The sequence below is a fragment of the Helianthus annuus genome, chromosome 9, assembly GCF_002127325.2.
Source record: "Helianthus annuus cultivar XRQ/B chromosome 9, HanXRQr2.0-SUNRISE, whole genome shotgun sequence".
Classification (NCBI taxonomy): domain Eukaryota; kingdom Viridiplantae; phylum Streptophyta; class Magnoliopsida; order Asterales; family Asteraceae; genus Helianthus; species Helianthus annuus.
This window is the reverse complement of record NC_035441.2, coordinates 147,147,037-147,219,125: the sequence shown is the minus strand read 5'-3', so window position 1 is coordinate 147,219,125 and position 72,089 is coordinate 147,147,037. Positions and strand designations below refer to the sequence as shown.

The following is a 72,089-nucleotide window of genomic DNA, read 5'->3' as shown; positions in this document are numbered from 1 at the left end:
ATATATATATATAAAGCGGTTCATTCCCCACCCCCTAAGTCCATCCCCTTTAAACCTCTCCTACGTGGCGGTGACGTGACAACCCATCCCCTTGGGGATGAAGCTCTCCATACCCTCCAGTCTTATAAAACCTTATAGATACGGGCACGTGTATGGTGTTAAATAATATGTTCCCGAGCACCCTATCAAAATTGAATAAACTAATATACTACATTCAATATTAAAAAATACATTAAGGTGAGTTTGAGATCGAATTTCATGTTACACGATCTTAACTGTTAATTTTGGTTCACCTCAGATCACAAACGGGAATCCCCACTACAGGCGCAAAAATTGGTGTACCCATTAGTAATTCGGTTCGGATGGGACTAGAAGTGTGTATGAGAACGAGTTTAGAAATCAAGTAGACAAGTATGTGAGCAGAAAAAATATTAAACGTTTAAATATATGTTCAAAGTTTTTTTCACATAGGATTGGTTCAAACAAAAAAAACCCTCTCCAAAAACCCGAAGTCTTCAAGAGTGTTTCCTGTAAAAATCAACGTCTGAAACAAAACTAAAAATATTATAAGGTTTTTTCTAGTAGGATTTTCTTTTTCTGTTTTATGTTTGATAACAACTTTACATATGATGAAATTAATTTGAAGCGTAAAGTTTCATTTTGACTTTTGAGTGGATCATATATTATTAATTTTTAAAAGTGGGTACTTTACACTCCATGGTCAAGTTATTCTACAAAGGCTTCTAATTGTAAAAAGTGTAAGAAGGATTTATAGAGTGACAAATGTCCAATAACCTAAAACTAAACCCACTACATCACCACCAAAAACCTAAACACCCACCCCCACCCCACCCCACCACCACCCAAAAACCTAAACCCCCCCCCCCCCCCCCGGCAAAAAAAACAAAAAAAAACTATACCTCACCAAAAAACCCCCAAAAAACCTAAACCCCCCACCCCCTAAAAACCTAAAAAAACCTAACCCCCCCCACCCCCTCCCCCCCCCCCCCCCCCAAAAACCTAAAAAAAAACCTAAAAAAAACTAAACACCCACCCCCACCCCCTCGGCAAAATTTTTTTTTTTTATTTTTTTAGGGTGGGTGATGGGGGGTGGGGGTGGGGGGTTTAGGTTTTTGGCGGTGGTGGATGTTTAAGGGTTTTTTTTTTTTTTTTTTTTTTTTTTTTTGTAGTGGGGTTTTTTTGTGTAGTGGGTTTTTTGTGTAGTGGGTTTTTTTAGGTTATTGGACACTTGTCACTCTATAAATCCTTCTTACACTTCTTACAATTAAGATCCTTTTTATTTGATCCTAATCCTTACACTCTAAACCCTTAAGAAAATGATAAATAACATTTCGTTGAGCATGCAAACGCTCTTTTTAGTTTGGAAAAAGTATGCCGATGGATGATGGATCTTTATAGATAAAAGAAATATGGTCAACACTCGATGATTTTCAACTTTAATTAAGTTTCGATATTATACTGTCATCTTGTCTTGTGCCCCGATGTCCCATGCTTAAACAGAAATCTGTAGGTTCTCTTGAAGATCCATCAGAAATCTCGGATGGATCAACGATGATCATTAAAAAGAATTCGTTTTTGTTTTTGTTTTTTGGCGTTTTACCTACTTGGCGGTGATCACCGCGGATGGTTTTATCGATGAAAGATTTCTTTTTCTAGTAATGGTTAACATAAAATGAAAGGTATTGGAAGTGATAATGGGATGGGCGCAATTTGACATTTTTACCAGCTAACATAAGCACCCACTAATCCTATATCGCCCAAGATCACAGTTATGAACACAATTGAGCTAAGCTGAACCAGGCTGGGCTCGAGCTCAAACTTAAACGAGCTAGCTCGGTTCGGCTCATTTATTTTTTCGAGCTGAAAAGTTGAGCTTAAGCTCGGCTCGTAAAAACTTCGAGCTGGCTTGTTAATCTTTTTTAAATATTTTTTTTTACAAATATTGATAAAATAAAAAAATTAATACACATTTCTAAATATACACATACATACGAGTAGGGGTGTTCACGGTTCGGTTTAAAAATCTTAAAGCCGTCCAAACCGGTCATTGGTTTGGTTTTGGTATTGGTTCTCTTTCTTAACTTTCGATCGGTCGGTTTAGATTCATGATATTAACTTTTTTGGTATTTCATATATACATGTTATTACTTATATTTATATTTGGCTTAATTAATTATTTATATATCATATGATTAAGTATTTATATTAATTCTTTATTTGGGCTCGATACCAATATATTATGTGATTTGCTTATTTATATATATATGTATTTGCCGTTCATGTTTTTGTTTTATATATGCATATTTGCAGTTGATGATTTTGTCATGTATTTGTTGCTCCTGTTTTTTATATATTTCCTTCACATGTTTTTATATACTGTCAAATTTAACAAGCATCAATCATAACACACTCTTATTATCAATAACGAAATAAAAAAACGATTCTAGTCAAACAAACAACTCTCAACTCAGCAACAGATCTGTTATCACTCTCAACAAATCTACACGAGAATAACCAGATCTTTGACACAAGATCAAACTCTAATTCTGAACAAGAACAAACCCTGAGAAAACTGTCAAAAAATATCTAGAATGAACTCCTCAGTTATGATGAGTTAATATTTATACCAGGGTCATACCTGGAATATCCGGAACAAACCCAAACCCGGAATCTTGGAATCTTCAGTCTTTTAAACACAAGCCCAAGTCTTCAAGCCTTCAGCCTTCACAAGCCCATTTCTTCAAGTCCATCTCTTCAAGCCTTCAGTCTTCACAAGCCCATTTCTTCAAGTCCATGTCTTAAAGCCTATGAGTCCTCACAAGCCGAGCCGAGTCCAAGCCTGTTTAACATATTAAAAAACTTTATAAGCAACAATTAATAAAACGTATAATATGCAAATGCAACATTATAAAAGTGATATTATATATGATATCATATAAATTTTTAAGTTACATCTTCCATTGATTTTAAAACAGTTTAAAAGTAAAAAAGTTAAAGTTTTGAAAGCTTTTCCAGGAAGTTTGGACTAGGGGTGTTCAGAATTCGTTTCGAATTCGAAATTCGATTATCAGGAATTCGTTTCGATTATAAGAATTCGAATTCGAGTAAGATCTACTCATAGTTGTTGCGTTTGCGATTCCTTGTAAAATAACGCACGAGTAAATATTGAGAAACCGAACAGAACGGTTATCCTAGATATTCAAATACCACGTACGATTTAGTTAATACTTATAGGTTAAATAAAATTCCTAATATTTAATGTGTACAAATTGATTACTTATATATTATAATTTAACCCATAATAATCCTTTAATATTATAAAAGAATTACAATAAATTTTTAATTATTTAAATTAGTATTGAATGTAATGATTTTATTAAAAAAAACGAATTAGAAATAAAACAAAAGGTGTTAACTATTTAGGTTATTATTAAATTTAAAGGTTTAAGGATAAATGAATTAAAAATAAAAACCTATAATCATTCTTATTTTTTTTTTATTACAAAAGAAGATGGTTAAAAATAATAACATGCTCAAAACCGGCCCTAACCGGATTCAAACTCGTGACCTCATGTTTACGTGCATGAAGCCCTTTAACTGGATTCATAAACTGCCTTTGTTAAACTTAACAACAAAATAACATTCTTCGCTCATTGGATTTTTTTAAAAAAAAAAAAAAGATAATAACAATAGTAATACAGTGAAAGTGACTTCTCATACTTTCAATCAAAATCACAACTCATTTAAGCACTTCACTGTGTTTAAATTTGAAAGATGGCAAATTTCATAACGACTTCGAATACATACGCACGACGACGACTAATATTGAATTTCGAAACAATTCTATTAGTGAATTGATTCAACAGTTAATTGTAAGTTTTAGTTTTAGCTTTAATTTGTTCCGAATTCATGTTGATTGATCTAGATGTAATGTGACTTACTGTTTTCAGGCTAGTGATGCGTAGGAAATCTTGGTTTTAAAAGGAAACTCAGAAATGGAATGATATGTCGTGAGAAAAAAAGAAGAAGTATAAACTACTAAATTAGGTTCAACAAATTATGTAAATGAAAGTTGTCATGCACAATTACAGTTGGCTGCATTTGCATTGGTTTCAAAGGGATTTTAAAGTGAAACATTATATATATTTTATGAGTGTAAGACTTGCACCAAAACTGTAATTTGGTTACTAACCAGGTTGATTTAAACTAACTTTAATAGTTAACGTGACTAACTAGATTATTTTTTTTACAAAAATAAAAAAAATTTGAAAAATTTATTTAATTTAATTAACTAAACAATAAATAAATAACCATTATAACGAATTAGATTAGGATAAAAAAAAATCTTTCGACGATTATACATTTCGCGAAAATTCTGAGGTTTCAAAAGTTAGGATTCGGATGTTCAAAAACGGGTCGGATTTTGGAAGCCCATTTTGTCGGATGTTACATCTGATTTGCTTTGTCTCAATCAGTTTTTTATATATATTCCATGTCTTATTTTGGACAATTTGTTTTAAGGCCTGATGATCCTAAACCGTAAAACCAAGCCGGAACTAAAACCGTAGTAACGGTTTTGTTTGGTTTGGTTTGGTTTTAACTTTTAACGTTTCGGTTTTACATAATCGAAAACCATTCCATTACTGATGGTTTGACCTAAAAACCGTTAAATTCGGACCGTGAACACCCCTACATACAAGCCATTGAGTCAAGCGACATAGCCGAGCCATCGAGCCGAGAACTCCCGGCTCGATTACAAAACGAGCCGGGTCGGCTCGAAAACAAACGGGTTTTTTCCAAGCGAGCTTTTTTCGAGTTTAGAGCAAGTCTTGAGTCACGAGCTTTCTGAACACCCCTAACTATATATACATGTTGGAACGATGGGATTGAGTGACACATCTAATCCTGAATGTCGCCTCTAATACTTACGGTTACAAGGTTTACATACTTATTGTAGTAATTGCGGTTACATACTAATACATAAACCATACTAGTGAATAGTTACATAATAAACGCACTAACTTTTAATCAAACTTGGTTAACAACTATGAGGCTAACATGCTACTCTTAAATCTACACCATTGTCCACAATGAGATTGGGTTCATGTCAGATAACTAATTCTATTGTTTTAAGACTTGTATAAATTATGTCTTATAAGTTTAGAATGTTGGAAATTTTGTATAGGAAAATGATTTTTTCCTATTTTGGACTAGAAATAAATATAATAAAATGAGAGGGTTTTAAGTATTTCTTTGTGGGTTTGTGTTCTACGTTGGAAGGGTTTCGCAACGAACTAAACTACGTCCAAAACGGAGCTAAGATAAATGAGATATCGATACTTAAAGTTTGGTGTTTGAAGCTTGAATGCTGAAAATGTGGGAAAGTGGCACCTTGTCCCACATCGGATGAAATGAAACTTAAAGGGGTATTTAAGTGGGAACTCTTCATCCTTATTGTTTCATGGAAGCACTCACTAGTGTACTCGCGAAGGGTGCGGAGCACCCTAACTCGCACTCGCACACGCGCGCGCGCGTGGCGTGGGCGATGAGGCGCAATGTGGCGCTTTGATGGCGCACTTTGCACTTCGCATCGCCGCTTGAGAGGCGCCTTTGTATTTCTGACCGCGTGCGCGTGTTGGAGCAAGGGCTGCAAGGACCAGATGGTTGGTAACGTGGGATGCATGGGCATGACCCTGGTGGGTCCGCACGCAATGGCGCATGACGTGGCAGTCATGCGCATACGCGCGCGAGCGAGTACACATGAGCGCGCGGTTGCGCGCGTGGTGCATGGGTCTGATGTGACGTGCGCGGTGCACCATAGTGAGCCAAAACGGCGCGACTGTGTGACGTGCTCGTAGAGGCTCACAGGTGACGTGGCACACGCGCGCAGGCGCGCATGGACTTGAGTGAGTATGGCGCACGCGCGCATGGCAGTGAACCAAGTGGACGCACCGCGCATGCAGGTGCAAACCTGCGCGCGCACCAGTGTGTCTTGCGCGCGTGCGCGCGGAAGCTTTCTGCTGCAGTTAATGCCAGTGCAGTTACATTCAGCATTTGAAATTGACGAAGTTAATGCGTTTGACTGAGAATTAAGTGACGAATTAAAGTGCATTAAAGAAGTTTAATGAAGTTTAATTCACCCATTTAATTCATTTTTCAGTTTCTTCAAGACTTGCAACTATAAATAGGAGTATCCTATTGAAAACTAGACACACCGAAACACAACTTACAATCTTCTCTGTTTTTGTCTTCTTCTCTCAAGCAATCAAGGTACACCTTCGGGTTGGAGTCAAGACCGGCAGTGCAACTGCTTGCGGTTGTTGTATCCTGGAAACAAACGTGTTCTCCTAGGAGACACGAAATTTGTTTTAAGGGACCCGTGTCTAACACGATCCTCAGCCAAAGAACAGTTTTTCTGTTCGGATTTCTGTTCTTGTTTGTCTATTCTTTTCAGTTGTAATTGTATTTTTATTTGTTTTATTCTATAATTGTTTCAGTTAGTCAAGTTAATAAAGTTTTATTTAATTTTGCACGAACGGATTCCTACATAGAAAACAATATTTTTGATATAAGATGCATAGACACAAAAAGAAAAGACTTTTGATATGTTTCAAAATTCAAGACGTGTGACTCTAAATAAGTTTATTCGAAGAAAATAGCAAATCTCTTGTGAAAATCGAAATGTTATAAGTGGGTGGTGATGACAATATTTATGGTAGTGTTGATGATGATGAATACGAAGTGAGAGTTGATTAATATTATGCTATGGGTATTAATGGTGATGTTGATTATGTTATTGAGGCTAATGATGATGATGATCATGTTGATATGTTTGATTAAATAACGAGATGGTATGTTATATGACTTGATAATTAAAGGTTTTGGCAGTGGAAGGTAATAATAATAAAATTATAAGAGAGATAAATAAAAAAGGCTTGTGGAAAGTTAGTTACCTAATATAGGGTTTTGTATATGGATAACATCTTAGCACTATCTTAGAAGATATAAAGTTAGCCTAGAAAATTTTAGACGTACGATAGCCATAGTATTTGATTATACCTCTCACACGAGTTATCAAGAATAGACGTACGATAGCCATAATATTTGATTATACCTCTCACACGAGTTATCAAGAATAAATGTCTTTAATATAATACAAAAGTCCCCTACTATGTATTATGAAATTTGACGAAAATGTCATAATGAAAGTAACAAATCTTTTCTCAAAATCAAAATGTCTTTGATAAAGGGTTGAAAATCGTTTCTAATGATACCATCAACCATAAAATTTTGATGTTACACTATAAGAAAATCGATCATATACTAGTAGTTAAGATGACGTCAACATATATCTCTAAGACAATAATATGACGAAAGTGTCAACATATATCTCTGAGAAAATTACGATGAAAGTGTCGTGATATGTACTTTTAGAGTGTCAATATTGACTCATTTAACTTACAAAGAGTGTTAAGTTTGATACCCAGCACGTCAAATGAGTAAAACATAACAGTTTTAACAAAAAAAACATGTCAAATGAGTTGAAGATACAAAAAGAATATTCAGATTCTTAAAAGTATTCTATATCTCTTGTTTTATTATTAAATAGGTACATGGTTTTAATGATATATAAAATATGGAACGGGTCAGATGGATATAAGTTTGTTTCCAACTATTATCCAACTAGACGATTAAAGTGGTATAAGAACGCCCAATATGAAGCCCGTAAAGACAGAAGGGATGATCAATTTTTTTTTTCAGAAATGTAATAGGAAGCATTTAACTTTTCAGTCGGTGCCCCAAGCCAAATCTTAAAAACAAGACTTGTTGTAAGTTTTAGACTATTATCCGGTGTAGTACATTAACAATTTAAAAAATATAAATAATTATATTAATATATAAATTATTTATCCATTACATTCGTAGTTAATACAAGTTCAATAAATTATGAAAGCAAAAAAAGTAAAGATATTTGAAGAAGTTTTAAAAATACACATCTATTAAAATATTGCATGTGCTATGAATGCACCATAATGTGGTGACTCTCTACATATGTAATCATCATCTCTTCATGTCCTTTGTATTAATGTAAGAACACTATATATAGAGTTCTTTGTATTGTGTGTTGATATCTCAATGAAAAAGAATTCCTATTCACTTATTCTCTATAGTCTTGTTCTCTGATGTTTAGTATAGTTGTACATGAATTGCTAATAGACCATTGTTTTACAACACGTTATCAGCCCGAATTGCTACAAGATCTTCATATCCATGATTTGGTTTTTCTTTCATCCATTCAGGTAACAATACACAAAGCTCATATTTCTACTTAGTAATTGTTTTATTATTTTAGACATCTTGAATAATGTTGTCGTATCCATGAAAAGTGAAATTAAGAGTAGAAACAATTGACCTGCAGCCTTTCACCTTGGACTTCATGGCTCCATGTTTTGTCCTCATTTTATTGTTTTTGTATATAATCATAACTAGAAAATTTGGATTTAGTTTTGTGAATATTTTGATGGCATGAAAATAACTGGGGAGAAAATGACTGAAAAATAAATTATATTTGATTTGTTTTCAAAAAAAAAAAATAAAAAAAAAATAACAACAGTTACAGCCTTTGAAGATTATTTTTTTTTTCATGCAATTGCTTACGTTCTTCATTAGCATTAAATCAAAAATGTGTGACTTCTACTTTATAAAATCGGACTCTTTCATGCTATTTACTACATTTTAGATTTGTAGTATTTCAGATTCCCCCAATATCATCATTGGTCATCATGACTCGTGACCTCATTATTTTCTTATGTATATTTTTTCTTTTGGTTGTTCTTATATGGGCTCGATGAAAATCTTGCCTAGGTTAACTAGTCATAATCTATTATTCATCCATTATAAATGTATGAAAGTTTAAATGTTATATATAGAATTTACATTTGCTAGTAACGGGTCAATATGATCATCAACATGCACATAAATTATTTATTTGTACTAAGAATTATTTTGACATTTTGATTTCAAATAAGAAATTGTATTTAAGATGATGAGCCTAATAAACTTTGTTTTGAAAACAAGTTAACTTGCATATATCTAGTTAATATTTGCCGAAGAAACCTGATTTTCTATGTATTTAATCGGCCATATACTTCACCGGTTGAAATCTAGTTGGAATTGATAATTTGATATACATGATCTAGAATTATGCTTTTGTGTTTGGCCGATTGCTTTCTAAAACCACCAAAGAAATTGAAGGGGGGGGGGGGGGGTTAAGAAGAAACGGGATGGTAACTAATTACTATAATTCAATCATTTAAGTTAGCCATAAAGAGCTATAAACAAATCATTTAAAGTGGCAGTTAACATTCCCTATTAGTTTATATGATTAATAAAAAGTTTGTTAGCAATTTAGATAAGTTTTTGCCACTTCATTATATTCTTTCAACACTTTTATGTAGTATTTTCATTTACGTTTTTCAGCATAGCACATGTTTTAAAGGTAAAATAACTCTTGCATGTATGATTAGTTACATTAAGCATCAATCATCTTTATTATTATGATTATTCATTCTGATATTCAAAAAGTAAAATTGTGACACTTTGTTGCCTTTCTAGTTCATAAAGTAATAGCCTATAATAATATTAAATTTCTACATATAGTGACAAACTCTTGAGTAGAGTTATTTATGTCACTTGTTTAATTTTCTATTAATATAATAAACTTTTCATGTGGTGTATTGATGTCTTTTATGACAATTGATTAGAGATTTTATGACAAAATTAAGTACTTTTCATGAGGTGTATTGATGTCTTTTATGACAATTGATTAGAGATTTTATGACAAAATTAAGTACTTTTCATGAGGTGTATTGATGTATTTTATGACAATTAATTAGAGATTTTATGGCAAAATTAAGTAGTTTTCATGAGGTGTATTGATGTCTTTTATGACAATTGATTAGAGATTTTATGGCAAAATTAAGTACTTTTCATGTGGTGTATGTGGTGTATTGATATCTTTTATGACAATTGATTAGAGATTTTATGGCAAAATTAAGTCTCTAATTATGTTAGATTTTTCACCACCCATGACTCTTGCATACTTAGTAGGCTATGTGCCTCTTTTGATGGGGCTAGTTGAGGTTATGTGATGAAAAGATTATTTATATTGGTTATATAAAACAATTTCCATTTATCAAACCTCAAATTCTCTTATAAAGTAGTAATATATATTGAAAGGTTTGAAACAGCCAGAATGAAGGTTGTATGGCTCTAAGCCATTCCTTAAGATAAGTGCAATGATAGATTATTGAAAGGTCGAGATCATGTACATAACAAAAGCAATTATAATGATAGCACTATGAAAGTTGTGTGCTTATAATTCATTCCCTAAAAGTGAACGTGATGATATAATGATCGTTATAAAGGTCATGATCATGGTAAATGATGAGGGAAATCTTTTTCTTATGTTTGTTCTCTTGTTCATAAGTAAACTACTCTGATGTTAGTTATTTAAATTGATAGATAATAATTCATTTGAGTTAGTGTTGATGCTCATTTATACTGAATTTCACATGAATCCTAAATCAATGTTGAGAACCCGAAGTTCTCCCAAATGTATATAAAGTCTTGTTTGTTTTAATAATGATTTTTCAAGTTCAACTCAAACTTTAGTTCATCGCACTTGGCGTTTTTGGCTAACATATAGCCTAGTGATGGAAAACCTTATGAATAGTACATGTTTTCCCTCTAAACAAAGGCTAAACCTATAACATTTCACGTGGTAGAGACGCTATTAATACTATTTCACGTGTTAATAGCATATTAAATGCTCCAGAAGAGCATCGATAGTTTACCCGCTGATATCAAATTTTGTAATTCATAATGCATCATATTCTAATTCTAATGTATACCAAAGAAATTTATTAAGTTTTCACTATGTTTGAATGAAAAGTCATCACCATGGAATGGTGTAAAAGAAAATGTACTAAATATCTAAAATATATCATATAGTAAATATGGCCAAGAAGACTATATTAGAAGTTACTAGAAATGATACTAATTTTTCACAATATTACATTAAATCAAATATGGTGAGTAAACAGAAGTTACTATGAAGTGAATTACTTATCAAATATATGTTAAAATGTTAGGACAATTACCCAATTTGTAACCTATTTCCATACTTATCAAATATAGGTTAAAATTTTAGGACAATTACCCAATTTGTAACCTATTTCCTTAATTAAATTATTGTTAATACATTTTTTAATCAGTAATGAAAAACTTTCAATGTTTATTACTTTTTTTTGAACGGGTAAACTCTCATCACACCTGTCTCTTGCAAGATTTGAACCCACAACCATTTGGTTAGGGAATACACCTCTTTACCACTAAGTTATCCCCTTAGAGACTCTAAGGGTCCATTTGGTTCGCATAATTTTTTACAGGAGTTGGAATTTATAAACGTAATTAGAATGAATTCCAACAGAATTTTGTATTGTGTTTGGTTCATAAATTAGTAAATGGAATTGTAATGGTTAAAAACAAATTTGCCCTTATCTCTTTTATCTGAAGTTGTTAAGAATGAAAATATAACGATATTTTGGTAAATGAAAAACATTCCAATGTATGGATTGATATAATTGAAGTTGAACATATTTCGTTAGGTGTTAGGTGATGATTGTTTTTTCAACTGGTCTAAAACGAATTCGAGGTTATTGGTTACGAAACTCTAGCAAGTAGAAGTGTTAGAGTAATAGAGTTTCAATTTATATTTCAAACCAGAAAAACATATTTCTTACATTTACTTTTAAATTCCCTTTTGTTACATTTATAGTACGATTCTTTGTTTTGTTTTAATCTTTAAATTCAGATTGCCATAATAAGTTCATGCATACAGTTCGTTTACGATAAGTAACATAAAACTTTTTGACCAAAAGTACAAACATATCATTTTTTAACCCCGCGAAATTCGCGGGTATTAGCACTAGTATTCCATTAAATCAAATATGGTGAGTAAACAGAAGTTACTAGAATATTTATACGTTCACCACATGATGGCATGACCAAATAGGTCATCAAGATAGCATCATGATATGCTAAACAATCAAATATATGTCTAGTTATTATTTTTTTTTTTTGTGACAAAATGCCTTATCATATGTCTAGTTAGTTTTTTTTTGTGGCAAATATTTTTTTATGCCCTTTCAAACAATAAACTCCTACAAACAATCCCTCTTATATGGGACCATTGAAATGTACAGTTGTGTGGATTGTGGCATTCATACATGGTTACATGTGAGTTTTTAGCTACCCGTATGTAGCATATGCCCAACACTATGGAACATTGTTTTTTTACATGGTTTAACACGGTTCTTTGACAACCCAATTGTAGAGACCATTGTAGGCACAATGTGAAATATAGTGAGAGGCATACGTAGTCGAGACGAAATTCGTCGATTGATTATATCAATTCAAAACCAACTGCTTATCACAAATGCTCCCCATTACAACTGGTCTCCTGAAGAGAACCAAGTTTCCATCATTTTATATATATTTTGTTGTGCAGCCTATATACCAATAGCACCACCATAACATATAAAATGGGATATGTACATCGTATTCCCAGTCTTAGGGGGAGACAAGAAAATGAAAGACTGGCAACATAAAAAAAATGCATCATATTATATATCGACCCCTGAAGTGGTCAATGCAAATCTGAAGTCCAAAAGAAAGAGCGTGTATTTGCAAATAATAACAAATGAAATACAAGATGCATTCACTAACACAAATAAGGTGACAAAGTCACATATACCAGCTTAAACTTATCTGCTCGAATGGAAGTACTCACAAAATGATTATCATATTAATAAATTGTGAAAGATAAATCGGTTCCAAAAGGATAAAACCCACAAAACACAAAAAGAGCAGAGTAACGCAGTTGGTGTAACCCCAAAAGAGGTGGCACATAAAACACCATAAGTGGTTACATACAAAACCCTAAAAGTGGTTGCATACTAAACCTTAAAGAAGGTTGTTGTCAAAACCCCAAAAGAGGCTAATGGAGTTCTAAAAGAAACTCTAGTACCAACCAAATATGAGATCGCGATGAATTATGTACAAAATAAGTACAATATGGAACCGTAATGAAACACGTGTAAAATGATATATTTGATTATGCTATAGCAATAGATGTAATCGATGAAAAAAAAAGATTACATATATAGAAAGTGTGCAAGAGTGTACGCACACAAATAGCCAAAATGGCTACATGACTTAAGGTTGAACTAAATTTGCTCGACAAACTAAACGTTTTCGAACCAGCAGTTCGAACACCCATAGACGTCAAACCAGTAGGTTATAAATGGGTGTCTTTAAATAAAAGGAAACGTAAATAATAAGTTTTTGCGATGTAAGGTACGCATTTTAACATAAAGAATTTTCCCAAATCCCAGCAGTTGATTACGAGGAAACGTATACCCCTGTAGTGGATGCGATAATCTTTAAATGTTTAAGCGGCCTCGCAATCTCAGATGACTTCAGATAAAACAACTTATGGATGTCATCACCATATACATGTACGAGAAAATTACAAATGACATCTGTATGAAAACCCCCTAAAGGATTAAAAATGCTCAAAGCATTATGAAACAATAACCCTATTGGTGTTATATATATGAATCTTAAAGGAAACTACTCGTATGTGGTACAGTCGACTATACTCTGAAAAGAGAGGTATAATTTTGATAAAATGAGCTACATCTATTTAACAAGATTTCACTCATACAGTGATAATGTAAACATCATAAAGAGGGAACTCTCAAACTAAAGAGGAAAATTTTGAATGACCTTTACAAAGTGTAGTTATTCTCGACCTGTAGTTCGAGTATATATGTACTAATTTTGCTCATCAATCTGAATACATCTAGAAGATGTTACATAGAAAAAGCTCATTCGTTGAGCACATGAACGATTGTCTGATCGCTTGACATAGAAAAAATATTCTTATCAACCCCAAGAAAGGGATGTTGAACTACTTAGTCAAGAAGTACCATACTTAATTCCGATCAGAGCATTGACGTATCTTGCAAACAAGACGACATCTGATATTACGTTCTTGCTAGATGTATTGGTAAGATTACAGTTCTAATCTCAAATGTTGCACTCTTTTTCCTTTCACTAAGTTTTTTTCCATTGGGTTTTCTTGGTAAGGTTTTTAACGAGACAACATAACTGATCCAGTAGTATCAGTTTATCTTATAGGTCCTGAAGTACTAATTTAACATCATCATAAATCATGTTGTTAATTATGTATAATGCGTAGTGCACTATTTTTCCCTTGACTAAGTTTTTCCCATTGGGTTTTCTTAGTAAGGCTTTTTTTAATGGGGCAACATATCTAATCCAAAAGTATCAGGGGGAGAAAATACGCGTTGCACTCTTTTTTCCTTAGCTATGGTTTTATCCAACTGGGTTTTCCTAGCAAAGTTTTTAACGAGACAACATCACCTAGCGTATTAAAAGAATAGTAGACTATTATATTTCATCATGTGGATAGTCAAGGGGGAGTGTTATGAATGCACCATAATGTGGTGACTCTCCACATATGTAACCACCATCTCTTCATGTCCTTTGTATTAATGTAAGAACACTATATATAGACTTCTTTGTATTATATGTTGATATCTCAATGAAAAAGAATTCCTATTCACTTATTCTCTATAGTCTTGTCCTCTAACGTTTAGTATAGTTGTATATGGATTGCTAATAGACCATTGTTTTACAACAGTATGCATGAATTTCTAAAACTCACCCGTGTTTGCACATGGGTATCACTACTAGTACATATAATAAAAGAAACTCATTGAGGGACATATGGCATTAAACGAGATCATTTATATCTAACGGGTTAAATGAGCTACCAACTTTTTTCTTTTTTGCTAAATATGAAAAATGACAAATGGATAGAACTTGTAGACTAATGTGTTCTTTCAAAAAGATTGGATTAACAGTTCATATATAATTATTTTTTTCACTTATATATAATACAGTTATCATGCAACGTGTTGTAAGCATTTGAAATCGACTTGTTTGACCAGTTCTATTTTTAGTCATCTTTAAAGTTTTAACCCAATACGATTGTGAGAATATAAATTAACTAGCATCAACCCTTTGGTAAACAATTCCCAATTTTAATTGCCAAATACGAGCACGATGGATTCACGGTGTTTTAAATGACATCAATAGTAGAAGTTTATACTTTCTTTGTAATAAATTTCTCACATTATCAATCTGTGTCTTATAAATTTCTTATGTAGGAAATGAAATCTGGGCATCATGGAATCATGGATTAACTGGGTTCTAAATGATACCAACATTAGAAGTTTGTACTTTATTGGTGATTAATTTCTCCTTCATATTTTTTTTGTAAACGGGTATTTATATTTTTCATGTAATCAATTTTCTTAGGTTGCTGTTTCTTTTATTTATCTTCATGAGATGTTTGGTATCACTTTCGTTATGAACATGGGTTTTAATCAATATGGGTGTAAGATCTTTTTAGTGCTAAACCAAGAGAAATTCTTTAGTGTTTACCATGTACATATATATTTATAGTTATGTGTATGTATGTATGTATCAAAGTAAGCTCATATCTTACATTTTTTTTCAGTTAGACACTATAAATCGAAGAGGAGAAATGATTTCCAACTGGTGGAATACAGTTTTTTTTTTTGTTTCTAAGTGTTATACTTGTGCTATGGTTATGGCTACTATGAATCTGAGGATGTGCCAGAGCAGGTGTGTACTCTTACTATATAATCTTAATAAAAATGCTTGGAGAGAGTATTGACTCACTTTTAGCATTTATAACTTTCTGCCTTGTTCTTAAAATTTCCAGCAAGTTAGACAATGTTTTGAGAGTTTAGATGTGTCTGAAAAGTAAAAAAGAGGGTTAGGAAGCTTGTTTATATAGTGGGTGAGTTAGGTTTAGTGTTAAATGAGGTTTAAAGGTGATAGGGTGAGAAAAGTGGTTGAAAAATTCTCCAACCCGTGACCAGGAAACGAGCTGGTTGCAGATTAGTGTCCTTCGCGACATGCGGAGAGTGGGGGGGGGGGGGGGGGGCTGTTGTGTGCCGCGGCGCCTCTTGCCCGGGAAACTTTGTGATTTTTACGCTTTGAGTCCCTGAAGTTTGATATGTTCATGGTTTTAAGCTATAACTTGCATGCTTTGGGATTTTATTAGGTAATAAGCATGTATGAAGCATAAATTGAGTATCGTGAATGTACGTTTAAGTATTTGCATGTATAAATAGTATCAAAGCACGTATTTACAACTGATTGCATGAAAAACAAGTACGAGTTTACGTGAGAGACGAATGTGTAACAATCATGTATATAAGATAAATGTAAAACAAGTATGTATAATCGTTGTATAATTTATGTAAAATGATCAAGTTTTATTACGATCAAAGCCTCGGATTACAATGATTGGAAATGAAATACGATTACAAGAGAATACAGTTTCCATACATAGAAATACAACCAAACTTTCTAAATAAGGAAAGTTACAAAAAGCGAGGCATTACATTATTAAATGCTCCACTATCAGTGTGGCGCTCCTCGCCAACAAGGCAACAAACAAGCAAGCTTACTCTTTCAGGACTACCTAAATAGGTTAATCCATTTGTTCATAAACATAACATTTTCTTATTCCTCTCTTTAGTTGCGAGTTTATAACAAGGTGCTTTAAACAAGTAACGTTTTAAATTCAATATTATAATTTTATGAAGAGTTCTTCCAGCCACATGAACGAGGAGGGGCACCGCTCTTTTTGTGCACCACTATTTCAACCTACTTAATAGATATCATTAGATAACCCAAAAGGAGACCGCTAGACCAGTAAGGAGAACGGTGCAATGTCCGGTTCGGTTCTGAAACATTACACATACGAATTCTACAGCCAACTTATACATGTCCTAATTGGAAGGGCCCTGACCGGTCATCCTACCATTTGAACTTCAGGATTCCTAGTCTTGCTCATCATGGGCTTAGTGTTTTGAAAGTAAGTGTTTAACTTACCTTTTATGGCCTGCATACAAAACATATATACATTAGATGTACTTTATGAACTAATTAAAGATTAAAGATTATTAAAAGTTTGGTGTATCTTACTCATCATTCAACTTGTGTCTATTGATGTAGATAACTTTGTCAAAATCTTCAGATATCATGTTACGCAAAGTATCCAGGTTCGTTGCAAAGATGTATTCTGCCATGAGGGTTTTAACTTTTATGTAGTTGTTGCCACCACCATACAGTATATAATACATAGGTACAAATACAACCGATTCTGTTTTTTTTCCCAGGTGCGATTTTGGGTAGGTACCCTTTTTTGTGCACCAGTATTTCAACCTACTTAACAAATATCATCAGATAACTCAAACCTGATTCAACCTACTTCTTGTTCCGGGTGTGAACCAAAAAAATCCAAGTGTTCTTATTTCCTTCGTCCTTGTTCTGCTCTCTAAGATTTTATTTCTTCAAACGTGTATTCAACTTCAACCCCTGGACAAAAAGCCCAACATCTCCAACCAACTTATCCATGTATCAATGAAAGGGTGCTATCCAACGCAGGCTACCACTTGAATTTTAGGATTTCCTCTGTTGCTCATCAAAGACCTTTTTTTAATTAAGTGTTTATCATACATTTTATGGCCTCTCATACAAAAAAGATGTAAATTATGAACTAATTGATAACATCAACTTGGTTGATGAATCATTATATAGAAAAACAACTTTGAAGAAAAAAAGAGATATTCAATTGAGGAAACCAATAATCAGATGTTAGGTTGATAAAAAGATTTTTTTTTGGGTGGGGGGGGGATTTGTGTGGAAGTTGATAAAATATATTGGGTGGCTTGGGATAAAGTAGCGCGTCTGAAGAGGGATGGTGGTTTAGGTCTTACTATTTTAGAGTTGTGTAAAAATGCTTTGATTCTTAAGTGGTTGTGGAGATATCGAAATGAGAGTGAGGCGCTATGGAGAAGAACGATCGATGCTATTCATGGCTCGAGAAGAAGATGGTATTCCTTTCCATGCAACAATTGTATAACAATTGTATCTCTGGCACTTGGAGTAAAATTGTTACATTTGGGCACAAATTAAAGATTGAAGGTGTCGACTTTAACGTATGTTGAGGGGATATGTGGGTAACGGGTCAAAAACTCGGTTCTGGAGTGATGCTTGGGTATCCTCGGTTCCCCTCAAAATTCTTTTCCCTTCGTTATTTCGTATAGAAAAGAATAAATGGTGTGTGGTGGCCTACAGACTTAACGTTTATGGACCGGTCAGTTGGGAGTGGTCTAATTACCCGGAATCGGAGGAGGATAAGAGAGTTGTGGTGGATTGCCATCAGTTATTGACATGTGTTCGTCTTTTGTTAGCGGATGATAGGTGAGAATGGCAGGATGGGATGTCAAATGTGTTCATTGTGGGTGCGGCCAAGAAATGGCTCTCAAGTGGTAGCATATGTGATGTTGGCCCGATCATTAATTGGTGTATTTGGCTTCCCATTAAATGCAACATTTTTATGTGGAGAGATCTTTTGGATAGGATCCTGACAAAAGTGGCGCTTCATAGGAGGAACATTAATGTGGAAAATAATGTGTGCAATTTTTGTGATGAAGGTCAAGAGACTACAGACCATGTTTTTTCGGCGTGTGCCCTTTCAGTTGGTGTGTGGCAAGGGATTGCTTCTTGGTGTGGTCTACCTCCTATCTTTACTTTTTTCGATTAAGGATGTTGCTGAGCTTCATTCGCATATGGCCAGGTCTCGGACCAAGAAGCAAATCCGCATATGCAGCTGAGATTGTTTGAGATGTTAAGGCATTGGGCTTTCTTTGGTATAGGAATAGGTTCAAGTCGAGTTCTCAAGATTGGCAAGGTTGGTGTAACTTTGACGTGATATAATCTTGGTTGGTTTTGGGGGTCCTATTTCCGCCTTGAAGATAGGTCGCCTTGTTTTTATGAAGTTTGCCTTTCAAAAAAAAAGATGTTAGGTTAAAACCAATGAAATAGAGATATTCCTTCAACATTAAATGTTAAGATGTTAATCTCTCTTGGTGATTTCAAATGAACGATAATGTTATGTGAGCATTCTCATTCTTATAACACTACAAAAATTCATGTAAAACATTGAAAATATAATGAAACATGAAGATCAAAATAACAAAACTACTTAATTACCTTAAATTTCATTTGTTGGGGAACAAGTTCAACAATTAACTTGTATCTTCTGATGATGAACATGTACGATTCGTTAAATTGAAAAAAAAATCGAAAAACAACGTGTCAATTGAAGCTCGAGAAATAGGATATTAAGAAGAAAAAAAGCCAAGTTTCCATTGCACATGACAAAACCGATAATTAGATGTTAGGTTTTGTGAATCAAATGTAAGTACCGAAATATGCTAAATCAATTCTAGCATACATACTTCAGCTTAAATCAAACAATAAAACATGGAGGTTTACTCACCTTAAATGGAGTTGAGAAGAATGGTACCCACTTTAGTACCACTTTTTTTGAACAAACTTGGGAACTGATTACCGTACCGATATAGGTACAGTACCCGCTTTAATACCACTTTTTTCGATCTCTTTATTGATATGCCTATGGGTTCCAAATAGGCTAAATCAATATGAGTACCGATAAGGTACAGGCACCAAATAAGCTTTTTCAGTATGTGTACCGGTATTCAGAAAACAATAATACTACAATACAAAAATAAAGCATAATATCATATGTAGTACCAATACCATTTTTTTTACCGAAAATGTACCCGTATCGATATCGAAAGTACCAATTACCAAAATGCTTAAAACTTGATACAGATACATGTATCGAATAGGTAAAAGAGGTGCGACTACAATACAAGTATGAGTATGGTTATTTGATGATCTTAAAATCGATAGTGATATGTAAACAACTAAAGATGGTTAAACGTGAGACTAAACAACAACAGTTTAATTAATTCCTCTTTAAAAAAGTACTATGAGATATACTCTACTTTTTTTGAACGACCAAAAAAACGACATTTCATTAGCAAGCTGTTAAAGCAAACAAACATACAACACCAAGACAAAATTACACTATGGACAAAATACCCCAACATCATAAGAGAAACAAGCTAAGGACAAAAAAAACCTTTAAAACTCCTCCAAATCAAGTCTTCCATTAGTAGATATACTCTACTAATACATATAATATTTTAACAATAATTAAGAAAAAAAAATAATACACGTGGGATCGTTTGGGGGATCACGAATTAATTAGACAATGTAGTATGAGTTGTGTGAACATTCTATGTCGTAACTTGTATTATTTTTACCTTCCTAGTAATCCGCTGAAGTTTATCTTACTCACATTTCTTCATTCCTCTTTTTCTATTTAATCACGTCAAAACTGGTTTGAATTATTAACATCGGATTCAAGGTACCCATGTTTTAATTACTACTAGATGTAAAACCCGTGTGCAAACACGGGTGGTTTTTAGAAAATTCACATACCAAACGCTGTTACAATAATGTAGTTTAGATGGACAAGAGAGCAATATAACAAAGAGAACCAATGTTTTTAAAACCGGACCGGTAATCGAACTGGTAGCTCTACCGGTTCACTGGTCAGACTGGTTCGATCGGTCGAACCGTTTTAAGAACCGGGTTTATCCATATAATTTTTATTATATTAATAAATACAAAAGGTATAAAATTGTAAATATAGTTATAATTCATTTATGAAAAATAAGTTAAACATACATTGATGTTTATTGAACTATATAATATTAAATAATATACTAATTATGAAAGATAGAAATAAGCAAACAAAGATATTTAATAAAGAAATTTGCATCGAGCGCCCAAAAACAAAGTGCCTGCAATGAAACCTTACAACCCATTAAATAAAAACTACTTTTACTGAGGCTACACATCTACCCAAACAACATAGGGTCTTAAACATTAAGTCAAATAAATAATTCTGAAACAACAATGAAGGTTGTTGTTCTTTGAAAGCCATGGTTGTGGTGATAAGTTGCTTCTGTTCAAAATACTTTAGCTACAGTCATCAAAACGGAGAATGGTCGTTGTGTATACTGTCGAAAGCCCGAACAAACATCGCTATTCCTCTCAGATCAGACCATCTGCCGCTCTTGTTCGTTAATAGACCGGTCTGACTGGTTGCCTAACTCCGACAGAACCACGGGTCACCGGACGAACCTCTGGTCTAATGCAGAAACGACCCGAAGTAGTGAACCGGTCCGGTCCGGTCCAGGTCTAAAACATTGAAGAGAACTATCAATAGATCATGGACCCTCTCCAAATTGTTAATACGATATTTTTTGTCTAAGTGTAATTTCATGATGTCATGTTATGTTCCATTTTTTACCACACATAGTAGAACACCCATGATTTTCATGCGTCTACCATTATAATCCCGTGTGCACTTGCGATTATATTGGTCGTCGCATGACCCGCATAGTTTGTACTAGTTGTGTATGCGTCAGGGTATACAGTAACTTTGAAAATAGGAATGTATAAGAACGTAGTATGTAGGCATGTTTATGTTCAAGTATGTATGAGACCAACGTAAGTGAACCCATCGGGTTACGCTCATGTATAGGTACGAATGTATGAATACGAGTATGAATATAAGTATGCGTATGAGCATAAGTATGAGTATGCATATAAGTAGTACAAACATAAATGATAGCGTTTGCGTGGATAGTATAAGTCAAAACACAATGAATGTAAGAGTATAAAATGATCAAGAAGTTTTGAGTATGTAAAAACGAATGATATGTGTGAAATTATCATGAAACATTGACTAAAACGTGTACGATGATATGCATGTATGGTTGTTTGAGCAAAATGTTGCGTTTATCGAATCAAAAATAGATTGAGTTTGACTTGAAATGTAGAATCAAGTTTGTGAATGTTAAATGGATATAAAGGTTCATTAGACCGATTAAGTTGATAGGTACCATTTCATAAAGTTTTGAAAATCGGGTAATAAAACGTTTAAGGTACGGTTAAGAATTTCGTGTATGTGTCTTATGTGAAATAGATTGTAGGATAAGAAATACGTTTGATAAGATAATGAATTTTGAAATTTGCATAAGTAGAGATTTTGACAAATGATAAACGATGCAGGTATACAACTTGATCGTGTGGTTTGCATAATAAGGTCTCTTTAAAAGAAAGTTTGGTAACGATCACCGAGGTAAGGGAATCACCGCTAACCCGTTGGTGGGGTCGTTTTTGAGAAGGGAAGGAGTGGAGCTAATCGTCAAGGTAAGGAAATCACTCCTATCTTGATGATATGTCCCCATTTTGAGATTACGAGAAATGTAAATCTAGTTGCGTTTTTGAAATCATGTATTTGAATAACGTATAGGTGTATGAAAAGATTTAGTATGATGTGTGTGTAAAAATCTTGAAAATAATTTGAATTTTGAAAAGAAGAGGTTGTATTGTGTTAAGCATAAGATTGATAATAGTAAAATGGAAGTTTGATTAAAAGTTGGATTGTTCCAAAACGAAACTTTTGACTAACCGAAGTGGTCGAAAGTTCTTTTGAGTTTGGGAAGCACACTTTGGCCTAGTAGGTGGAATACTCTCGCTGAAACTTCGGTTAACAGTATTCACCCTTCCGGTTACTACATGATCCAAATCAATCGAAAAATCGAGACTTGGCGGGATTTTGAAAATCAAGGAGTGAGACTAGTTGACAAGATGCGGGTTTCACCCCTAACTTGATAACTTCGTGCCCTAAGTGTGGTTAGTACTCGTCGGGTCAAGAAAGTTAATTCCGACACGTTGACAAGGGTCCACTAGATTTGAAATGGAAATTCTCCATCAAGGTGAGGATTTTAATCCTAACTTGATGGCGAATTTTGTGTAAAAAGAATAAGTGGATTGAGAGTCATTCACCAAACTGTGGGTTTCACGCCTATTTTGGTGAAGTCGTCTCGTTTGCACAATATGAGTGTTTCGAGTTTAGCATAATCGAGTAAAATAGCGTTAGGAAAGGCGTATGTTATGGAATAGTAAAACAAGTATGAGCACATAAAAGGCATTTCAAGAATTTAGCACATAAATATGTTACAAGAAATTAGCATATGAATCAAGTATGGTCAGTTATGGTGCTTAACTATAGACTAGGTCAAAAGCATAACAATTTTCCTAATTCCCTATAGTTATGGCTCTGATACTAATCTGTCACACCCCAACCGATGGCGAAAACATTGGGGTGAGACGCAAACGAGATTGTTCATTACTCATAACACTAAATTGCGACAAGTATTTAAATAATGAATTTCATTTCATTGCATTGCTAAAAGAATCAATTACATTGTTTGAAATCAAATACAACAACTTGAAACAAAAGAATTACATTACAACAAGTATATAAAGTCTAAAATATGTTTCTAGGCATCCTACTAAGTTCCATGCATCATCAACATCGTCATAAACCTGCAACATTTTTAAAAGCATAGTTCAATACAAACATATTGGCGAGTACACAAGTTTTAGATACATAGCATAAGTATAAAAGAATTTCTCAAATCCAACATGGCAATTTGGTATATGATATGTTTATAATTACACATATTTTTCGTATCGAATTCCTTACATTTTGGTGATTTTGGATGTGGTTTTCTCGCGATTTGGATACTTAATTGTTTGAATTATGGATTTGCAGGAATTGGTGATAAACCTGCTAGTTTCGCGGTGAAAACGGAAGAAAAATGGTGCAGCGGAAGTAACACGGAAAGACGTGTCGGAAATGCAAGGAAAAAGACAAAAAATGGTTGTACAGGACCCTTTACGGACCGTAAGACCTGGTCTTTACGGTCCGCAAAGGGGAGGCGCGCACCAGGATTTACCCTAGCTCCTTACGGACCGCAAAGCTTGACCCATACGGTCCGTAAGGCAATCGTATTTCGCAAAAAAAAATTATAAAACCCTATCAGCCGATTAGGGTTGATACCATTCGACATACAGGCGACTTTGGAGCACTCTTGGACGATTTTGAGACATCTTTAGGTTGTGCAAAGGTCAAGGAAGCTTTCGGTTCGAGTTTGGAGCGTATCGGTTTGTTAAACATTGATTTTTTCGGTTTCTTTTCGCATAGAACTATGATTTCAGTTGTTTTCAGACCTTGTCTTGTTGAATTGATGAATATTATGAGTAGCTAAACGTTGTAACTACCTAGGTTTTGATGAATTAGTTGATTGTGATGCGTGTGTGACTTGATTTCGGTTAATTGGTGTGATTTACATGATTTAACTTTGATTTTGATCTTGGTATTGCATGTTGGTGTTTGTTAATTGATTTTTGGTTGATGAATTCAGCGGTTTAGGCACGAAGAAATTCCCCCTAGACTTAGAGTTTAATTTGAATCGTTAATCTTAGGGTTTTCGGTTTGGGTATTGTGTTGAGAAATTGACCAATTCAACTAATAATTAAAATTGATTTACTAAAACTTGCATCCTCATCTTTTGACTCGAAAGACGATAGAGGTGAGCTAGGTTATTAGCTAATCGTTGTTGGGTAGATTGGGTGACCGATAGCTCGGGCTCGTTTATTTCATCGCGTTTAGGGTTTCCTAGGATTTCAATAATCTAAGTTAGGTCTGCTTTGCGATTTTGGAACCCTCTCTCAACATCACTGTTTCCGAGGTCAAAGGGTTCTAATTTCGTAGGATTTGGTTTCGATAGCTCGAGCCGGTCCGTTCTAGCACTTCACACTTAGTCTTGCTTTCTCACTTGGGACATCTCTAGCGGGGGGTCAATTGAGGGAAATAGATATTTAACCGTTGTCACGTTCACACTAGCATTGCATGATTCTAGGGATTCTTGCCTAGGTAGCCTTTATCTCATATATATTTGATCACCATTCGCTTGCGTGCTTGTTTTGTCTGACTGTTTCGTGTCTTGTGTTTGCTTTTAGTATTAATTAATTAATAAAAACCATCTCAACATCGAACTTAAAATGGACTATCTATTCGACAGAGGTTTATTATCTAGGGTTTGCATATAGTGTCCACGGATTGATATCCGGTCTTGCCATCTACACTACACTGCGACCGGTGCACTTGCCGATTGTGTGTGGTTTAGGTTGTGATTCCTTTTTTAAAACTTGTTTGAATTTAATATACACATTTTCACACATCAAGTTTTTGGCGCCGTTGCCGGGGACACTGGCACTTTAGAGAACGACCCGAGTCGTCTATTTAGTTGTTTATTTGCTTTCATAGATTTTCATTGCCTTTAGGTGCCTTTTGCTTTCAATTTGTGCCTTTAGGGTTAGATTTGCTTTAGTACTTAGTTTAGATTTCTTCTCATTGTATGCGCCACACTCGTTCACAGGGGGCACCTTCGCTTGCTGTTTCGTCTGAGCCCGAGCGAGATTTCCACGAGCGCCTTCGCACTTCCCGAGCTAGTCAGGTACACACTTCATCTTCTACTTTCACTATGGGTGATGCCGATCCCCCTCCTAGGAGAGTCGTCGCTGACTACGCCAGGCCGAACGCGGCCAATGCTCGATCCAGCATCACCCGCCCTGCTATTGCCGTTAATAGCTGGCGGATTCCACCCCAGATCATCTCGATGGTTACGAACACCGTCCAGTTCCATGGGTTACCATCCGAGGACCCAAATGTCCACATCTCTCGTTTTTCAGCTATCTGTGACACGTTTCAGGAGCAAGGCGTTAGCGAGGACGCCTGCAAGTTACGTCTTTTCCCATTCTCACTCACTGATCGAGCTCATGCTTGGTTAGAGTCTCTTCCTGCGGGATCCATTACCACCTGGGCTGGGATGCGAGAGAAATTCCTAGGCAAATATTTCCCTCCTTCTAAAACCGCTCGTCTGAGGAGCATGATTCAGGAGTTTCGCCAGAAGGAAGGGGAGTCATTTTACGAGACATGGGAGCGCTTGATGTGTGTAAAATGCAACATATAAAACACATCAATTAAGGCATAAAACTAACCCTTTTTAAGTACTAATGTTGGAAAAAGAGTGTTTTTGTCTTCCTTTTGTATTTTCAGGATGAAATGAGCTCAAAATCACAAAAGAAGCAAAAAGACCACTAATTCTACCATAAATACAAGAAAAGGGACAAAAGTGGACTGCCCGGACCCTCAACGGCACCTCCCAAGACAAAGAGAAGAGAACAGAGTCTGAACACGCCCCGTGTCCAGCGAACACGGGGGCGTGCCCAGGAAGCAGCAGAAAAGACAAACCAGTAGAAGCTTCCATTGCTGGGCACGGGGCCGTGCCCAGCGGGCACGGGGGCGTGTTGAAAGTACAGCAGGCGCATTAATTGTAATTCGCAATTACAATTAATGAAGAGAGAGAGTGTCAGACGGGCACGGGGCCGTGTCCAGCGTTCTGTCCAGCCTATAAATAGAGGAGCTTGGTTTCATTCTCTCTCATCCCTTGGCACACCACCTCTCTCACACTTCATCCACCACCCACCACCACCATAACACCATCATCCACCACCATCATCCATTGTCCATCATAGAGTGTGTGAGTCGTCTCGGGATCCAAGATTGATCGTAAGAGTTCTTGACAATCAAGGCCATGATTGCCTAAGTCTCTTACATCACTTGGTGAAGACAAGTGTTTAGTATAATACTTTTTATTTTTAATCTTTTGCACTTTTTATTTGGTTTTGTATTAATGACTTTAATAACTAGTTACTTATGTTGAAGGTGATCTTTCCTTATCGTTTGTCCGTGGTGTCTTGGCATTATTTTACTGTCTATATAAAATAAAAGATTTTCACCATTCATATCTCCACGGTCTATATGGAGGTATGTTGGCTACCTGGTCGGGGGTTAAGGGAACGGTTTGGTAAGGGTCTTGCCCTTGTTCAGCGTTTAGAGGTCCTGCTTGGGACCTGGGTCAAATTTAGTAGGATCTCCTTCAATGCCCATAGGTATTGGATGGCGGGGATCCAAACTCTTTGACCCCCTCATAAGCTAACTACTATTAATACTATAACCCGGCTATTTAGGACTGTATCCCTGCTGACTCAGACTACTTAGCCGAGGGTAACGTCACCGCCAGAAGCGGGGCCTACCACAATTTGCACTAATAACTTAATTCATTATCTTTCAATAATCCGACCCTTTAGGATTGTATCCTTGCTGACTCAAACTACTGGGTTGAGGGTAACGTCGCCTTCAAAAGAGGGGCCTACTACAATAACTAAGATAATCTCTTAAACAAGTGCAAAAGTGCGAAAATAATCAAAGGTTATACTAATACACGTGTCGGATCCAAGTGATTCATCTTGTCTATCTGTTTTTATTTTATTTTATTTTTCAGCATTTAGTTAGTTTTTATTTTTCTTAGTTTAAAACATTTTTCTAACTTTTTGATTTGATTAGACGTTGAGGATAAACCGGTATTAAAAGCTCTTGTGTCCTTGGACGACCTCGGTATCTTACCAACACTATACTACGTCCACGATGGGTGCACTTGCCCATATGTGTGTTTAGTGTTAGTGAATATCGTGTTTTATAAATTTAAAACTTGGCTAAAAGTGTAAAAAGGGCTTAATTATACAACTAAAATAATATCACACTTCACGCACATCAAGTTTTTGGCGCCGCTGCCGGGGACACAAGGATTTTAAGAAAGTTAGGAATCAACGGCCTAATCATCTTTTTATTTTTCTTTAATTTTTTAGGATTTTTTTTTAGATTTTTCAGCTTCTGCAGAGCTCAGCACGGGGCCGTGCCTGGTCGGACACGGGCCGTGCTCAGCAACGTTACTGGCAGTTTTTGTTTTTCAAGTTACAGAAGGCTGACCACGGGGCCGTGTCGGTGTAACACGGGGCCGTGTCCAACTTCCAGTAACTGGGATCTGAAAAACAACCACTGTAACTCCGACCACGGGGCCGTGTTCGCTCGACACGGGGGCGTGGTGAACCTTCTGACCAACATTCTTTTCTGTTTTTATTGCAGGACTTGGAACCCGACGCCAACCTCGCGTAGTGTATGAGCTCCAGTTCCAATAAAGACATAAAGGAACCATTAGAAGAACCCGAACGCTTTCTCAGAAAAAGGTTAAAAGCCAAAAACCAAGAGAAGGTTTCGGGTGATCCACCCCCAATGGCGGACCAACGTACCCTCATGGATTACTTACGGCCCACCGTAGGTAATCTCGGCGCCGCTATCAATGCCCCGAATGTCGAAGCCAATAACTTCGAACTTCGACCGCACTTGATACAAATGCTCCAAAACTCCGCGACCTTTCACGGGCTCGCGGACGAGGATCCCCATCTACATATAACTAATTTCTTAGAGATATGTGATACCTTTCGGATCAATGGAGCATCAAACGACGCCATCCGCCTGCGTATGTTTCCATTCTCACTAAAAGACCGAGCGAAAGCTTGGCTCAACACCCTCCCAGCTGGATCGGTAAACACCTGGGATGAACTAGCTCAAAAATTTCTATATAAGTATTTCCCTCCTTCTAAAACTGCTAAATTAATGGCTGAAATTAACACATACTCACAAGAGGACGGGGAATCCTTATATGAAACTTGGGAAAGGTTCAAGGAGCTATTACGCAAGTGTCCCCATCACGGCCTCGCAATATGGCAACAAGTATCCACTTTCTACAATGGGTTGTTGCCACATACTAGGCAGACACTTGATTCTAGCTCCGGGGGACTTTTAGGTAATCGACGCCCACACGAAATATATAATCAGATTGAGGAAATTGCTCAAACCAATTTTCAGTGGCACACTCCCCGGGGAAATAAAACTATCGCCCCGGGCGCCCATAAGGTAGACGAAAGCACCTCTTTACAAGCCCAAATCGAGGCCCTTTCTTCAAAAATAAAAAAATTAGAAATGACAAAAACAGTCTCGGTCATGGCTTGTGAGGGGTGTGGTGGGTCACATGAAAATTGGAGTTGCATGAAAGAAACGGACGATCAACAAGAAATGGTAAACTACATTGATAATAGACCTAGGCCGTCGGGTCCTCCAACGGGGACCTACAACCAAGGATGGCGAAACCACCCAAACCTTGGTTGGAGGGAGCCCGACAATAGTAGTAACCAACAACCACAACGAACAAACTTTCAGCAATCAAGAAATGAGTCACAAAATTTCACTCAACAACAAAGTGGAAGAGAAAGGCTCGAAGATACTATATCTCGCCTTGTCTCCGACACTGATAAGAAAAATTCGGAAAGATTCCTACAATTAGAATCAAATTTTAGGAATCAACAAGCTAGCATTCAAAACATAGAAAAACAAATAAGTCAACTAGCTCAAAATTTTTCCGAAAGACCACAAGGCGCATTACCTAGCAATACCGAAACCAACCCAAAGGCGCAAGTTCACCTCATCACACTACGAAACCGCACCGTAGGGCCTGCAGAAGTACCTCCAGCAACGGAAGAATCAACGCCAACACATCTGCAGGAGAAGGACACTCCCCCATCAACAGAGCCTACCAAGGCCCCTCGAGTTCCGTACCCCGGTAGGTTAATTCGTCAAAAAACCAATGAGCAATTCGCAAAGTTCGAAAGTTTGCTAAAACAATTGCATGTCAATATTCCTTTTATCGAAGTCCTAACCCAAATGCCCAAATACTCTAAATTTATGAGGGACTTCCTTACACATAAAAAGAAAATTGAAAATTTGCAATTAGTTAATTTAGGCGAAGAATGCTCTGCCGTCGTACTCAATAAACTACCCCAAAAGAAGATCGATCCCAGAAGTTTCACGATTCCATGCTCAATAGGGGAATCTCCCGTTCGCAATGCCTTGGCCGACTTAGGGGCTAGCATTAACCTCATGCCCTCTTCAATGTTCAAAAGGCTTGGCTTGGGAACCACAAGCCCCACAAAAATAAGCATACAACTCGCTGATCGATCGGTTAAGTTCCCGCAAGGTGTCATCGAGAATGTCTTGGTAAGGGTAAGCAGATTCGTTTATCCTGTTGACTTTGTCATACTTGACATGGAGGAAGACACCGAGGTCCCCCTTATTCTAGGAAGGCCTTTCCTTGCCACCGCACAAGCAGTAGTGGACATGAATGACGGGACACTAACTTTGAGATATGGGGACGATGAGGTAAAGTTTGGGGTTGGGAAGAGAATAGAGGATGACGACCCGGTCCACTACATGAAGGTTATTGATTCAAGCTTGGATGCCGCTCTCCGACGGTGTAACTTGGGAGGCAAGGCACTCCAATCAAAAGACGTGTGACCGGGAATTGGGTCTAGCCAAGGACCCTTATAAACGTGGCGCACCACGGAGGCATTCCGCGGACCTATCCTTAGTTTAGTTTAATCTTTTAGTTTTTGCAGAATAAATCACACTCATGGTGGTAATGGATGAAAAAAGGGAACGAGAAAAATGGAACCATGCAGAAGAACAGAACAAACCGACAAAATCTCCATAACAGAAGGCTCCACACGGGCCGTGCCCAACCAACACGGCCCCGTGCTGAGCCCCCTGCAGGAAATCACCCAGTTCAGGTAACTGGACACGGGCCGTGTTCAGCGGACACGCCCCCGTGTCCAGACTTCTGTTTCAATTCTATAATTTTTGTTACTGGCACTTGACCACGGGGCCGTGCCCGGTCAACACGGGGCCGTGTCCAGAGTGCCAGTAACACAAATCTTTGTTTCTAAGCACACTTTTACATATTCTAATCAACCAAAAACTTTATTTTTGGACACATTGAGGACAATGTGTAATTTAAGTGTGGGGGGGGGGGAATGCTAAAACCTTGAAATTTTGCAAAATCCTAAAACAAGCCTTACACAAAACTCTATTGGAACCGCTAAACACCCCAAATTTTTTCAAAAACATTTTTCATTTTTTTTATTTACTTGTCTTAGTTTAAGTTGGGAATAACAAGTTATAAAAGGGTTATATTTTTACAAATTTACAACCGATAGCGTCGTGATAAAAAGAACTAACATAAGAAAATTATGAAACGGTATAACAAGTCTAGCTAAAATTCGATTATATATGCTTGGTCACACTAAAAACCCATTCCCACAAAAGTGAGTTTTGAGCCTTTATTGAGCATAAAAATATACATACTTAGATTAAATGCTCATTTTTCGTTTCTTGTGTGAATAGCCGCTCGGTCTCTACAAATCTAGAACTTGCCACGACGATACATTCCCGGTCCTTACCAACTTAAACCCAAGTAAGTAAATGATGGAGGCATTAGGACTAACTATTTTTCTTTCAAAACCATTATTTTTCATTTTTTTTTACCTACCCAAAATCCCCCTAGAAAACCCCTTTGAGCCTAAACCTTTCATTTCATTACCCCCAAAACAATTTTTTTTTTTACCCACCAAAAACCTTTTTCATTTTTTCACTTTTATTTTAGTAACAAGCTCGGTTTTTCACAAACATACCCTTTATGTGACGAAATATATATATATATATATATATATATATATATATATATATATATATATTTGATGAATAATGAAGTCAAAAACAAACATAAGCTACAAAAGCTTGTTTGGAGAAATACTTCAAAAATAAATGTCACAAAAAATAAGGTATTTTACGAAAACCGACACTTGTTACGATTTTCGCCCTTTTTACTAACCACTAACCAACCACCCACCTTTAAACCCAAGCCTTCACCCCAAAAGTCCTCTTGATATTTACAAAGGTAAAAAGTTAAAAAGGAGGAGGATTGATCGCTTGGCAAGCCTATGGAAAATGTAAGTCCGTGCCGCTCTCGAGCGATTCACTTAAATATACACCTTCGGCCGAGTGATTGAGTGATCTCCCGTGAGGTATGTGAACTTGTATATAAATGGAATTTTAATAAGGCATGTTATGCCCAAATAAGTAGTTTATCTTATGAAAAGTTCAAAATAAATCATGACGAATAGGATTGTAAATAAATAAAAATAAAACCTATACAAACCTTGGATTCCCGACACTCTAGGACAAGCTAGAAAACTTCTCTTCTACCCATTCCATTTGGGAGTGTAAGCCACATTAAAAGAGTTTTGCTTGAGGACAAGCAAAAGTTCAAGTGTGGGGGTATTTGATGTGTGTAAAATGCAACATATAAAACACATCAATTAAGGCATAAAACTAACCCTTTTTAAGTACTAATGTTGGAAAAAGAGTGTTTTTGTCTTCCTTTTGTATTTTCAGGATGAAATGAGCTCAAAATCACAAAAGAAGCAAAAAGACCACTAATTCTACCATAAATACAAGAAAAGGGACAAAAGTGGACTGCCCGGACCCTCAACGGCACCTCCCAAGACAAAGAGAAGAGAACAGAGTCTGAACACGCCCCGTGTCCAGCGAACACGGGGGCGTGCCCAGGAAGCAGCAGAAAAGACAAACCAGTAGAAGCTTCCATTGCTGGGCATGGGGCCGTGCCCAGCGGGCACGGGGGCGTGTTGAAAAGTACAGCAGGCGCATTAATTGTAATTCGCAATTACAATTAATGAAGAGAGAGAGTGTCAGACGGGCACGGGGCCGTGTCCAGCGTTCTGTCCAGCCTATAAATAGAGGAGCTTGGTTTCATTCTCTCTCATCCCTTGGCACACCACCTCTCTCACACTTCATCCACCACCCACCACCACCATAACACCATCATCCACCACCATCATCCATTGTCCATCATAGAGTGTGTGAGTCGTCTCGGGATCCAAGATTGATCGTAAGAGTTCTTGACAATCAAGGCCATGATTGCCTAAGTCTCTTACATCACTTGGTGAAGACAAGTGTTTAGTATAATACTTTTTATTTTTAATCTTTTGCACTTTTTATTTGGTTTTGTATTAATGACTTTAATAACTAGTTACTTATGTTGAAGGTGATCTTTCCTTATCGTTTGTCCGTGGTGTCTTGGCATTATTTTACTGTCTATATAAAATAAAAGATTTTCACCATTCATATCTCCACGGTCTATATGGAGGTATGTTGGCTACCTGGTCGGGGGTTAAGGGAACGGTTTGGTAAGGGTCTTGCCCTTGTTCAGCGTTTAGAGGTCCTGCTTGGGACCTGGGTCAAATTTAGTAGGATCTCCTTCAATGCCCATAGGTATTGGATGGCGGGGATCCAAACTCTTTGACCCCCTCATAAGCTAACTACTATTAATACTATAACCCGGCTATTTAGGACTGTATCCCTGCTGACTCAGACTACTTAGCCGAGGGTAACGTCACCGCCAGAAGCGGGGCCTACCACAATTTGCATTAATAACTTAATTCATTATCTTTCAATAATCCGACCCTTTAGGATTGTATCCTTGCTGACTCAAACTACTGGGTTGAGGGTAACGTCGCCTTCAAAAGAGGGGCCTACTACAATAACTAAGATAATCTCTTAAACAAGTGCAAAAGTGCGAAAATAATCAAAGGTTATACTAATACACGTGTCGGATCCAAGTGATTCATCTTGTCTATCTGTTTTTATTTTATTTTATTTTTCAGCATTTAGTTAGTTTTTATTTTTCTTAGTTTAAAACATTTTTCTAACTTTTTGATTTGATTAGACGTTGAGGATAAACCGGTATTAAAAGCTCTTGTGTCCTTGGACGACCTCGGTATCTTACCAACACTATACTACGTCCACGATGGGTGCACTTGCCCATATGTGTGTTTAGTGTTAGTGAATATCGTGTTTTATAAATTTAAAACTTGGCTAAAAGTGTAAAAAGGGCTTAATTATACAACTAAAATAATATCACACTTCACGCACATCAGCGCTTCAAGGAGTTGTTAGTTAAGTGTCCACATCACGGGTTTGAGAGGTGGGCGCTAGTTGAGAAGTTCTACCATGGGGTGACGCCTGCTACTAGGAATATGCTGAATACGACTGCTGGCGGCAATCTGATGACCGCCAAGACTCCAGATGAGTGTACCGAGATGTTTGAGGACATCGCGATGAGTAGCTATGAGTTTCCCGAGTCTAGGGATTCGTCTGCTGCACAGAGGGGCGTGCATAAGGTTGACACTACCACCTCTATGCAAGCCCAGATCGATGCCTTAAAGCAGCAGATGAAGGAGATGCAGACGAAGAAAGAGCAGTTGTGCGAGATATGCACAGGGAAGCATGACACAGCCGTGTGTCCTATTGCCCCTGAGGAGTCACCAGAGCAGGTGGAGTTCGTGGGAAATCGGAATCAAGGAAATTTCAGGGAGCGCTACAATTCGAACTGGAAGAACCACCCGAATTTCAGCTGGAAGAACAACAACCCACCGGGGTTTCAGCCGCGTCAGAGTTTGTTTCAGGACGCAGGAGCAGGAGCAGGGGCGAGTTCGGGTACGAAAAACCCGACGATAGAGGAGATGCTGAGGCAAAACCAGGATACATTAGCTAAGCAGACGCAGTTGCTCACACAGTTCATCACGCGAGAGGATACTCGACATCAGGAAACACAGTCGAGGTTCATGGAGCACGAGACCTTCATGAAGAGTCAGAGCACTGCACTACAGAACCTGTAGAGGACAGTGGGTTCGCTGGCCGATCAGCAGAACCAGAGGCCTCAAGGTGGTCTCCCTAGTAGCACTGTTGGGAATCCGAACGCCACCGCGAAGGCTGTCACCACTAGGAGCGGACGAGGAGCTGTTGAGGTCGAGCCGGTAGTCGATGAGGACCCGGAGGTCGACGAGGAGATTGAGATGGAGACACCTGCTGGCAGAGTGCACCCTAGGCTGCGCCCAGCAAGTACAGCACAGCCCAGCGGGTCTCCAGTAGAGGAGAAGGAGTTAGAGAAGGAGCCGACGAGGGTGTACAAGCCGACACCCCCTTACCCTGGTAGGTTAGTGAGGGGTAAGGACGCAGAGCAGTATGGTCGTTTCATGGAGATGTCGAAGAAGCTGCATGTGAACATTCCGTTCGTCGAGGCTTTGGCGAAGATGCCAAAGTATGCGAAGTTTTTGAAGGATCTTCTTACGAATAAGAAGAAATTGGAGGATCTGTCGACTGTTACCCTGAGCGAGGAGTGTTCTTCTGTCTTGCAGAACAAGTTGCCGAAGAAAGTGTCTGATCCTGGTAGTTTTACCATCCCATGTCTGATTGGGAATCTTGCTGTCAGCAATGCGCTTGCTGACCTAGGTGCTAGCATAAATCTCATGCCCTATTCCATTTTCGCTAAGCTTGACCTAGGAGAGCCTTCCCCTACGCGCATGAGCATTCAGCTCGCCGATCGATCGGTGAAGTTTCCTAGGGGTATTGTGGAGAATATGCTAGTGAAGGTCGATAAATTCGTGTTTCCAGTTGACTTTGTCATCCTCGACATGGACGAGGACTCTGAGGTCCCACTGATTTTAGGTCGTCCATTCCTTACCACAGCACGAGCACTCATTGACGTGCACGACGGCAAGTTGACTCTTCGAGTGGATGAGGATGAGGTCACATTCGACATTCAGCGTTCTATGAGGCACACCCGTCAGCATGATGACACTCTCTACTTTATTGATACTCTCATGTCACATGTGGGTGGCCTTCTCAGCGAGATTTGCGGGAGAGATGCGTCTGATACGCATGATGCTAGTATGGATGATCAGGGGAGTGAGGTCACTGAGTTAGATGTTGAGCAGGACCCTCTGTTGCAGGCTACCGAGCCTTCCCCTAGATTCGAGGTGTTTGAGGTCATCGAGGAGGAGGAGATTCCGAAGGAGAGACCGTCTGTTGAGGCACCCCCGCCCCTGGAGTTGAAGGAGTTGCCGTCTCATCTGGAGTACGCATTCTTGGGCGAGGGATCGCAGTTACCCGTCATCATTGCTGCTGGATTGACGGAGGAGGAGAAGAAGAAGCTGATGAGTGTTTTGAGAGAGCATAGGCAGGCTATTGCGTGGAAGCTGATGGACATCAAGGGTATTAACCCTTCGTTTTGCACGCACAGGATTCTGATGGAGGAGGAGTTCAAGCCGGTGGTTCAGCCTCAGAGAAGGCTAAACCCTAATATGCAGGACGTAGTGAAGAAAGAGGTGATCAAATTACTCGATGCAGGACTGATTTACCCGATTTCGGACTCTGCATGGGTGAGTCCCGTCCAGGTGGTCCCCAAGAAGGGGGGTATGACAGTGGTCGTCAACGATAGAGATGAGTTGATACCCACCCGGACCGTCACCGGCTGGCGAGTTTGCATAGATTATCGCAGACTCAACGACGCCACGCGCAAGGATCACTTTCCTTTGCCGTTCATCGATCAGATGCTGGAGCGACTGTCAGGACAGCAGTTCTACTGCTTTCTTGACGGATTCTCAGGTTATTTCCAGATCCCTATTGCACCAGAGGATCAGGAAAAGACCACATTTACATGCCCCTTTGGCACCTTCGCGTATCGACGCATGCCATTTGGGTTATGTAATGCTCCAGCCACTTTTCAGCGCTGTATGGTGGCGATCTTTCATGAGTTGATCGAGGACTCCATGGAGGTGTTCATGGATGACTTTTCTGTGTTTGGGAGTTCCTTCGATCATTGTCTGCGTAATCTCGAGCGTGTGCTTATTCGATGTGAGGAGACGAACCTGATGCTTAACTGGGAGAAGTGTCACTTTATGGTTCGAGAGGGGATTGTGCTAGGGCACAAGATTTCACAGGCGGGGCTTGAGGTTGATCAAGCCAAGGTTGATGTTATTTCCAAGCTCCCGCCGCCTACTTCTGTGAAGTCGATTAGGAGTTTCTTGGGTCATGCGGGATTCTACCGCCGTTTCATCCGCGACTTTTCGAAGATTGCTCGCCCGATGACCCAGCTGCTGGAGAAGGATAGGCCATTCGTATTTGACGATGAGTGTTTGAGGGCCTTCGAGCTGATTAGGGATAGGTTAGTGAGTGCTCCCATTCTGATTGCTCCCGATTGGAGCCTCCCATTTGAGATCATGTGCGATGCCAGCGACTTTGCTGTTGGGGCCGTTTTAGGGCAGCGTAGGGAGAAGCACTTTCATCCCATCTATTACGCTAGCAAGACCCTAAACGACGCCCAAGAGAACTACACCACGACGGAGAAGGAGTTGCTGGCAGTCGTATTCGCGTGCGACAAATTCCGTTCTTATCTTGTGCTGTCGAAGACCATCATTTTCACGGATCATGCGGCCCTTCGCTACCTGTTTGCGAAGAAGGACGCGAAGCCTAGGCTTATTCGATGGATTTTGCTGCTTCAGGAGTTTGACCTAGAGATTAGGGACAAGAAGGGGGCTGAGAACGTTGTTGCTGATCATCTGTCGAGATTAGAGAGCCCCGAGATAGAGAAGACTCGGGAGGATAGGATTGGGGATGAGTTTCCCCATGAGGCGTTGATGTTTTTGAAAGCCCACGAGGAAGGCTTTCCCTGGTTCGCTGATCTGGCGAATTACTTGTCTACAGGTGACCTTGTGGAGGGCATGACATATCAGCAAAAGAAGAAATTCTTTGCGGATGTCAAGCACTACATTTGGGAGGATCCGTACTTGTTTAGGATCGGTGCGGACCAGGTTATTAGGAGATGTGTATTTGGGTCCGAGTCGCGCAGTATTCTGCGACATTGTCATGAGGGACCGACTGGTGGCCATTATGGTGCAGCTTATACCGCCAAACGCGTGTTTGGTGCGGGTTTTTATTGGCCGAACATCTTTAGGGACGCACATGAGTTTGTGCGCAGCTGTGATGCCTGTCAGAGGACAGGAAATATCTCATCCCGTAATGAGATGCCCCAGAACCCCATTCAGGTGGTTGAGGTCTTTGATATTTGGGGTATTGATTTTATGGGTCCGTTCCCTATGTCGAGGGGGAACCGATACATCCTTGTCGCAGTAGATTATGTTTCTAAGTGGGTGGAGGCAGAGGCCTTGCCTACGAATGACGCGAGGGTTGTTGTGAGATTCTTGAGGAGATTGTTTGCTAGGTTCGGGACACCGAAGTCCTTGATATCTGATCGAGGCACCCACTTCTGCAATTCACAGATGGAGAAGGTCTTGAAACGCTATGGGGTCACCCATCGGCTTTCGACGGCCTATCATCCACAGACGAGTGGGCAGGTGGAAAACTCGAACAGGGGGATTAAGAGGATATTGGAGAAAACTGTCGGAAACAGTCGTATCGATTGGTCCGAGAAGTTAGATGACGCTCTGTGGGCTTTCCGTACTGCTTATAGGACGCCTATTGGGACCACACCCTTTAGGATAGTTTATGGGAAAGCGTGTCATCTACCGGTGGAGCTAGAGCATCGTGCATACTGGGCACTGAAGGTAGTCAATCTTGACTTGCCAGCTGCAGGGAAGAACCGGTTTCTTCGCCAAGCATGGAGGTTGAACCCTCATTGTATGATTCACCACTACACAAACCATCACAAGAATGGGTCGGAGGGTCATGAATAACAAGAATAAATCTAACTATTGTAAGCTCAAGTGACCAAGTACTCTCTAACCTGGGTGTGCCAACACTTCATGAAAATAATTAACTAAGTGAGGGAGGCTAGACGAGGCTAAGGTACTTTGATTCTAGTAAGTCGCTTGAGTGTTTATACACAAGGTTCAAAATGAAGGAGTGGAACTAGTTTGGAAAGCCTAAGCTCCCATTGTTCACACTTCACAAGTCACAAATTCATCATATGAAGGATGATGTCTTGTGCTTGCTTTCATCACTTGATTTTATCATGTATAAACAGAAATATAAAGAGTGTTTGAATTCATAACTTTGATGGTAATCACCTCAATACAAACTCACAACCATACTTGGTTGTGAGCTTGGTGGGTATAAGATTCTACCAAGTTATTAACATGAACATACAAGAATATAAAAACAAAACAGAAAGTTGACACACTTCAGACCTCAAATGCAGTAAGGTTTCACCTTAGATTACCAAGGTAATCTTGTGAAAACCTTCCTAGAGGTTATCTAAGTGTTAAAGAAGAAAAAAATGAGCAAGAAATAGTTGTAGAAGTGAGCTAGAACTCACTTATAATGCCTTGAAGTTTCTGTCCAGATTCTTTAAATTTGAGAGATTAAAGAGTGTTTTTGAAGTGATTTGAAGGTTTGTAAAGTGGAAAATGAGTGTGAGAAGTGTTGGTTATATAGTAGAGGGATTAGGGTTTGAGTTAGGTGTGATTTAATGCAATTAGGTGAGAGTTAAGACCAAAGGAAACACAAAACTGCCCAATCCATGAGCTGGAAACAATATTCTACAAATCTGATACATTGGCGGGCCGCGACGGGGAAGGGTTTGCCTGCCGTGGGGCGCGACGGCCTTAGCTACGCAAACTCTTGAGTTTTTTTTTTTGTCAAGTTTAGACCTTGTTGTTTCATGCTTATGATGTTGTAAGGTTTAATAAGCATAATTTAAGTTTGAAGAAACACTGGTTTAAGTACAAACCAAGGTATTTTATGTAACTAAAATATGTAATTAGGTGTTAAACGAGTATGTAAACGTGGATTGGGTATTGTAAGTGAAAACCCAAACATTTGTAAGAGATAAACGTATGAAATCAACACGTGTCTACAAGAGTCACGACTATGTATCCAATGTATATGCGGATTTAAACGTATAAGTATGTATAGATAAACAAAGTAAAATTGTATAAAATAATAAATTTTATTACGATTAAGGACACGAATTACGAAACAGAAGTGAAATACGAATACGATATGGAGGTAAGTTTCCCAAGATAGGTACTGGAATAATCTTTCTAATTAAAGTATGTTCAAAAAGCGAGGTGTTACACCCACCCCCACCATCCCCTTCTTCATCAAACACACATGCGACGACCCATTAGCACCACCACCACCGAGTCCACCTCCACCTGCGAGAACAACCACTGAGCCATCTAACTCCACCACGACCAACACCACCCAACCGTCTACCATCAGATTTAATAACCCCCACTTACCCCTTTCACATTTCCGCCGACTGGAACAACACCAATGTGTCACACCCCTAATTTCCACGTGTCACCGGTGGGCCCGGTGGGGGAGTACGTGACGTAGTTGATATCATCATATGTCAAACAACACAAATAATAATGCACAGCGGAAGCAAAAGATATAGATTTATTTCAACTGAATATATTGTAATGTTTAAGTATCACAATAGTCGAAACAGATCCACAGGCGGATCAAATAAAAAGGAAAATTGTTCAATAGACTTTGACATCTAAAGCTTGCGAGACTTGAGTAATGATGCCTGGAGTGGCCAGCCTATTTCGTCTAGAACCTGCACTTAGCCTTTTTGGAAAATACGTCAGTTTGCACTGGTAAATACAACTTAACTGACTCATTTTGAAAACATTTAGAAAATTGTTTTAAGTGCACTTAGGCAAGAATATATTTTTAACTTGGGACAATTATTCAGAATAATCTTGTATACAGTTTTACTCATTTGTCGTCCATCAGGGCCGGTTTGTAGGGCCGGACTTAAGTTAACTGACACACCACAGGTATAGTGCCCACAAGGTTGATTCCTTATAGTGGGATACCAGTTTTTACATAAAGCAGCTGTCAGGTGTACGCCTACACCCCGTGCTTAGATCGTGGCCATTTCATGAATGATGCCAAGGATATCCGGGACATGGTCATTTAACCCCCAAGGGCCATACACCAAACAATACATATCAAACAGGTTATGTAAATACATAAATCACAATACGATTTAAATGACTACATACACCCGACCAAGCGGTACTTTTATAGTACCGTATCCCAAGCCCGTATAGGGAAAATAAGTTAAGAGTATTTACCTGAGCAATGTATAAATCAAATACAGCAAGTGCACGTATCTTTTACTGGGCTCCTAATCTGGAACGAAGGTTTTTAAATAACCTATTAGAATCCTAACGGGTCTTTAATTAAGCCTTGACTTAGACCGGTTAGTTTTCAAAAGGAAAACACGGTTCAAACGCACGATAAGGCGAAGACCGGTTTAGAATGTGGTTTTGACCCAACAAGCTTGAATACCTGTTTATTATGGGTAACTTAATCACATTCTGGATTTTGAGACGAAAATGATTTGGTTTGACCCGTTTCGGCTAATATGTGCAAACTAGTCACATAGGCCGATCCGAACGCTAAACGTGCGTAACGGGTAACCGCAAGAGTCATGAACATGTTCCATAAGTTAATATGCCTTTGATATGTTGTGATATCAGTATGATATCTTCCATTATGCCCAAAATGAATTTAAAACCAACTTGTGCCTCGAAAGGGTATTTTGGTAATTTCACATAGGCTTAAAAAGGTTAAAACTAGAATTCTGAGTTTTAGACTTTCGCTTACTGCTAAAGTATGAAAATCTACTTAAAACATCAGTAGGTATCAAGCCTTATACACCCTAAATGGTTTTTAATACATACCATGCGTTAAAAACGCTTAAAGGGCGATTTTTGGCTATTTTCGGGTTCTTAAAGGAAAGCTGATATTTTTACTATTCCAGAAGGCTTAACACATTATATTTATCATATTATATCAGTAGAAAAAGATTTGGTATCAAAAGGTTTAGTAAAACTCATTCTACGGCTTAAAGGGTAAAACCGACAATTACCGAAATAAGCTTAGAACTCTAGGTTATGATCAGCCTAAAAATAAATAAAAATCTTCAAAAATCCTCAAATAATATTTTACATCAGTAGGTAATAGGTTTGAAATCAAAAATTGGGTTTAGATAGGCTACATGCTAATCATACGGTTTATTTACCGAAAAGCTTCTTATTTACGCTAATGAGCATATCTCCTAATCTAGACTTCAAACTGATGTGAAATTTTATGGGCATGCTTATAGATTAGTAATAAAGGTTTTAGTCCTTTCACTTCTTCAAAAATATTGTTTTTAACATTAAAGGGCATTATGGTCATATTTAGGCATTATGGAAACATGCGATGGTCTTTAATTCTAAAGAACCAAGTAGTATAACTTTGGAAGGTTATACTATCATATAACATGGTCACAAAGGACCCTAAGGCATAAATAAACTCAAGCTAATTCGGGTCAGAACTGAAAGTCAAAGCAAAGGTCAAACTTTGCGACTTTCGGTCGCGAACCGAGCCTATCTTAGAATTGTCGGGTTGAATCATGCTTAGACATGATCAACTAATAATTACCAAGTTATTAAAGTGACAAAACTGATTTCATAGCCTTTATATTATTAACTATGAATTTTATTTAAAATAACCCGATTGACTTTAATTTGACCCGACAATTAAACTAAGTAAACGTGGTAATTAGGAGATGCCCTATAGAGGGTTAAACATCTACCTAATTACGATCACGTAGCCATGTTCAAAGCGAACCATGGCTCAACCGATTAATAGTCAAAGCGTTTATCGATAACGCTTGACTTTTCGGTTTAAAACGCTAAACGATTAAACTAAGCATGAAGGAAACACTTACATAAGTCCAAAGGACTTGGAAGAGGTTCTCAAGAAGCTCAAGACCCTCAAAGATGCAGAGAATTCAGAAAGGAATGAATGGTGCAAGTGAAACCCAAACAAGAGGGGGGTATTTATAGGTTTTTGAGAACCGTTAGGATCGTTTCTCGTAAACCGTGACTCGATCTTGGCCTTACAAGTGTGCCCCCTGATTTAGAAAACCATGGGTGCTCCTAATTCAGCCCATAGAATCAAGGATTGAGAGACAAGAGCAAAACCAAGGCTGGTTTTCAAAATTCTGGTTGCTGGCACCCCCATACGGACCGTAAGGCCCTCCCCATACGGTCCGTAAGGACCTTGGCTGCAGCAGCAAACTTTCAATAATTGACAGAATTGGCCCCTGCACTCCCTAATGCCATTTCCGACACTTCCGAAGGCCGTTAAACCATTTTTAAGGCTCTACAATGATGCCTAAGCATAGGGAACATGAAACATGCTCAAAAATATGCCGGATGTCGGTTCGTTTGGTCGTACGGTCCCGTTGTTCGGCTAATTACGACGAAACGCGGACGGACGCTAAAAACGATCCAAATTACGCGACGAATGGAATTTTATCAAGCCAAACACTAAAATAAAATATTTTAGTGCTTACATAAATTTTTGGGTGTCCGGGGATATTCAGAATGCGAGATATGCGCGAAAGCGCAAACTTGTGCACTTTTTGACACTTTTAGTCCCTGCATGACATAAAAGTGTATTTTCGCGCACCAAACACCTCTAAGCCTATATCTTAAGCTATATAAAGGTTAATTAGAGTATACTAAACTCATGGTCATATTCCAGAAGGTTCGATTCCTTACGAATTGACATACTTTTGCAGTTTGACGCTTTTAACCCCTCACATACGAATAGTGTCATAACTTTCTCATACTTTATCGAAACCTTGTGAAATTTTTATCACACATTCTTGTGAGTATAATTAACCATTACAAAGCTTTGGGTCAGCTAAAAGATCACTCAGAGGTATACTTTAAACATGTTGACACATTTAGCCCCTGTAGTTTGTAATTCCTCACTTTCTTTCACAATTGGCTTCGTATGATCCATGACTTATTCGTTTAAGGGTATAAACATCATGTAGGGTTATTGAAAGGTATATTTATCCATTGTTGACATTTCGAACCCTTACGTTCACACATTTTCCTTGCTTGTCAACTTTAGTCCTTCGTACGAAATCTTTCACACGTTCAAAGCTCATGACACGTGTCAGTACATTATTGGTTATGAATTTTCGAGGTGTTACACAATGCCACCACTACAGCCACTATCTTAGACCACTATTATCACCATAGCTGACAACCATTACCACCACCAATAACCCAAAACCAATCCAACAACCAAAGACCCAAAATAAAACGACAAACCCTAACTAAAATTTGTCGCTGCCGGATTTTCAGATCAGGAACGGGGTGTGGTGGTATGAAAAAGGAGATGACGAATCAAAGGGTCATTCTGGTTTGAACCTTCATGCCACTGTCGGATTTACATGTTGGTTGACAGTTTTGTGGCGGACTAGGGTTCGGGTTCTCTTGGTAACCAAAGGGGTTGGTTGGGTCGTAGTTTCATTTAAATGGATGCATTGTAGAGGATTAAGTGGGTTGAATTTATAAAAAATATATAGAAGAAGTAGAGAAGTAGAGAAGTGGTGAAAAATTGTAAAAAATGGGTGAGTATTAATAATGTTCAAAAAAGAAATATATTTTTTTTAAAATAAAGTAGCCGTTTGGCAACGGCTAGCTGAAACGGTCATTCTCACCAGCCAATCCAAGCCAGCCACCTCACCCCCCCCCCTGCGCACGCGCGCGGCCACACGCCACGCTTCAAACCCACGCCATGGCAAACGCTAGCCCTGTGTGGTTTAGCCAGCATTGCTTGGCAACCCCCGCCCCACACCCCGTAGCCTTATGATGATTGATGAGTATACCCGGAATATCTGGAACAAACCCAAACCGGAATGTTGGAGTCTTCAAGTCTTTTAAACACAATCCCATGTCTTCAAGCCTTCAGTCTTCACAAGCCCATTTCTTCAAATCATGTCTTCAAGTCCATGAGTCCTCACAAACCCGGTCCAAGCATGTTTAACATATTAAAAAAATACAATTAATAAAATATATAATATGCAAATGCAACATTACAAAAGTGATATTATATATGATATTTTAACATATAAATTTTGAAGTTACAACTTTCATTTATTTTAAAATAATTTAAATGTTGAAAAGTTTTGAAAGCTTTTCCATGAAGTTTGGACATCACTTGCAGTGTAGACAAAAGTTTGTATCTAGACATTGATTAGTGCAAGTGTCTCCCGATGGTGGTTTTTTTTTGGGATCTTATTGAGATTCATAATCACGTTGGTTTGGACGGGAAGAAGAAAGAGGTTCTCAAAGGTCTTGTTAGAATTGGGTGTTGATCGATTTGGAGAATGAGAAATAATGCGAGGTTCAAGAATAAAGAGGTTAAATTAGAGTATATATTCGGGGAGGTCAAGAAGATGGGCTTTTTATGGTTTAAGTCTAGGAATAAAGATGTTGAGACGACTTGGGTTGATTGGTGTAAGTTTGTAAATTTGTAATGTATTGTTGTTAGGTTGTTTGGCTGCCTAGGTTTAAGGCAATGTGTGTTTGTTTTAATAAAGTTCACATTTCAAAAAAAAAAAAAAAATGATGATGATGATGATCATGTTGATATGTTTGATTAAATAACGAGATGGTATTTTATTACTTGATAATTAAAGGTTTTGGCAGTGGAAGGTAATAATAAAACTATAAGAGATAAATAACGAAAATTAAAGATGCAAGAATTCTTATATACTAGAACTGTACTAAAAATACTTGTAATAATGTGTCATACAAAATGGCTAACTTTGATAGTTATTGATAATTACAAAAATGTTTTGGGGGTGAGGGGGGGGGGGGGGTTAGGTTTTTTTTTAGGTTTTTGGGGGGTGGGGGGGGGGGTGTTAGGTTTTTTTAGGTTTTGGGGGTGGGGTGGGGGGGTTAGGTTTTTTTTAGGTTTTTGAGGGGTGAGGGTTTTAGGTTTTTTTTGGGGGTGGGGGGAGTGGTTAGGTTTTTTTAGGTATATTTGTAGAATAACTTTGATAGTTATTGATAATTACAAAAATGTCACCTTGTCTTTTTGAGTTTTCCTTCAATTTGTATGTTTAGTATGTTAAGATTATTTGTACAAGAACTTTACCCTAAGATATATAGTGGGAAACCCGCGCGTTGCGGCGGAGTCGATAATTTACATCGTTATATTTGTCTATTAGTTTATAAATTGTTCCTCTTTATGTCGATGGTGGTGTGGAATCACAAGTAACCTCTAAACCGTATTACACAACTCCCAAATGTTGGATCAAGTGCCAACTTTAATTGCTTGTTGTTTTGACTTACATCCATTCACAGTAGTTAAACATAAAACTAAGGCAGGCAGAGTATAAATACAACAATTTCATTTTTACTTCTCACAGAAGACCCCTTTGGATAATAGATACAGGCGTAATAAGCAGCAGCCGGCAAACGCACCATGAAACGAAATTTCATCTAAATATAACACAACTTTTGAAATATCTTTCGTATACGAATGAATGTGACTGAATACAACACCAATTTACAAATCTTAATATCGTTACTTTGTATATAGAAAAAAGATAACCAAAACATCTTTACTTGCCATCGTTTTGCTCGTAGAAGGCTGCAGTCTTTAACTCAAATACGTCTACTGAATTCGTTCGTGTCAATCAAGAAGTCTTCAAGCGTTGCAAGCGTTTTTAGTTGACGACTAAGAGAAGCGATTGTGTTCTAGCAATCAGCATATTTACTACCAGCCAATGCTAGTTCAGTATCCTGTTTCAAAACATTAAAAAGCTTTCCATCATAAACAATTTGTTCATCTCACATTCAAACTATGTAGTTAATGCGGTCAAAAATCTCGGATATCGGTCAAGGACTGATATTTGAGATATAGGTTATCACGGTGGGATATCGGTAATTTTAATATCATGCAGAATTTATATATATAGCAATGTAACACTAACAACTAAGTGATATATCGGTCAAATATTGGTGATATCGGTTATATCGGTCAATATCGCCGATGATATCGGTACCAATATTCTGATCGATATTTGACGACACCGATATTTTACATGGGGACCGATAACCGATATTAACTGCATAGCATTCAAACACATAAGTTGCTTATCAAGTAAACTGACCTGTTTCATCGTGAGCTCCGGATTTCGGATGGCGGGTATTGGGTACTGATTTTCACATTGTAATCTTGAAATCTCACCTTCTAATTCCCGACCTTTAACTCCCATCTTCTTCGATAACGCGCGCTCCTTCTCAACCTCCGTTTCTAGAGAATCAACTTTCAAAACCAAGGATTCCAATTCACGTTCTAATTCGCGACACCTGTCTCCCATCTTCCCTGATACAACGCGCTCCTTTTTTGTCTCGGTTTCTAAATAATCAACTTTCAGATTCAAGGATTCCAACTCACCTAATTCCCGACATTTGGCTCCCATCTTCTTCGTTAAGGCACGTTCCTTTTCAACATTTGTTTCTAGCGAATCAACTTTCATATTTAACGATTCCAACTCGCCTTCTAGTACCCAACATCTGTCACTCATCTTTCCCGATAAAGCACGCTCGTTTCCGACTTCTGTTTCTAATGAGTCAACTTTCGGAATCAATGATCCCAGTACAAAATGAATAAAGCTGCTGCAGTTTAATGTTCTGCATCCGAATCATGAACTTCAACACTGTTCTTGCATTGAAGATTTTAGCTGCTGGATGCTTTTGTTGTCTTTCAGATATTAGTAATAAAACTCAACCGAATAAACCAACCAAACAAAAACAAAAAACCGAAATGAAACAAAAAAACAAAACTGAAAATATTGAAACCGATTCGAAACGAAACCAAAAAAACGACCAAACCGAAAAAAAACGAAACCAAACCGAAACCCGTCCCGACCGAAACTCGTCCCGTGCGGAAACTCGTGTCGGCCTTAAAACCTTTGCAATCCGAAATCCGTCCCGTGTTGAAACCCATGCCGGCCTAAAACCCGTGTCGGCCTAAAACCCGTGTCGGCCCGAATCCGATCCGAACCGACCTGTTCCAGCCTAGGTTTGAAACTAAACAAACCCTCATCTTTTCGCTATTCAAACTGATACAGTCTTGGCCAACTTAAAATTTACAGAGTCCGACGCAGGAGCGGTGATCAAGTTACCAGTGTCGGACATGTAAAAGTTGTTGTAATTAATTCTCGTAACTAAATCCGCCAAATGTGGAAATTGACCCACGTTAAGCTTGAAAGATAAAACCTGCTAATCGATTCAAAAAACACTTAATATCGAGTCAACAGTACCCAGAAGAAAAAGACGGATGCATGGATGGATTGATACCCTGAGGAGGAACGCCATGCAATCATCAAATTGTTTGTCGATGCGATCAACTTCCTTGTGACATCTAGCTTTGATTGCAGCAACTGTTCCGCCACTACTTAACGTCTGCTGCACGGAATAGAAGTCCAAATCCAGTCCAAGTATGTTGTTGATCCGGCTTGCTATCAATGCCCACTATAATAAAAAGAAACAAAGCCGATAACTCGTTCTATCTTTAACACGGATCATTGTAACCTGCAAAAGAAAGAAAGATGTTACTAACGAGTTTGTCCGGAACTACAAAGCACTGATGGTGAATAGAGAGTAAGTAGTCCTCATGCACTTAAATCACTTCATCAAGAGATCCAGATGCTGCCATACCTTCACATAACTCGTTCCATGAACTGTGGTACACCTACATATACAGTACACCCCGTATATGAACATTGGTAAGGAAAGATAATAACATTTTCATTTGCGAATGTGTAAGGCGGTTATTACTCTGTCCATAACGTATTGATGAAACGCGTCAACAAAATGAAGAAGTTTTTACTCCACCAACCACCTCACCTATACTTTCGGTTAACTGTCGTCGTGCCTCGTTCCTGGAACATAACCGTCTTTCAGTTACAAAAAACAAACACAATAGAAAAACATATCATATTCCGTTACTACCCCACCTTCCACATCCATCTTCGAGCTTTATCAAGGACAAATTTGGCACGCGTGACCCTTAATAAGAAATTCATCACCTACCAACCATGAAACGGACAGAAATTAGTTCCAATAGCCACCACACACGTAAAAAAAAGTAAAAATATACGAAATTTATAAACAATTTACCACTTCTTAGAATAAGCTTTGAATGATCACTGGAGATAAAGCTACAGAAATCCTAAATTTTGCAGGACACATTTGATGCAAGGTGTGTTTTATAAAGCACCACACGCTAATAGGGTCCACGAAGCCGAGGCAAGAGACATGTGAGGCGCATTTGGCGTACACAAGTGGAAATACATATGTGAAAACACCGATTTTACAATAATCAACAGATGCAAAACAACACACACACACACTCGTTGCACATACGAACATTACACAAAATCAGAAACCGAATATTCATATGCAAGTCAACAAACGTGCAGATAAATGGTTATAAAAATAGGCTGAAAAACTGATGAATTACCTCTGGCTTTCTTGTTGATATCAGGTTAGAGACCTGGATCTTTCACCATCTCTGTTCTTGTGAGAGAAATGTTAGAGGGAGAAAGTGTCGATCGTTTGCGCGAATTTCAAAGATGAACGCAGCTGATTAAATTGAATCGAGAGTTTTTTGGGGGTTTTTTCTTCTCAATCGGAATTTTTGAAGAGATGTTACAGTTGAATTCAATGTGAGACTTTAGACATATCACATAAATCCATAGAACTTGAATCATCAGAATCCAAAAAATATACAGATTAAAAAATACAAACAAACAAACACAAATCATCAGAAGGAACAAATTGTTGCTTGGAGCGAGAGCATGCATACAAACTAAATGATCGATTAGGTTTAGATTGTCTTACCAGGTTGTAAGCCTCATCGATTTACTTAAGCTTCATGTCTCTGATTTCCATAAGAACATACCGGGTCAGAGGATGATGGCGCCATTCAAGAAAAGATGTGCCTTTTAATAGGGAGATTGAAGGAGAAACATTCAATTGCATAAATTGATGATGGAATTGAAGAACAATCGTCTACCACAAGAACCCCATGACTGAATTGCGACAGAGCCCTAAATCATCTGAACACCATCATCACTGACCCGGCGTCATCTCAGGAGGTTTTCTTAGGGCATGTTTGGCTAAGCTTTTTAAAAGTCAATAAGTTGTTTCAAAATGATGTTTGGCTAAGCTTTGGGGGTGTTTGGGATTCCTTTTAACTTATGACTTATAACTTTTGAGAAGTCATAAGTGAGAAGTAACAATTTCTTACTTCTCAATTTCTCCTTCTCAAAGCTATTTGAAGGCACAGAAGTCCTTATTTGAGAGTGTTTGGAATTCCTTTTGATCATAAAAGTTCTTCTCAAAAGGTGTTTGGGTTTCCTTTTCACTTCTCAGAACTCAAAAAGTGAGAAGTTGGGGCAAAATAAGGAACCCCAAACACCGCCTTTTTATGTGAGGGGGAAAAGCCAATAAGTCAATAAGTCACTCCATCCTGACTTTTCCAAAAAGTAAGTCAATAAGTTGTTTCAAAAAGCTTAGCCAAACATGCCCTTAATATGTGGGGTGGCTAGAAACGGACAATGCTATTGAAGGGGAACAACTGAATTAAAGAATCTGATGATTGCATTGAAAGAGGAACGGTTGAGTTGAAGAAAGTGATAATGGCATAGAAGGAGAAAGGAACGGGTGTAGAGAGATCGAGATTGAAAAATTGTGTATCTATTTTGTGTGAGAAGGGTAGAAAGGGAACAACAGGGTAAAAAATTTGGCATGTTAAGTTAACATTTCATATGCCATTTTAAAAAATTGGATGATGTTATATATAAGCATTTCTTATGTACAAATTTGTAATTTCCTACATAAATTTTAAGACGTCATATCAAAGGTCAAGCTTATTTCCCCAATTTTCATACCTTGTTCCCAAATTTGCCCTCCATTTATTGTCGTCTCAATGATTGCTTCAAAGTTGGAAGAACTGAAGAAGCAAATGAAACGTATATTAATGTTACAATTGATTGTGAAACCCTTCATTTGAAGCTATATTGAATGTCGAAATTGATTGATTAGTTATCAATTGTGAAACTGCCCCTCCCTTCAGCGCATTCAATTGAACCCTACACTCACATGCGATTATCAATTCCAGCAGTTCAATCGTCTTTCTTTCAATGGCCCCGTCCGTTTTTGTTGACCCCTCATATTAAGAAGTCGACCATTGAAATCAGCCACAAAGTTCCTACTTGATTTCCCAATTATCAGGTTGAGTTTTGCTCTTCTCTTATGCCATTCGTCCATGAGATTTAGGTGTGTGATTCTGACTTGGTTACTTTGATTTCATACAATCATATATGAACGTATATCGTGGAACCAATCTGTCTTATATATTTTTTTTTTGTCTGATTTGGACATATCATATTCAAATGAGATGGTTTTTCCATTTGATACCATTGCTTTTAAACCCTTTTCTTTCACTGAATTTATCTAAGGGCTTAATTGGTTGATCGATTGCTATAAGAGACCTTTTCAAGATTCATAATCTACCACTGGTATGGTTTCCTTTTCTAGATTTTGACCACATACCATTTTATACTGATTTGAATTTAAAGGTTCGAAAAGGCGATACTATACGTGCTGTCCAGCAACAACTTGCACCCGAATTTCGAGAAATACGTACAACTTCCGTGGAAACCTTCTATATGTGAAAGAAGATCTCATCATTTCACATGTAAGAAATCTTTCAGTAACACAGTTTCTATGAGCTAATTGTGAACAAAGTCAGGGGAAAAATGAACTGGTATGTTTATTTTTTATTATCAACCGTTACAGTTTCTATGAGCTGATTCCAAATACCCTGCATGCTAACGCCTTGTTGACTTGTATGCATTAGATCTTGGCACACGTAAAGTAAATTAATATGTTTAATCATAACAAATATCAAATTAGTCGATTTCAAAACCATTAGCATTGCATTTAGGAAAGTAGATCAATGCGTACTCCTTTCTTCGAAAGTTTTTTTCTCTTTGAAAATAATTTTTTTTTTTTTTTGACACCAAATCCAATATTATTCCTCATGAAAAAGGGCAATTACAAAGCAATGGCAGGTAGTCGGGCAACAAGTTGCGCCGCCACCCCCTTTTGAATAGAAAAACCAATTCTACTAAATACAGATATACTTTTGTAGGAAGTTGTCGGGTGTGATATGACATGACACAAACCCGATATGAAATACACGGGTTTATGCTTGGTTTAAGGGGGTGTTTGGGATTGCGTTTTCAACCTGATTATTTAATTATTGTGTTTTGAAATCGCAAAAAATCTATTTTGAGTGTTTGGTAAAAAATTAATAAAAAGTGATTTTTTACGTTTTGTAGAGTTCAAAACGTGATAATCCATAAGTAGGTCACCCCTTGCTGCAGGAAAACGTGATAATCCAAAAACTGATTTTTTACGTTTTCACTTATTTATTTTTTTGAAATGTATATACTTGCCAAACACTCAAATAGTTGATTATCTGATTATTGTGATATCAAACAACATAATCAAATCCAAACAATGTTGATTATCTGATTATTGTGATATCAAACAACATAATCAAATCCAAACACTATCTTTCTGCAGCACGTTTTGTTACAGCTAATTATCTGATTATGATTATTCAAAACGCATAATCTATTTTCAAAACTCAACCCCAAACACCCCCTAAATAGGTTCAAGTCAGCTTCATGTTGGGTTGACACGTTTTACCTATTTTTTTCTTTAACAAATTTAAAATAAAACATGTTTCTTGTCATAATTAAAACTGATTGAATATTTTATGCCAAGTTTTAAAAGGTTGAAGAGAAAAGAGGTTCAAATGTCTGTAGTTTTCGTTGTAAACTTGTAATGTTTGAGTATTAAAAAGCAAAAAAAAAAAATAATTTCTGGTTAAAATTTTTTGGGTTGGTGTCGGGTTTGACCTACCAAGCGCCAACCCGATAATACAACCCATTGTGGTGCGCGTTTGTAGTGGAGTTGGTGAAACTCTCACTTGATTATTACTGAAGGCATAAACCCCTTACAGAAATCACGATGTAAGTATGTTTACAATTGTGATTTTTGAATCCCAACTATTCACATTCAGTATGCAATTTGATGTAAGACTACCTTACATATATAAGACCATTGTTTTCCATTTTAGACTCTTTTATGTGATTATCAGTTTTCTATAGGCGTTTGTGATTTTCTTATCAGATTATAAACCCGTATAAACTTTATTCTACATTTTGAATGGTCTTAATGTGTTTCTATTTGAGTTCCAAAACTATCGAGCCGAGTCGAGCCTCGGTTCATTAACAGCCAAAAACGAACTCAAGCCAGGCTTTAGCTTGTTTAAACTCGCGCCATAGATACTTAGATCGAGCTCTCGAGCCGAGCTCGAGTTTTAAATTTTACTAGCGAGCCGAGCTCGAGCCCCAAATCCAAGTCTCGAATCGAGCCGAGCTCGAGATTAGTGAGGCAAATTTAAGTAGCTTAAATTTTATAAAATATTAAAAAAGTAGATTTATTATCTATAGTCATTTTAACCGATTTGCTTCAAAATCATTAGTCGTCTAGATCATTAAACTATCATAATTGTCAAATTTAGTGACTTTCAAAACTTGTTATGAACTTATTAATCATATATATTAAGTTTTTAATAATATGTGGTCTTGAATACTTGATTTTCATGGTACTGCTTATTTAGACTTGGCTACCCAAGTTTAATCTGAAATTTCCACAAAAATAGAAAAAAAGATGATAAGTTTAATATGATAATTCCACAATAAATAGAAAAAAAAAGGTGATTTTTGTTATTAACCTTTTGGATATGGTACTAATGTTTGATGCAATAGGGAATATTTGTTACTCTTTAAACAATGAAGTCATTAATGTGTATACACTTCGAATTGTATCATACAAACAATAGGGTTGTCGATGTATATATTTTATATGTACTTTGAAATTGTTTCTTATAAATCTTTGCCGGTGTAAATTATGGATCCCGCCGCAACGTGCGGGTTCCCCACTAGTATATATGAAAGAGCTTGATAGCTTTTTTTTTTGTTGGTACCTGTACATCAATTCTTAGAAAAAAGGCCTGTGGAAAGTTTGGGGCTGTTTGGTAGCCTCTAAATGGTCATTAAGAGGCTACCTCTTAATGGAACCATTAAGAATTTTACCAATGAGAAGGTAGAATAATATGACATGTGATGATTTACCATTCAGAGGTTACCTCCAGGGGCGGTTCTTAGAAGAGCCGTGGCAGGACCACGGCCCGGGCAAGTTATTCGGCCGTAGTGCTAATTTTCCGCATTTCGATCGAAATTTTTTATATATACTATGTTTGGCCCGGGCTTATTTTAGTGCCTATGTCTTTCGGCCCTGGCACGTTCAGCGGGCAAGATCTGCCACTGGTCACCTCTTAACCATTCAGACTTGAGGTTATCTCTTATTCATTCAAATGTTTTCAACAATTAAGAGGTATCATCTGAATGGTCATTAAGAGGCTACCAAACAGCCCCTTAGTTTACCCAATTTAAAGTTTTGTACATCAATCGTTTTTAATGGTATCATCGACCATAAAATTTTGATGTTACACTATAGCATCCTTCTTTGTTGAATTATCTATACGAGGATATGTTATTCTATAGAACAATCATAAATTATCTATTTATCATTCAAGAATATCATAGTACATGTGAATAACTTATCAGGATATATTTTATTTGCGTGCCACTAGATTAGTACCGTTTGACTAAATATCATAGTGTAAACAAAAAAAAAATGAAAAAACCCAACTCCATACTCGGGGTTTTGATACTTCACAAAGACTGACAAAGCTTGTGAATTGTATGTAAGAGAGTGAAATTGTTCATTTATTAAAATGTTTTATAGGTGATCCTATAATTAAGAGTTGATGCTACCATGTCCATAAAAAATAATCTAAACTTTTAAAATCACAAAATCTAAAAAGGCTATTGAACTCCTGAGTTCATAAACAAGAGTATATTTACATAATTACATGCATCATTGGTGATCTAAGATTTCTTATATGACAGTACAACATATTTATTAATGATGCATTAACTAAACCCCTAGAGAATTATCTCTAGTCAGTTCTAGAGGTTTGGTATTCCTTCACGAATGCTTTGATGGTAATTAAGATGACATCAACATATATTTTTGAGATAATAATATGACGAAAACGTCAACATACATCTCTGAGAAATTAAATTACAATGAAAGAGTCGTGTATGTACTTTTAGGGTGTCAATATTGACTCATTTAACTCAAAAAGGGTGTTAAGTTTGATACCTAACACATCAAATGAGTAAAACGTAATACTTTTAACAAAAAAAAAACATGTCAAATGAGTTGAAGATGCAAAAAGAATATTCAGATTCTTAAAAGTATTCTAAATCTCTTGTTTTATAATTCGTTTAATTTGATTCTTATTTACTCAATACGATTACAAACTAATGGCAGGTAGACGAGCAACAAGCTGCGCCGCTACCCCTTTCGTTTATAATTAAACTAGTTTTTGCCCCACCCACATCGCGGGGCGCTAAACCGAATATTTCTCTCTAATAACACGTACGTCTGTGATTCATTACTTATACATACTACTCTTAACAGGATCTCAAAAACAATGGCATCAAGTCAACCAATTAAAACAGAACATAACCATACTTTTGCAAAAAAAAAAAAAAAAAAAAAAAAAAAGGAAGAAATAAACGATAGAAGGACTATAATTTTAAACTGAGGGCAAAACTATAATTTTTCAAGACAAATGAGTGTGTGTCACACGAATAGAAATTACACCGAGCTGACAACCATTTAAAACAAAACACTACCATAGTTTCGTCAAGAAAAAGAAAAACCAAAACAATGTATGACTGTAATTTTACACTGGGGGCAAAATCGTAATTTGATAGGAAAAAAAATAAAAACGACGGCAAAACTGTAAAACTGAACTGGCGGTAAAATCGTAATTTGGCTGGGAGAAAAAAAAACAAAACGAAGGGTAAAACTATAAATTTAAACCGGGTAAAAACATAATTTTGATGGACCAATGGGGAAGTGTCAAACAACTGTCTCGCACTATTTCCCCTCATGTACTTTGTATATATATAAAATAAACCTAGTTTTTGCCCCACCCGCGTTGCGGGGCACTAAGGCGAATATTTCTCTCGTAACTTGCACGTCTGTGTTTCGATTACTTGTGCATACTACTCATAACACGATCTTAAAAAATTACATTGAATCAACCAATCAAAACAATACACTACCATACTTTTGCTAAAAAAACTAAAACGATGAAAATACTATAATTTTACTAAGGGATAAATTGTATTTTTCAGGACAAATGAGCGTGTGTCAGGCAGCCATCAGGCACGAATAAAAATTACACTGAATCAATCAACTAAAACAAAACACTACCATAGTTTTGTCAAAAAAATAAAAAGAAAAACTAAAACGATCGCATGACCGTAATATTTTCCCTTTTTAATATTTTCTCTGTTAGTGTATTTTGTCATCTTAGTCTACAAAACGCCATTAAAAAAACGCCAAATTTGGAAGATGGGATGTCTCTCACCCTAAACTGATAAAGCTGAACAAAACAGTAAATACACCCGGTAACTGAAAAGGCGGTTACTTTATTACTAGGTTATTGCATGGAGGTTTGATAGGTCAGAGGGACGTTTCGTCCTAAAGTTCTCTGATAGGAGAAGGGTGAAAGTCAAAACAATCAAGGCCATACTTAGTATGGAGGAATCCGTTCAGAGGGATATTCTAGCCCTTGGGGTCCCAGTGGCCTACAATTGTGAGGGGAATCGAACGGTAATAAGAAGATCAAAGAGAAAATTTCCAGAAGATGATGATGATGATGTTGATGTTGACGATTCTTATCTACCAAAAGTTACCAGTTGACGATTCTTAGTACCGTTTGACTAAATATCATAGTGTAAACAAAAAAAAATGAAAAAACCCAACTCCATACTCGGGGTTTTGATACTTCACAAAGACTGACAAAGCTTGTGAATTGTATGTAAGAGAGTGAAATTGTTCATTTATTAAAATGTTTTATAGGTGATCCTATAATTAAGAGTTGATGCTACCATGTCCATAAAAAATAATCTAAACTTTTAAAATCACAAAATCTAAAAAGGCTATTGAACTCCTGAGTTCATAAACAAGAGTATATTTACATAATTACATGCATCATTGGTGATCTAAGATTTCTTATATGACAGTACAACATATTTATTAATGATGCATTAACTAAACCCCTAGAGAATTATCTCTAGTCAGTTCTAGAGGTTTGGTATTCCTTCACGAATGCTTTGATGGTAATTAAGATGACATCAACATATATTTTTGAGATAATAATATGACGAAAACGTCAACATACATCTCTGAGAAATTAAATTACAATGAAAGAGTCGTGTATGTACTTTTAGGGTGTCAATATTGACTCATTTAACTCAAAAAGGGTGTTAAGTTTGATACCTAACACATCAAATGAGTAAAACGTAATACTTTTAACAAAAAAAAAACATGTCAAATGAGTTGAAGATGCAAAAAGAATATTCAGATTCTTAAAAGTATTCTAAATCTCTTGTTTTATAATTCGTTTAATTTGATTCTTATTTACTCAATACGATTACAAACTAATGGCAGGTAGACGAGCAACAAGCTGCGCCGCTACCCCTTTCGTTTATAATTAAACTAGTTTTTGCCCCACCCACATCGCGGGGCGCTAAACCGAATATTTCTCTCTAATAACACGTACGTCTGTGATTCATTACTTATACATACTACTCTTAACAGGATCTCAAAAACAATGGCATCAAGTCAACCAATTAAAACAGAACATAACCATACTTTTGCAAAAAAAAAAAAAAAAAAAAAAAAAAGGAAGAAATAAACGATAGAAGGACTATAATTTTAAACTGAGGGCAATACTATAATTTTTCAAGACAAATGAGTGTGTGTCACACGAATAGAAATTACACCGAGCTGACAACCATTTAAAACAAAACACTACCATAGTTTCGTCAAGAAAAAGAAAAACCAAAACAATGTATGACTGTAATTTTACACTGGGGGCAAAATCGTAATTTGATAGGAAAAAAAATAAAAACGACGGCAAAACTGTAAAACTGAACTGGCGGTAAAATCGTAATTTGGCTGGGAGAAAAAAAAAACAAAACGAAGGGTAAAACTATAAATTTAAACCGGGTAAAAACATAATTTTGATGGACCAATGGGGAAGTGTCAAACAACTGTCTCGCACTATTTCCCCTCATGTACTTTGTATATATATAAAATAAACCTAGTTTTTGCCCCACCCGCGTTGCGGGGCACTAAGGCGAATATTTCTCTCGTAACTTGCACGTCTGTGTTTCGATTACTTGTGCATACTACTCATAACACGATCTTAAAAAATTACATTGAATCAACCAATCAAAACAATACACTACCATACTTTTGCTAAAAAAACTAAAACGATGAAAATACTATAATTTTACTAAGGGATAAATTGTATTTTTCAGGACAAATGAGCGTGTGTCAGGCAGCCATCAGGCACGAATAAAAATTACACTGAATCAATCAACTAAAACAAAACACTACCATAGTTTTGTCAAAAAAATAAAAAGAAAAACTAAAACGATCGCATGACCGTAATATTTTCCCTTTTTAATATTTTCTCTGTTAGTGTATTTTGTCATCTTAGTCTACAAAACGCCATTAAAAAAACGCCAAATTTGGAAGATGGGATGTCTCTCACCCTAAACTGATAAAGCTGAACAAAACAGTAAATACACCCGGTAACTGAAAAGGCGGTTACTTTATTACTAGGTTATTGCATGGAGGTTTGATAGGTCAGAGGGACGTTTCGTCCTAAAGTTCTCTGATAGGAGAAGGGTGAAAGTCAAAACAATCAAGGCCATACTTAGTATGGAGGAATCCGTTCAGAGGGATATTCTAGCCCTTGGGGTCCCAGTGGCCTACAATTGTGAGGGGAATCGAACGGTAATAAGAAGATCAAAGAGAAAATTTCCAGAAGATGATGATGATGATGTTGATGTTGACGATTCTTATCTACCAAAAGTTACCAGTTGGATGTTGGATTCTGGATGAACAATCAAGAACGGCGAGCGTGAGATTTCAACACGGGGAGGATTATTCATTGACAATGAACGAAGTGCAGAACACAGATAGACTACATCTTATTGAATTGCTCTGTGATTTAGCACCTTCGAACGATGCTAGATCCAGCGTTGTGAATACACTCAAGTATAGGATGCAACAAAGAAGAGACGAGATTATGGCGTTATACGCCAATGAACAAGATGATGATGATGAGTCTGAGGAGAGTGATGAACAAAGCGATGGTTACATCTCTGATGTAATACCATCCACAGAAAACTATTAGTTTTTGTTTGATTTCATCTTAGCTGTACTCTTTTAAATTACTAGTGAATCTAAAAACGCCATGAACGCCAAGAAATTTACGTTGATAACATATATGAACTGTTGAAATCTACAAACGCCTAATGAATTTGGGGAACGCCATGGAGGAAAAGAAATTATAATTACTAAATGATTTTACTAAAAGCCATAAACGCCAAAATATTTACTATGCATGTGACTTCAAAAAAAATAAATAAAACGCCGTGTATTTGTTGAATCTAACTAAACGCCAAAAAAATGAAGCGGTGTTAGGAGACGAATTGAAAAAAAGAATATAGAAGGACAAAAAAAATCCCCTTTGCCCTTCACAATATCGCATGCCACGTGTTGGGCTAGGATCCGTTCTCACCGTTCTCACACTCTATGGCGTTTTCTCCTGATCCCGTACCTCTCTCTCTCTCTATATATATATATATATCAAATGAACATGAATATCTTGAAAAAATAGAGTTAAATGCCTGGTTGGTCCATGTGGTTTGCAAATATTGCAGACTTGGTCCCAGTGGTTTACTAATTACAGAGTTGGTCCCAGTGGTTGTAAATTTTTCACTCGTGTGATCCTTATCACTAACCCATGTTAATTTTCTCAGTTAAATGTATGTGAAATGACTAGATTGTCCCTGAACAATAAAAAATAAAAAATAAAGATGGCTCCTCACCACCGCCACCACCAATGCCGCCATTGCAGCATCCATAACCAACATATCACATCCTGCATCAACATCCTCCTCATCCACATCAACATCTTCATCAATAATCATCGTGATTATCATTATCACCTCAGCTATTATCGTCTCCACCTCCATCTACCTCCTCATCCGCTTCTTCTTCCGCTGCTGCAACAGCTCCGTCGTTCAATCTTTTCCGCCTACAAACGACGCCGTATCAGAACGTAATCATCACGTCATCTATATCGATACCGGTAAAGTTGAATAGCTTGATTCGCTTCCGATGTTTACGTTTTCGTCACTTACAGGCTATGCAGTTAATGCGGAAAAATATCGGTTATCGGTCAAGGACCGATATTTGAGATATCGGTAATTTATAATATCATGCACATATATATATACTAGAAGTCTAGAACCTATATAATATTAATAGCAATCTAAAGAAGTGTTCATCAAGATCAACCAAGGCATCCGATTGTAGCACAGGAACTTGGGAGGGACGATTAGGGTTCAACACATCAGTTGTCGTCGTGTTAATGGTGTGTGAAGTGTGATATTATGATTAAGTTTATAATATTTGGGCCAAAAATAACATAAAAGAACGGGGCTTTGTATTTGGATGGCAACCTAATAAAGAAAAAGATAAAAATCTGGGCCTACCGATATTCTCACCGATACGACCGAGATAACAATCTCAATATATCGGTCATATCTCGTATATATCGTCGATATTCTCACTAGCGATATTTCAACCGATATTTTGGACCGATATTATGGACCATGACCGATAACCAATATAGCACCGATGGGCTTCTTCTTCCATGAGCCTCTTACCCTTTGCTTTTTCCGTTATGTTCAGGAGTCTCATAATGTTCAGGAGTCTCATATTGTGCTAAGTGAAATCAAACACAATGAATATGAGTCAATCGCATTCTTCAAGACCCTGAACTTTTGGTTGCTGCATAATTTAACAAGTTGATGTTTCGGGATTGAGATTTTATATAATTGTTGTAGGTTTGTTTTTAGAGTATGGTGGTGGGTGACAAAGATGATGGGTCATGGTTAGGTTTATTGGTAATCAGAGATGAGGATTGGGGATGACAAAGATGAATCGTGGGTTGGATTTAACCGTTCAGTTTTCCATAATAAAAAACCGTTACTAACGGTTTGACCTAAAACCGTCGAATCCGGACCGTGAACACCCTTACATACAAGTCATTGAGTCGAGCCACATAACTGAGCCACAAGTTGAGCCATCGAGCCAAGAACCCCTGGCTCGATTACAAAACGAGCCGGGTCAGCTCGATTACAAAACCAGCTGGGTTGGCTCGAAGACAAAACGGGCGTTTTTTGAGCGAGCTTTTTTCGAGTTTTGAGCAAGTCTTGAGTCGCAAGCTTTCTAAACACCCATAACTATATATACATGTTGGAACGGTGGGATTGAGTGACGCATCTATTCCTAAATGTCGCCTCTAATACTTACGGTTACAAGGTTTACATACTTAACCCTTGTACTAATTATAAATAAATATTACTACAATAACCATACTACTTACTAATTACATAATAAACCCACTAACTTTTAATTAAACTTCAAACTTGGTTAACAATTATGAGATGCTAACATGCTACTCTTAAATCTATACCATTATCCACAATAAAACTAGGTACGAATGAATAACTTATCAGGATATAATTTATTTGCGTGCCACTAGATTATAATAGTACGAATGATTTAGTCTGCTAAATATCATAGCGTATGATACTTCACAAAGAGTTACAAAGCTTGTGAATTGTATGTAAGAGAGTGGAATTGCTCATTTATTAAAATGTTTTATAGGTGATCTTATAATTGAAAGTTGATACTACTATGTCCATAAAAAATAATTTAAACTTTTAAAATCACAAAATCTAAAAAGGCTATTGAACTCCTGAGTTCATATACTACTTACTATCTTATAATTGAGAGTTGATACTACTATATCTACATTCATCATTGGTGATCTAAGAGTTCTTATATGACAGTACAACATATATTAATGATACATAAACTAAAACTCTACAGAATTATCTCTAATCAGTTCTAGAGGTTTGGTCTTCCTTCAAGAATGCTTTGAGGGTAGTTAAGGTAACGCCAACATATATCTCTGAGACAATTATATGCCGAAAGCGTCAACATACATCTTCTGAGAAAATTACGATGAAAGAGTCGTGATATGTACTTTTAGGGTGTCAATATTAACTCATTTAACTCAAAAAGAGTGTTAAGTTGGATACCCAACACGCCAAATGAGTAAAACATAACAGTTTTAACAAAAAAAAAAAAAACATGTCAAACGAGTTAAAGATACAAAAAAGAATATTCAGATTCTTAAAGGTATTCGAAATCTCTTGTTTTATTATAAAAAGAAACAACTTTAAAAACGATGGATGGTTTTAAAAAAAGGGTAAAAAACAAATGTTGTTTAAAAAAAGGGAGCAAACTAGCAACAAAACCAAAATATCAGAGAGTAAAATGACTATTTTTAAAGGTTTGGGGCAAAACCGTTAAAGTGACCAAACCACAGGGAGCAAAACGGAAGTTTACTCCTATTATTAAATAGGTACATGGTTTTAAAAGGGTAGATGCACGGTACCCCTGACCGCGGAAGGGATCCCCCTTCCCAAGCTAGCGACCCGACAACGCTGCCTGGCGGTGAAACCCCTGCCAACTCAAGGGGAACTGAAGAGCCTGTTGCCAGGTTTCGAACCCGAGACCTCATGGATCCTTGAGCCGGTTTAAGGTGGGGGTCGGTGGCCACTGGGCTGACACCCAATGGTTAGGTACATGGTTTTAGTGATATATAAAATATGGAACGGGTCATATGGATATAAGTTTGTTTGCAACGATTATCCAACCTAACGATTAAAGTGGTATAAGAAAGGCAATTGAAGCCTGTAAGAAGAGACGGAATGATAACTTTTTTAGAACCGTAATAGCAAGCCCAATTTGTAGCTCATTTAACTTTTCAATTAGTGGCCAAAAACAATATTTGTTGTACGAAAGAATCATCAAAAAATAACATTCAAATTTGAAAGTATTAGAAAACAAGAGGTTTAGCAACCGTATTCGTGCAGTCACTGCTTGGGTAGGTATACCTGCCAGGTTATTTTAATCATACATGTAAGTAAAGTCTATTAGACTATTATCTGGTGTGATACATTAACAATTAAAAAAAAAGTCTATTAGAATTACATTAATATATAAATTATATATCCATTAGTTGCATTCGATAGTTAATACAAGTTTAACAAATTTTGAAAGAAAAAAAAGTAAAGATATTTGAAGAAGTTTTTAAAAATACACATAAATTGGACAAAAGGGTAGCTTTTAAATTTCTTAAATATGAAATTTCTTAAATTGAACTCTCCTATTTTGTTATTAAGGACCAGCCTTACAATATTGTTAATTTATTAAAAAAAAATGTGCTTTGCATCTCCTATTTTGAAACATGTGTCAACAAATTAAATACTGTGCTTGAATCTTGTTAGTAGGCAAATTAGTTCTATCTATACTATCTTGTATCTAGTGTAAGAAGGTGTTGTAACGTGAGTTTTATTGGTTTACCGTGTTTTAGTTATTGTTCATTTTGCTTTATGAGTTGTAAGTTGTTGGGCACTAGATAATTGATGTTCCTTTTGTTTTGTGAGTTTTACGTTGCTGTTCCTTCGGTTTAGACCTTTTGATGGGTTAACCGTCTAATTATACGGTATTGAAGTATGTATTTGTTTATTTAGTACCAAGTCTAGCTAAAGTGTATTAAGAAAAACAAAATATAATAAATAAAACATTTAGAAGCTTTAGCTACCTTTTAACATTGGGTGCACATGAGTCGGTTTTAGCCAAACCTTATTATAATCATAACTACGATTTTGGTTAATGGAAAGTCATAATCATAACCATTCATTGTATATGTAGATAATTAATATATATGTATATAAACAATTAAAAATTTAACAAAACCCTAAGGTGTTATCAAATTTATAAATGATAAATATGAATTACAATAATAATAATAATAATAATTGGAGTTATTAGATGATGAATTTTTAGTGTTTGTGTCTTGCTGATAGACCTGGCAATCTTGGGCCAACCACTTAAATTTGGGTTTTAAATATAAGCTTATAGGGCAATGGGGGTTTAAATGGGTAAGCTAAAAATAATAAATTGAAAACTATGGGTCAAGATGGGCCATTATTATAAGAAATAGAATAGAATGGGTCATTCAAAAAAGGAGAGAATGAAGGAAGGTGGTCATGGCATGAAACTGTCTCTCATTAAATGCCAGGGCCCCACAACGTACAACAAACATTTCATTTGTCTCTAAGAGTGAGAGCAAAAACCCAGACCCAAACCTGGGAGCATACTCGGTTCAGGTGGTTGCAGTCTGTGATCTCCTTTTGATTGTTCTCTTCTTTTCTTAGGTACACTACAGTATGTATGTATGGGTGGTGAGTGCTTTGTGGCTAGCCCCAACTTCTTATTCTTTAGTTTGTTTTTGCTGGTTTCGTTTTCGTTTTTTTTATTTTCCTTATTATATATTTCTTTATTTATTTGGTTTTTGTTTATTTAGTAAAACTATTTAACTAAATATCTTTTAATGTTTATTCAGTGTAACTTGTACTTCAATATTTGTTGTTAACATGATGGTTATGTGGAATGTTTGATTTTCGAAGCTAACTTTGTGGAATTTGTCCATCTGAACAACATAACATTAACCTCTATAAACTTAGATTAGCACATAAAAATTATATATAAGTATTAATATCACAATTTTCATAATCAAACCTCCACATGAATTTAACTCAAATACATATTTTATGTTTGAATATCTTATGCAAGTTAAATGTGGTTTCTGTGTCTACTTGGTTTCCTTCTTCTTTGGTTGTGAAAATATGTTTGTCGTTTTCTGTTATTGATCTTATTAGATTTACAAAATTGTTGTTTAGTTCTACCTTCATATCGGGTTATTTCTTATATATTAATTATTAAAATTAATTTGTTTCTGAGCATGTTTTACTATTCAATTTTAGTTTCATTTTATTGGTCTACATCTTCTAACATTTTTTCTTTTTTCTTCAACATCCACTTGCCTCATCAAATTTTACAATCCTGAACGAAATTAGGTCACCGACACTACAGGAGCGTCAGCGACACCCCTGTATGGCGTCGGCGACGCTGTTGGGTGTTGCCGACACCCCAACGGGCTGCCGACGTCCAAGCCGACGCCAGAAGCCCGTCGGCAAAGCCGAAGACCCCATTTTTACCCCGTTTCGTCATTCCTTCGACCCCCGAACCCCGCAACCTCGTTCCCAGGCCTCGTTAAATGGTTATGTGGAATGTTTGATTTTCGAAGCTAACTTTGTGGAATTTGTCCATCTGAACAACATAACATTAACCTCTATAAACTTAGATTAGCACATAAAAATTATATATAAGTATTAATATCACAATTTTCATAATCAAACCTCCACATGAATTTAACTCAAATACATATTTTATGTTTGAATATCTTATGCAAGTTAAATGTGGTTTCTGTGTCTACTTGGTTTCCTTCTTCTTTGGTTGTGAAAATATGTTTGTCGTTTTCTGTTATTGATCTTATTAGATTTACAAAATTGTTGTTTAGTTCTACCTTCATATCGGGTTATTTCTTATATATTAATTATTAAAATTAATTTGTTTCTGAGCATGTTTTACTATTCAATTTTAGTTTCATTTTATTGGTCTACATCTTCTAACATTTTTTCTTTTTTCTTCAACATCCACTTGCCTCATCAAATTTTACAATCCTGAACGAAATTAGGTCACCGACACTACAGGAGCGTCAGCGACACCCCTGTATGGCGTCGGCGACGCTGTTGGGTGTTGCCGACACCCCAACGGGCTGCCGACGTCCAAGCCGACGCCAGAAGCCCGTCGGCAAAGCCGAAGACCCCATTTTTACCCCGTTTCGTCATTCCTTCGACCCCCGAACCCCGCAACCTCGTTCCCAGGCCTCGTTAAGCTTCCCAAATGTATCCCAAACTTATCAAAGCGTTTTTGTAAGGTGCGGATAAGTAGGAAACTTGTATATGAGCATATATCAATGATGAAATAGGCATGCATGTATGTATGAATGAGATCATATTGCATGTAAGTAGACTGGGATTAGTATGTGAGATCATATTGCATGTTTGAATATGTTAGTGTGTAAATTCTATATATGTGTGTGTAAGGATATAAAGGTATATATGCACGTATTGGAATTTTAGTATACGTGGACAAATGGACCTTGTATATATGTTTGCATAGGTATTAATATATATATCACAAGATCGTATGATACATACATACTCCATCAAAAGATTAATATATTATTCTTACTTAATTAATTTTATTTGAAATCTATATCTATATCTATATCTATTCTATACTATATAATAAAAGAAACCATATTTGGGACACTTGTCATTATATTAGGCCTTCTCTTATAGATAATTATTATTTTAGTTTAATCTTTTTTAATTAATAATTAATCATAGATAATCATCCTATTAAATATCATTTAGTTTAATATATTATGGATAATTACTATTAATTTAATCTCTTCTAACTTATTATAGATAACTCTCCTACTAAATATTATTTAGTTTAATCTCTTCTAATTAATTATAGATAACTCTCCTACTAATATTATTTTGTTTAATCTCTTCTACTTAACTATAGATAATTATTATTTATTTTAAATTTTTTGGAAAATTGGTTTTTAATAAACTAACCTTTGCCCCGTTGGTAAATAATAATCTTACCTACGTAATTGGTATACAATAATCCTACCTATCAAAATGTTGGTACTCAATGAACTTTTATTAATTTTTTTTAACCGAAGTTAGTTTTTAAGTTTTATTTATTACACAAACAGTCCATGTAGTTGTAATTTACTAGTTTTAACTAGTACACATATATATATATATAAAATTTAGTTACATGGCCCTTGACGTTTTTTTTGTTTTACAAAATAGTTAAAACTAGTAAACTATAACTACAGGGGTGTTTGTGTAATAAATAAAACTTAAAAACTAACTTCAGTTAAAAATAATTAACGGAAGTTCATTAAGAACCAACATGTTGATAGGTAGGATTATTGTATACCAATTATATAGGTAGGATTATTATTTACCTACGGGAGAAAGGTTGGTTTATTAAAAACCAATTTTCCTAAATTTAATGCATACTTCTCATTTTTATAATATTAACTAAGTTAGAACCATGTGTATTACACGGGTTGAATAAAATAAATATACTGTTACCAGTGATTTTCAGTTCAACATATTTCTTTTGGTGTTTATTCGTTTGGCATAGTGTTACTTCTTTTCTTGGGGTTTGGAATTGATAGATGTAGTGTGGAATCGTAAAGTGAAAAATGGATTGAGAGAACTAAATCAAGAAGGTAGAATATGCAGGCTAGGATTTGCTTCATGAGATGAAAGGATATAAATGGAGGCTGGATCCTAATTTTTCCATCTGCACACATAATTTACTTTGGCTAAGTTGGGGGCTGGGGGGGGGGGGTGTTCTTAACATTTATACTTATTCTAATTTTGGATAACAAATGAGATTATATTTTGAAGGCAAACAAATTTGATTTAAATTGTCATTATAATAATGATCTGTTGATTCGTGTTTATTATAATCAATTCATACAAAAATAAAAAGCAAAAAATGGAACATACCAAAGGGTTTAAAGGTTGCCCAAACTATGCTCAAGTTCACATCCTCAAAATTATTATGTGCGGAAATGGGTATTGTCATTTCATGTTTATTCTTTTCGGTTGTATTTCAATTTGGGGTTTTTGTTTTCAACAATTTTGAGGATTCAACACAGGTTAGCTTTATCGCTACACACTAATTGGGGGTGTGGTTATAAACCTGGTTAAATCAGTATTTAAAGAGAACAAGTATACTTTATATACTTTAATATTTCATTTCTTAACTATTTATTTTTTTTCTCTTCTTATTACTAACTATTTAATATTTCATTGATTCAACTACGTGTCCCCATAGGTATATAATCTGAAAGAGAGTGAAATAAGAGGGAAAATAAATCTTCGACTCACTAAATTATTTTATTATTTAATATATAAAATTTATTTATTCAACCCGTGTAATACACGGGGTTATAACCTAGTAGTTGTATATTTAGAAAAGTATTTCAGTATTAATTCTTTTTGAAAATGTTTTTACTTTTTGCTTTTTATTAAGTAACTAAAACTCATAAAATAACAATGATTCTAAGATGTGTATGACTATATTAATTGGTGTAACAATTTTATATCTTTTATAGTTTTATAGTGATACTGAACACACTTATAATCAACATCCGCTATAATGTGTGGGTTGACGTCATCTTGTAACATACATTTTCAAACTTTGATGAATTTTACGTTGGACAATATTTTAAATCGAGGGATATCAATGACATAAACATATTATAGACTTTCCAAACGAATATTATATATCTTAACGTCGGCGGAGTATAAATCAACTATTTAATGTTATCTTGTGCTTAAAGGATCAACCTAGCTAGTTAGGTGTGTGTCACATATCTAAAGGGTTTGGGTTTGAATTGGAAAACTAGGAAGCGTTCTTTAGCGGGGAGGGTTACGCTAGCAAAAGCGGTTATGGGGGCCCTTCCAAAGTATTATCTATCTTTACTTAAAACTCCGAAAAAAGTCATTACTACCCATCAGGGAATCAGAACGAATTTTGTAAGCGGTGTCAAAGGGGATTGATGTCTGTCGTTAAGGACATGCAAAAACCGAAATAAACTAGTAGCTAGAGTAAGTCGGATATCGAACCAGAGGAGGATTGTGGAAAGTGTTGTAATGAAAAGTTTCAATTAACTACTACAGAATTAGAAAATCGGTTTGTTTGATTTTGAGAAATAGCTAAATTAACGAATAAAAATTGTGTTTTAAATCAATGGAAGAAAAGATGGTTCCTCCAGATTTCAGGTTTTCCAGTTAACTTCAACTATGTGTTTAATCGTTACCTACATAGACATAGGTGTTAAACCTGATTAACTAATTGTGATAATCAACGACTAAGTACTCCGGTCAATACATAACGGGAGGTTATCGAATGATTATCAATTACAATTTACAAACCCTAACCCCATGTCAAATATATCCCAATTACTAGAACTCTCGGGAACTGAATGCTTAGAAATTAAGGTTTAAATAAATGCAATTGGTTACAATCAAGAAATCAAATCAATGGTGGAAAGCATCGAATGCTTAGATCACCGAGTTATACGATTGTATCAACACATAATATTCATTAACTTACAAAAACCCTCCATCCGGAGGAAACCACAAAAAGTTTAGCCGCTCATCTCGCACGAAGAATCTTCAAAAGCTTGGATTGATGATGAATTCATGATCGTGGTTGATGATTCGGTGTGATGAATGATGGATTGGAGTGAAAAAGCGTCGATCTTGATGCCCTAGAGGTGCCTGGGTTCGACTTGAAAGATGAGATAATCCTTCCCCACATTAACCAACCCTAATATATCATAAAAACCCTCAAATTTGCGTTTTTCCGTAACCCAAACCGTAGGCTACGGCTTGGGAACCGTAGCTTACAGTTTCAGAATTATGACCAACATCAGCACCCAACCGTAGCTTACGGTTGGTGAACCGTAGCTTACGGTCGGCAGATTCTTCAAAAATTGTTTTCTTCATAACTTCTTTGTTTTAGCTCCGTTTTACGCACCGTTTTCGCCCACGTCTTCGTAATTCAACCCTCTATCATGCCATCTTCTAATATCTTCATTTTCAATTCATTAAAATTCCCCAAAACTCATCCAATCTTCGTATTTGACCTGCAAAACATCATTTTCTCATAGTTATCCAATTCCACACATATAAACAATCAAATATGCATAAGATTAGACATCAAACACATATAAATCACATTCCTAAACCCGTCCATCACATCCCCACAATTACCTTTGCTTGTCCTCAAGCAAACCAACTAGAAGTAGTCACCACAGTAACAATACCTCTAAACTCCCTAACCAGTTCAACCTGTTCAGTCCCAAGTCATACCATCCCATAGACTGACACAATCGAGATTAACAGTCTGACAAGTAAATGATGCAATTTCAAAACTTAAGACTTGTCTATCTAAAACTAACATGTTTACAATTAACCACATGCTACACACCCCTCACAATGTACTCTCCTCTCGGGTTAATATCTGGACTAGCGTGTAATGTGCTAGTATATAAACACTCCAAAAAGCAAACATGAAATCCTGCAATCATAGGCTTGTATGACAATCACACCTCCACCGTATCATCTAACATGGCACAGATCAAAAGGACTTTCGGGTTTTGGGCTTAGGGTAAAGGTAGGAAAATATTTTTTTAGGTTCTTTTTCTTTTCTAGTTGCCTCACAAACAATAACCAAACCGTGATAACTTTATTCAAACACAACTTACACTGTTGGGTTGGTTTCTACCCAAGAACATAGACGATATTCACAACACTTATATTTTTGTTCTTTTCTTTTTCTTTTTCATTTTCCTTTTTTCATTTTCTCTTCTTTTTTTCATAACAATATTATCACAGTCGGTTTTTCACAATAAACAATGAGCGAACAAACGAAAGGTAGTTAGGCTCAACAGGGCTACTAAAGGAAATTTGGTGAACAACACAAAAGAAACACAACACAAAATGGTGTGACAGGAAATCCTACTGCCTTTATCACACATGTGCACATGTCAAACCCACAGTCTCAGCATGCATCGAATCATACAAGTTCTAACACAGAATGACACGTAGCCTACACTCAACAAATGAATTCATCATATAATGTATCCTATCCATCTACAGGCTCAAGATCTCACCAAGAAAAGGTAAAAAGGTTGACGACATGTAGCATATGCAATTAAAACATGTTACCCCTAGATAGACATCTCTTTTCACTCATTTTCTATAAAAACACTTGTCAAACCTACTCTCATGAAACTTAAAGGGACATCCATGACAAGGGACTAATCTAGCTTACTAGCGGTAAGAAGCCTATTAGTGATTGAAACTTCAGGTTTTCGTATCTAATTAGCTTGTTTAAGGCGATGAAAAATTTTTAAAATTTTTAAAATTTTGAATTTTTACCAATTTTCATCGATTTCAACCACTTTCAATCTCTTCAAAGCTTTATCCACAAATTCCTTCCCGGGCTCCCCCATCCCCACACTTGGGATACATTGTCCCCAATGTATGGTGCTTTTAATATATAAGCCCGGGAAAACAAACCAACAATCCTAAATAAGCGGCTAACTCATCACAAACAAACCAAACGACACACATCCCATAAACAAAACAAAGTTTCACACCACCAAAAACAACAAAACACACCAAAAATGAGGTAAGAAAGATAAACACATGCACCTGATCATGTGTCTGTAGTGATGTTGTTGTTGTGCTTTAACTAGAATAGACGCATTCCATCGATTCTTTGATATCTTACCAGGGATGTTGCGAAACATCCCACACTTGAATTATTGCATCCGTGAAGATAGAATCAAGAACCTGTCAAAACACAAACACAACACCAAAACAAAACAAAGCAACACAAAACAAGGTACACTGCTCTATATTCTCGGGCTGCCTCTCGAGAGTGCTAAGTTTTAGGTCTTCAGCCAGACCGTACCTGATGTTCAAGGTGGTTCAGCTGCACGTTATCCAGGGGTTATAATACTTACATCGTAGCAGAACCTCGCTATTTTAGGGGGTATTGGACTCGGGTATAACGCCCGCTATTTAAAAGTTAGAGAGAAAGAAAAAGAATTGAGCGAAACAGACTGAAGGCTGATGGCCTCAATTTATAGTTGTGAAATCGCGTCCCCACGCGGCCCGCGTGGAGTTTGGCCAGGCCTTACGCGGCCCGCGTTGACCCAAAGTCAACATATAGCTTGTTCCGGTCATCATCTAGGGTTGACACGAGTTGGACACGTGGCCTCACCGGGTCACGCCACAAATCCGGACACTCGCGGCCCGCGTGGATTTAACCCACCATGTACGCGGCCCGCATCAACTTGTGTTTTAGGAAAAGTCTGGTTACATACTCTCGCGGCCCGCTTAAGCTAGAGGTGAGGCCCTACGCGGCCCGCCTCAGCTTAACAAATTTTGTTTTTTATTTATTTTATATAATATAATCTAGTTTGAGGGCTCGGTTTTCACATACGGGGTACATATAAAGATACATAGATATTTTTAAGAATATATTAGGGCATCATAATTATTATGAGGATGTCGGTTTTACCGAGGGTTGTTATATCCTCCCTA

General features: G+C 36.8%; 1 protein-coding gene and 2 long non-coding RNA genes across 3 annotated transcripts; all 3 read right to left on the bottom strand.

Moving 5' to 3' along the window:
• Positions 1 to 16,498: 16,498 nt before the first annotated feature.
• Positions 16,499 to 19,353, bottom strand: LOC110906275. The gene is made up of 3 exons (XR_002573795.1): positions 19,270 to 19,353; positions 17,197 to 19,060; positions 16,499 to 17,113 (listed from the first exon to the last, which is right to left on the bottom strand). It is a non-coding gene; the product is annotated as an uncharacterized LOC110906275 (long non-coding RNA).
• A 26,633-nt stretch (positions 19,354 to 45,986) lies between these two features.
• On the bottom strand, positions 45,987 to 47,340 carry LOC110906274 (filament-like plant protein 3). The gene is made up of 2 exons (XM_022151454.2): positions 46,677 to 47,340; positions 45,987 to 46,305 (listed from the first exon to the last, which is right to left on the bottom strand). Exons 1-2 carry the CDS (start codon positions 47,091 to 47,093, stop codon positions 46,261 to 46,263), a joined length of 462 nt encoding a protein of 153 aa, XP_022007146.1. The 5' UTR covers positions 47,094 to 47,340; the 3' UTR covers positions 45,987 to 46,260.
• A 242-nt stretch (positions 47,341 to 47,582) lies between these two features.
• On the bottom strand, positions 47,583 to 49,200 carry LOC110906273. The gene is made up of 5 exons (XR_004867499.1): positions 48,691 to 49,200; positions 48,528 to 48,599; positions 48,229 to 48,452; positions 47,869 to 48,102; positions 47,583 to 47,787 (listed from the first exon to the last, which is right to left on the bottom strand). It is a non-coding gene; the product is annotated as an uncharacterized LOC110906273 (long non-coding RNA).
• Positions 49,201 to 72,089: the final 22,889 nt, after the last annotated feature.

What these genes read in the sequence shown, in the direction of transcription:
- LOC110906274 (XM_022151454.2), bottom strand. Translation starts at nt 47,093, where the DNA reads ATGAGTGACAGATGTTGGGTACTAGAAGGCGAGTTGGAATCGTTAAAT. An exon ending in CGGAGCTCACGATGAAACAG is followed by an intron (nt 46,306 to 46,676) that starts GTCAGTTTACTT and finishes GTTTTGAAACAG; the next exon opens with GATACTGAACTAGCATTGGC.